The 65,152-nt window shown below is 40.5% G+C and overlaps 1 protein-coding gene across 1 annotated transcript; it reads right to left on the bottom strand.

The window, feature by feature from the left end:
* Positions 1–24,724: 24,724 nt before the first annotated feature.
* On the bottom strand, positions 24,725–62,650 carry LOC146626998 (heparan sulfate glucosamine 3-O-sulfotransferase 3A1-like). The gene is made up of 2 exons (XM_085360969.1): positions 62,082–62,650; positions 24,725–25,346 (listed from the first exon to the last, which is right to left on the bottom strand). Exons 1-2 carry the CDS (start codon positions 62,648–62,650, stop codon positions 24,725–24,727), a joined length of 1,191 nt encoding a protein of 396 aa, XP_085217095.1.
* Positions 62,651–65,152: the final 2,502 nt, after the last annotated feature.

Below are 65,152 nucleotides of genomic sequence, written 5' to 3'. Positions count from 1 at the left end.
GTGACAAATACTGAAGAGATTTCCAAAAAGAATTTCACATTTTGATTCATCACATGACAGGATCCTGCTTAGCTAGATGGTGACTTAAATAAGTTCTGCAACTGGAATTTGTTTATGATTTTTCTTTTGCATGACAGAATTTTATCTATATTTTTATGCACTGAACAGTGTTGACTGTGCCTCGAGCACACTGGAGAGTTTTGAGTTTTAACATGGTGTAGGCCTGCAATTTTTCTAGATTCTCTAAATGAGCTTTTTAGCAATTTTACCTAGAGCTGAAAGTCTCTTTTATTAAATACCCAGGTGTGTTACTAACCAAACATCGGGTGGTTTATTCGCTTCCATAACACAATTTTCCAGTCTTTTCTTGCCCCTATCCCAACATGATGCTGACATTAAAGTTAAAAGTATGTACAGCATTTTAACAGTTAATGTGTACCATGTGCTATCTTCTTTATATAGGCTTTTATTTTTTATTCAACAAAGTTAGCACTTCTTTGCACAGTTTTGCAACTTTTCGGAAGTTGTGCTTTGACCTCCTAACCCGTGATGCTGCTGTAGCATAATATTTATTTCAAGTGGGTTTCCTCCATGCAATATGCATCCTATCCATGAAATTATTATTCTGAAAAGCTTTGTAAGTCTGAGCCAATGTGGGGATTTCTTTGAAAGTCTGCAGTGTTTATTTCCTTCTCACCTTTATCCATCACAAACCGCCCACCTCCTGAAATACACAAACCATTCCCAATACATTTTCCTCTGAGCTCTGTTAAAACATTCCACCATGGCACATTATGAAACACTGCTTCTCAACAAGATGGAATAGCCCACTGTGATCAGACTAATGTGTTGTTGTCTGCTGCGCCCTCTCCCCTCTATTCTCCTCCCAAGTCTCTTCTCTTGTGTAAATAATGAATGCCTTGTCCCTGAGTGCACCTACTTTAACCAGAGTATGAGTATTTAACTGAACATTTAAAACATTAGCCAGACACTTGGAGCGTTATGCCTTCAGTGACAGAGGAGGATGTATTCAAGAAGGAAAACAGGAAAAAGGAGGCAGGGAGGAATGACAAAAAGAGGGATTAGATATGGGAAATACATTGCCGTCGCTCATAAAATGGTGAATCCAGGAAAGAAAACATGTTCCCTCTGACCGCACAACGCTTTGATAGGACTTGATGAACTTTGCTGTGTGGGCGTGGGACTGAAACAGAGACAGAGAGGCAGCGAGAAGTAGGCACCACAAGGACTTTGGCCAAATTCATCACCCACATGGTTTAATCTGATGTGTTGCTTGGCGGCAGTTTTCCTTCATCATTCAACTCTTAGCTGCGCTCACTACACACCCCATCAACAGCAGCCGACAACAGCGAAACAGTCTCTGCAATACTTGATTTAAAGTTTCTTTTTATTCATTCCAGATTCTGATTAGCGTTCATTCAGTTAGAGCAGTCTTATATTAACAGTCCTTTTCAACGGCTGCAAATAGCAGAAGTCAGGAAGAAATTGCAGCTGAGATGTCATTACTCTCTATAATGTGACATGTTTCCAGATAGATTAAGTTTGATCAAAAGTGGTCACAACTTCTAAGTAGGTTTATTTCAGTAGGTTCGAGCAGTGGGAATTCAACACATCAACACACCTGCATTGTTAGAACAGCTCGGCTAAAGTCACAGAAATGAGCAAACAAAGTATTACGATGCCAACACTTTGTCTCCCAGGAATTTCTTTTTAAATCCATCAGTAATTTAAAATTTCAGCAACAAAAATTGTTCCAACTTGCTTACATTCTGGCATACTTCCTCCCAAATTTAGTAGACAAACTGACAACTGAAGATCTGTAGCCGAGCACGGCTGCATTTAGTGGGACATTTGGTCCTTTAAGGCTCTTAGTCTTTTGAAGTTGGACATAGTGAATGATTTTTCAGTGGCAACATAAAATATGTCTTGTCCGTTAGACCATAAGCTTCTTTCCTCACTTAGTGCAAATTATTACACACAACCTGTCAACCTTTTTAACAGCTCCATAATTATTTTACCCAAAGCCATTTGCACTGACAGACATCCGTGCAAGTGTTGGTGCTAGACAATATTTAATATACTCTAACTACTCATCAGTGTAAATTTGGGTTTATTTTCCCCATCTATTTTCCTAACCACCTATCCTACTCCATGTTAAGTGTGTGTGTGTGTGTGTGTGTGTGTGTGTGTGTGTGTGTGTGTGTGTGTGTGTGTGTGTGTGTGTGTGTGTGTGAGTGAGTGAGTGAGAGAGAGAGAGAGAGAGAGAGAGAACATGCACGCTCTACATGGACGGGCCAACTGGTGGATTTTAATCCAGGATCACTACCCCACCATGCTGTACCATCTATTTCCCCCTGTTAGGTTTATTGCATTAGTGTTGTTCCGGCTCTGTGGTACAGGAATAAATCCTAATTCAGTCTCATTTGCACCAATCTCATATCCTGAGTGCCGGAGAAAGTAATTATCCTGAAACATATATAAATAATGACATGGACTCCAAGAAAAGCTCGGTTTATACTGTGGCATCACTTTTTCAAGTTTATTTTCTGTGAACATGTAAACTGAAAAACATAAAGACATTCATGTTTCTTTGTTTCAGTGCAGCAGTGAAATCACTAAAGTTAATTCCAAGCATGTGTAAAGTGTAGAAGTAAATTTAAATGTAATTTGATACACAAAGAGGTGTTTACAAGGGTTATAGAGCTAGTTATGTACCCATTTGGTGGTTATGTGTTTACACATGCATGTTGAAAGCAGTAATAAGTATGTGTTATATCTACCTAGTTGGTTTCCCTACATTGATCTGAGTACAAGATTCCCTGGCTTCTGAGAGGCCAGTGGATTATTCATGAGGGCAGTACAAGGAAGTGTTTGGTTGTTGTTGCTGTGTGCTGAGAGTACAGAGGCTGCTAAGAAAGCTATCCGTCTCAATCTTGCTGTTTCTAGTCCTTCAGAGAGATTCCAAGCTACCTTGAGAACCCTCACGTTACACATGTTATATTGGCAAAATAAGCATTGTTCTGTGACCCACCACACTGTCAGAAGTATGTTCCCATTTTCAGCTGCAGTGGCACAAAGACAAAATAACATAACGGCACTGAGGCTGAACAAGCCACTAAAATCCATCTATTCATCCATCCTAGGCAGGCTAACAGTCAGTGGCAAGGCTAACACATGGAAGCAAGCTCACACTCACACCTTTGGAATTATGACTCGAACTTACATACATGTGATTGGACTGTGGAAGAAAGCCTGAATGCCCAGACAACTCATAACAGCACAGGGAGAAAATGCAAATTCCACAGAGAAAGGCCCCAGCACATTTTTGCTGGGATACCAAGGAGCAGTATTATTTGGTTTGAGTCATATATTTCTAATAGACTCCAGTTTGTCTATATAAATGAGAGATCTTCCTCACACATTAATGGTTAATTTTGTTCCACAGGGTTTTGTGCCGAGACCAATTATATTTACATTAAACCTGATTCCCTTAGGAAGAATAATTAGAAGACACAGCATGCATTTTCATTGCGATGCAGATGATCCCCAGCTTTATCTACCTATAAGGTCAGATATCACTAATTAGTCAAACAGCAGGAATCTCTTATAAGAGTAAAGGAGAGGATGACCTCTAATTTCCTGCTTCTAAATTCACATAAAACTGAGGTTATTGTACCTGACATTAAAAATCATGAAACATTGTGTCTAACCATATACTTACCTTGGTTTACAGGAACACTGTGAGGAATCTTGGAGTAATATTTGATCAGGATATGCCCTTTTATGCCATATTAAACAAATATGTAGGACTGCTTTCTTGCTTTTGCACAAAATCTCTAAAACTAGAAACATCCTGTGACAGAGTGATGCTGAAAAAATTAGTTTATGAATTAATTACCTCCAGGCTGGATTAGTGTAATTCATTATTATCAGGTTGTTCTAAAAGCTCCCCGAAAGCCTTCAGTTGATCAAAAAATACTGCAGCAACACTACTGAAAGGTCCTGAAGACCTCACAGTATTATTAGTAGAAATATCAGTAGAAATATATAAGTTGTATTTCAGTAGAAGGCCACCCACAGAGACCTCATCCTCACCCCATTACAACCCATTCTCCTTTACGTTTAATGAGTTGTAAGTCCAGTGCTGTCTTTTAGCTTTGTTTTTTTTCCCCTTATACCTCAAAATTGCTTTTGATGTTCGCCACATGGTAACTAAATGTCTGCTGTTTCATAGTGGGCAGGGCAGGTTGTGTACAGTTTGTTCAGTCATGGATTTCCAGCTGAAAACATCTACCTGCAGCTGCTGCTTGATGAGAGCAGTGAGGGAGAACCAAAACAGTTACGTTCTGGGCCATGAAACCAAAACAAGAATTACTGTCTTATAACACACAATCAAATAAATCTTTGTTATTGTAGAAAAAAAAAGATAGTTTGTGCAGCTTTAACATAGATACAGTAAATTAAGGATGACAAAAAAAAGCCACTTCACTAACTTTAAACTGCTTAAACTTGCCTCGAGCATGACAGTTCCCTCACCTCTGCTCTGTACTGTAATTGGACACAAAACCGAGTTTATTTGAAGAGAGCTCTGCAAACAGGATGAACCATGAATCAGGAAATAAGATAACTTGTCACAGATGTGCTGGTGGGTAGGTTTGATGGTCAGTTAATTAGAGACTATAAAAAGCAAGTTCCTGAAGGCTTCAGAGAGGATGGGTCAGTGTTGTAATGAGATCAACCTCTCCACAGGGTTTGTTAAATTACTTAAATTTGGCTTGTAAATCTGATTTGGGTGTGTCTGACCTTAACATGAGTCTCCCAAACAACTGCTGCATGTATAACTAATATAAAGACCCTGCATAACTTTTTATTTTGTCTGAATGTCCAGTATCTACGGTAGGTATCCCATTATTCCCCCTTGACCTTTAAATTTGGGACTACTCCTCAAGTAAACACAATAATCAGGTTTCCTGGCCTTCAGCTGAGCCTAATTGAAGATACTCAACTGCGAACTCAATTGTCTAAGTGTGATTTAGTTAGTGCCTGGCCTAATTAAAGTCCTGGAAATGACCTCCAAAGTTCTGTGTGGCATTAATCAGCTAGGACACCTCATCAGCCACCAGAGGAAAGTCAGCAAGAGCCTGCACTCTCACAGCATTAAGTCAGTGTGCGTGTGTGTGTGTGCTTTCTGAGAGTGATTTCCTGGTCTTTAACCCCAGCCACAGCTCTGACAGGATCAGCCACACTGTGGTCTATTGACAGCCCTAATCCTACCTCCGTGTTCAAACCTCCATTGCCCGACACCATTCTGATACTGCACACGCTCCTCATTTCCCCCCTCGACATGTTAGACAGAGTTACACCCCTTCATCCACTAGTTTAAGAGGCTAAACTGGAATTTGCTCACCTCCTGCCCCTCTGCAAATGTTTGCTGAGATTCTGCGAGGTAATGTATGCGAGTTTTGATTAAAGCGCTCCCTTATGGTTTTTGGCTCAGAGCTGCTCAACCATTAAGGCCTGTGCCATGAACAAATGGATTGTGTGCTGGTGCCAGGGCCCTGCCTCTCAGCCTGCTCCGACTCTCCTCCTTCCCCGTACACATTCAAAACTGCACCTTTTAATGCCTATTAATGTTCATGCTTCCCCTTGACCTCTACATCCATATGTTCACTTTGACAACTTTTGAGCAGTTTAGCTGTTCTCTGGCCATTAGCTGATATGCAGGTAGTGTCCTGTTCTGTAACAAGTCCTTCCTTTAAAGTTCATGTTCAGCTTTAGTCAAATGCAGGCCTGACATGCAGCAATATACCAGTGAAAACCTGCTGAGTATTCTGCTAGTATAAACAGTAGCATCAGCTTTTTAAGCATTGCCCAAAATGACAGGCTGATAAGAGGCAATAAGGAGGCTGAGATGTAGGAAATTGTCAACAGAACACTGGATTTTTTCTCTCTCAAGTGACAAATACCTGCTTCTTCTTTTTCTTCTTCTTCTTTCAGCTGGTCCCTTTAGGGAGTTGCCACAGCAGATTATCTGACTAGCTTATCTCATCCAGTCCCTAACATTCTCCTCTGTCACACCAATCCTCTGCATGTTCTACTTCACTACATTCATGAATCTTCTCTTTGGTCTTCCTCTTTTTTCTCCTGCATAACAGCAGCAACATCCTTTGTCCAGTATATTTTGCTATCCCTTTTTTGCACATGTCCAAACCCTCTCAGCCTTGCCTCTCTAACCCTGCCTCTAAATCACTCAACCCAAGGTGTCCCTCTGATAAATTCATTTCTAATGATGTCAATTCTGGTCACACTCAATGAAAATTTTAACATCTTCAGCCCCACCATCACTACCATCTCCTAAACCTTTCCTTTCACTCTTGCTGCTATCGTTCTTCTCGCAGTTTTAGCTGTATGCCTGGGATGCACATAGCTCAGGTGGCATGATTTTGCAGTGGTTAACAGTGTCACCTCACATTAAGAACGTTTCCCCTTTCAAATTCCAGCAGTGGACTTTCTGTGTGAAGTTTGCACGTGCATTTTGGCTTTCACTCATATTTCATATACAGTGGCTTGCAAAAGTATTCTGCCCCCTTGAACTTTCCCACATTTTGTCACATTACAGCCACAAACATGAATCAATTTTATTGGAATTCCACGTGAAAGACCAACACAAAGTGGTGTACACGTGAGAAGTGGAATGAAAATCATGCATGATTCCAAACATTTTTTTACAAATAAATAACTGCAAAGTGGGGTGTGTGTAATTATTCAGCCCCCTGAGTGAAAAACCACCTTTTGCTGCAATTACAGCTGCCAGTCTTTTAGGGTATGTCTCTGCAGTGCAGTCAGTTGCCCATAGACATTGCCTGATGAGTGCTAATGACTAAATAGAGTGCACCTGTGTGTAATCTAATGTCAGTACAAATACAGCTGCTCTGCGATGACCTTAGATGTTGTCTAAGAGAATATTGGGAGCAACAACACCATGAAGTCCAAAGAACACACCAGACAGGTCAGGGATAAAGTTATTCAGAAATTTAAAGCAGGCTTAGGCTACAAAAAGATTCCCCAAGCCTTGAAATCCCACGGAGCACTGTTCAAGCGATCATTCAGAAATGGAAAGAGTATGGCACAACTGTAAACCTACCAAGACAAGGCCGTCCACCTAAACTCACAGGCCGAACAAGGAGAGCGCTGATCAGAAATGCAGCCAAGAGGCCCATGGTGACTCTGAGCGAGCTGCAGAGATCTACAGCTCAGGTGGGGGAATCTGTCCATAGGACAACTATTAGTCGTGCACTGCACAAAGTTGGCCTTTACGGAAGAGTGGCAAGAAGAAAGCCATTGTTAACAGAAAACCATAAGAAGTCCCGTTTGCAGTTTGCCACAAGCCATGTGGGGGCACAGCGCTATGTTTTTTTTCATTGGTTGTCTCCTTTATGGCAAGATCACAGAGCTAATGCAAAAAGTGAAGTGAAAATACTTTATTTAAAAAAAGCAATAACTTATTGTCTCAAATTAATAAAAAAAATTATGTTTGATTTGCAGTAAAGTGCAAAATCAAAGGCCAGACTTCCCTCAACGCCCAACAATTTTATACATCTCCAAAATTGTAGGGATTGGTTAAAGGACTCTGTTTTGTTAAACTTCTAAATTGCATCCTGCCCTCAGTATTTCTGTCCAGTTTATTTCCTGACATCACTCGCAAACAAAATCTGTCAGGACTCAAACACAGAGAGGTCTGTCTTTATACCTTCCAGAATCTCCTTTGTGCCCTGGTGCTTAGTGCAGTTGTTTTGTCTTATCACATTTTCACACAGTCCCCTCTGCAGCTTTGACAATTTTGAAATACTGCTTCTTTTTTTATTCTGTAGCGCTTAAAACAAGAGAATGAGTGGAACGAGTCCTCAGAGAGTCACTCTACCATCAGCGTTAATGCAGGCGGTCTCCATCTGTTGTTGAACACTGACACATGCCAAGGAGGCACTGGCACCGCACAACTAACCTTCTACACCACAAGTTGCATATATCTGAGTATGTGTGCATGTGTGTGTGTGTGCATACACCCATGTAGGTACATTTTATGCTTGATAAGAGCTAACACCACTGTGCTGCTTAGTGCAATCATGTCCAGCTCCAGGAACAACAGACTAAATCACAGGCTTCAGGTCATTAGCTTAGAGCAGCAGTAAGTGACGGCTGCAAAGCACCGTTTCCAACCAACCGGGGTGAGCTGCAGTGGACTTGAGACATTGCGCACCTTCCTGCATGTCCTGTTTTCAACATTTTACACTTGTCATTGAGCTTACTACCCATTAATGATGCCATTAGCCCCTGTGGTGTTTGAGATTAAGGAACGGTAAGAGCAGCTAGATTAATAGGTTTGTCATTTTATTGGCAATATTCTGTCAGCAAGGCAGCAGGGGGATGGAAGCTGAGGATGAAAACAGAAAGAGAAATTGTGCACGAGTGGCGAGGATGAACAAAGAAAAGGAACATTTATTACTCTGTTAATATACTATCAATTTTTCTTAGATTTAATTCTCTTGCATAACATAAATTCATAAAGAGGGTATCGGTGATATTTCAGGTCACAGTAGTGTTTCCACAGCTGGCCTCAAGCAAGCTGGTTTGTAGCTGCACCAGTAAGTCCAAGGTCCAGGGTGGCTGTAACTCCACATAGATTCGACTTCCTCCTAGATGCCATAAGCAGTTTTTATCTCTTGCACCCATTTCTGCTTCTATTTTCCACAAAGCTTCAAGTATCCCCCTGTTTTCCACATGTGTGATCTTACCAAATATTAAACAAAAGGCTTCACAAGATAAACAGCGTAATCAAAGCATTATTTAGCATTACTACTAATATACTTTAATCACCTCAACACTTTTGTAAGGCAGCACACAATTTGTAACTCTTATTATATTCAACAGTGATTTATGAAGTCTCTCTTACCCGGTTCACAGATCCCCGTTGTGCTTGTGCCAGGAATGGCATCCAGTGTAAAACTGCCAAATCAAACATGTGGCGCTAACGCTTTCTGCGACCCCTTGTGACAAGAGAGCAACTGAAAGTAGCTAACTTTGTTGGTGCATAAACTGAGGTATTTATTCATGAACAGTCTAATATTTTGTTGGACCACCTTAAGATCTCAAGCTTTCTGAACCACTTCTTCACAACTATAAGCTGATGAATTCTGGCATTACATTGGAATACGCCATTAGGAAAGGAAACATCGAATCCATCCATGGATAAACCTGGTTATTCAGAGTGTTAAGGTAGTCAGCTGACTTAATTCTTCTGGGCACATAATTTTTCTGAACCTATACCTGATCAACTGAAGACACCCCAGATTATAACATTGCCCTGCATAGGCGTGTGCGGTAGGCACAAGGTATGGTGGATGCATTCATCTGCCTCTCTTCTAACTGTAATACATCAATCTCTCTCGTAAATCTGGACTCATTAGACCACATGACCTTTTTCCATTGCCCTAGTGTCCGATCTTTATTACTATCACTAGCAAACCTAAGCTTTTTGTTGTTGTTATTTCAGTTAGCCTCAATAACTGAGTTTCTTAAGCCTGCACAACATGTAAAAATGCTCTTATTTTCCCTATTGAATTTATGATTTTTGATTTCACCAACTGGAGATTAAGCATCTGAATTTCAGGAGTGGGACCACGCCTCCAAACACGCTCCTTCCGGTTCTCATCTATATATGTTCCCCCAGTTCTACAAGTTGTTCGTTCTCATTTACGTGCCCCACCCTCTCTCCCCTTTTTAATCAGTTTCCTTAGATGTTTTCTTTACTTGATACAGGCCAACAAGTTCACCGTTCTGAGATGGAGTAATATTGTTTCAGATATGTTTTCTGGCATGGTTGTTTAAGAAATGAGCATCAGTTGGGGTTAAATAACATGCTGCCAGCTGAAGCACACTACTGATATCATCCAGTGGAAGGATTTTATCAATGTGGTTTGATTAAATCCAGACAGTTTTTTTTCTTTTCTTTTTTTTTAGCAATATCATTTGAAATATTGATTATTGATAATTTGAAGTTTGTGTTTTGCCCCGTTTAACATTTGGAGTCTCTTTGCGCTTCCTCCTCCTCCCAGCTGCTTATAACAGATATTTGCTCCTCCCTGATCTTGGTTTTGTTGACGTCTCTTCCTGTTAAAATAGAGTTCTTCCTTCTCACTGTTGCCCATCATTGGATTCATGGCCTTTTCTCTAGTCCTGTATAAAACATGTTGTTAACTGGTGGTGCATAAATAAAAATGAATTAATTATATCACTTACAAGTGATTCACAGAACAAATGCACCAAATTTGTGATATATTGTTAGAAATAAATAAAGGCACTGTAATTTTTTATGCTGTTTATAATGATAACTGATAAATACTTTGATGTAAACAAACCAACAGGCGGTGTTTTGCTGCAGTGTTTTAAAGTATCGCCACCTTGGGTATGACTTTTATACTACAGTACCTTAAAGCTAAATTCCTGCTGCCATGGAAACATTAAAATACAAATACAAAAGTAAAAGTATACAAATCAGTGCTTAAAGCTTTTTAAAACGAGTGTGTGCTGATGCAATGTGTACAAAAAAAGCAGGTATGTGCATAAAAAAGTGTCATGGTTTAGTGCTTTAGAGTCTTTTTCTCATTTAAGTAAAGTTCTCTTATTGATTGTGAGGAAAAACAATCTCTGTTGGCTGGAACAGGCAGGTCATAGTGTCTGGTTCAGACTTGGAAGGTCACTGTTGACAAATTAGTTTGTTGATGGGTCAGTGAGAGGGGTCATGAGCCCGCTGGAAGAGGTCAAAGTTCAAGTTTGTGCAAACACAAACTCACTCTGCTGCAACTACTGTCAAGAGCTTTGCAGACTTCAGTTCTTCGGTCAGCATAACTGAGAAGTATTAGCCTTGCATTTTAACAGTCTGCTAAGATTATATGGGACAAGAAGATGGATGGCTGGATTGTTGATGGATGGTTCACATAACATTTCATCTTTTATATGAACTTCAGTCAGTCCTACTGATTTTCTTGTTTTCTTTTTAATGAAACATAATCTGTCTCTGCTTTATTATTTGTGAATAAAATAATAAATTCAAGCTTTGTCTTATTTTGTCAAACTGGCCTACAGTGTGTCTATGGGATTGTGCAAAAGAGACTGCTCGTGCGAGGGCAGCCAGTGCACAGACGTTTTCTATCGCTCCATTAACTCCCAGCTGATTGAAAGGCTGGATCTGATGTGTTAATCTGTTCTCCCTGGTGAAAGATTCCTGTCTTTAGAGACACTAAACTCACACATACTCTCCATCTCTAGTGCTGACTGAAAAAAAAAAACCAACGTAATCAACTGAGATTTCTACAAGGTTCCTCATTCACCTCACAGTCTTCTGAAAACCTTTGATCAAGAAGTGCTTGGGTTTCACATAAACGGCTGGATACCTTTCAGAGACCACGCTAAGCACACAGCTACTTGGGGGATTTAGGCTACTTTAATGCCTGTTTTCAGAGCTTCGCTGCGGTATTTGAACCAACACGTTAGCTGAGGTGCACGGGGACTTAAGAACTGCCACACACGTAGATATCGCTGAGGACAACGAATGTGTGATTGTCATGAAATATTGGCTCTGCTTAAAGGCTCTTCTTTGTTGGCTGGCAACAAAAAAGCGTGCCTTCAAGTTTTGGGAGATGCCATACCTTCTTATGTCAGCTTTTTTTTTTTTTAAGTTCTTGGCTCTTGGTATTAAACAGAATTAATTCAGTTATAGCTAAGAATCGCAAATGGGATCAATAAATTCCATTTACCAAACAGCAAAATGTAATAGGAAGTCAAGTCCCTTGCATATATTCTGCAAACATAACAGCATCATCAGTTGTATTTATTCATAGATATGTAGTGCCCATATTAATTCCTTCATATCCTTTTTTAGCTTCTTCATCTGCCTTTATTTTCTTGTGCAGTTTACACTCTCAACCAAATCCTATGACAAATACACTTCATTTCCAATGACTGTGTCCCAATTTCCTGACTGACTGATGAGACATCTTTGTTTGGAAACAAACCTGCGCTCTCTCTCAAGTCCTGACTGAAATGAATCATTCAGGATTCTTATCAAATAAACATGTTTGTCAGGAGGCAGTTTTCTTCATATATCTGTGTGTGTCTCTCTCATTTTATTACAGCATTGCTCTTTAATGTTAGAATGTTAGTCTCTTTGTCTCCTCTTTGACTACATGCCAGCCATTGACTTGCAAGTTTCTCCAATGTAAAAACGTAGCTCTGTGATGACACTCCAAACTGAGACTATCAACCATATTTTGCAGCATGAGATCTGCTTCATTAAAGCCTTTTTTCCCTTTAAATAAGCTGAAAGCCGATCAGTGCTGTTCGTGTCTGTTTGTCAGCAGGATTAAGTGGGCCTTCCTGATTCCCTTCTCCTTCTTTTCTCTGGACACCGGGAATCCCTCGACTCATAGACAAGACAGAGTCAGACTTACTTTGTGGCCAAAAACCACTGGCTCCACATTTTCCAGTGGCCAGTGCACTACTGACAAAAACACTCACAGAGAGCACCACCGCCCCCATGAATCAAAGCGCAGAGCAGCGAAAGGTTAAAAGCTCCTGGGGCCTGCACACACATTTTTCAGGGGGGCGGGTAATAGGATCAGGGCCTCCATAACTCCCCAGAACAGCCAATCCTCCCTCGTTTCTGCCCGTTTAGCCTTCAAAGAGAAAGTTTGTGTGTCTGTGACGGTTGGTCAGGGGGTTAAGAGGAAAGTGCATTTTTTCGGTCACAAACTCAATTTCCTTGGTGAGCTGAAGAGGCCATGCTTTAAAACCCAGAGTATAAAGCCTGTTTAATTTGTCCCACATACAGCATCCTCCTGAACCTCTCCCTTTGGTATGGATAGACCTGACTGCATGAGCTGAGGAACTCGTGGCAGCCAGCTCTTTTTAAAGCTTTGACTTATGTCATTATTATAATAACACACTCTGCATTCTTCCATGCTTCTGTGTCATCCTGTCTTTATGTTGTTATCTTAATGTGGACAAATTGTCAGCAAAGGAAATGAGGCCGAACAAATTAACCCTGTTTCACATTAAGAACTCCAGTATGCTCCCTACACATATCCCCCCTTTTTAGGGTACATGCCCTAGTCTACGAGGTTGAAGAAGTTAGTTAGATGATCCAAAAATGATCAAAGACACAAAGGATTTGCCAGAAATGGATAAAGCCCCACTGACACCCAGATATATCTGTATTCATTTGCAATATTCCCACTGTATGAGGCTTTGACAGCGTGGTAATCAGGGCTAAAAGTAACACTAAGGACCTGCATGGCCTTTGTATTGCGTACACAGTTCTACAACGTGATCAGTTATCACCATGCCTCTGAAGCTACATGCCTGAACTGCTCGTCTCATGACTGGGCCGTACATTTTAGCTGTCATCACTTGAGCGAGGGCACTGTCCGTGATAATTAAAGGAGCTCTATTGTCGTGCAGGAAAGCTGCTGTTCCCATGCATGCAGAAATGAGATCAGATGACTATGACAGGGTGAATGTGGAGAGGGAGTAGGTGACGAGGGGGCAGGGTCCCCGAGGGTGACCTCAGCCAGGCTTCGCTCACCAGCTGCTGCCTGAAACAGGACACCCGAGCCCCTCTGCTGCCATCCACCTGGATAACTTACCTGACGCACACAAACACTCAGTCAGTGTTGCACACGTGTGTAGATACAGATGCAAATGCCAACAGTATCCTATTCGGACTCATACTACAGTCTACTCATGCACACAGGGCTCTCTGTCGGAGACCATACATTGCTGTAGAAACTGAATGCAGTCTCAGTTGTGTGGCAGCGCTATGGGGCTTTAGATTAGGCTGTGTTCAAGGTGGTTTTAGGGTTGAACTGTCTTTGTGTGCGAGTTCTCTCAGTGTGATCTGGCCAGTTTTCTATTCACCGCAACCTGTTTCATTCTGCTGCTGGCCTAGGGGTGGTTGCCTGGGCCATTTTCTAGCTGCATATGGTATTGGCAGGTGTTTCTTTTCACCTGCCAGTGCTCAGTTTCACCAAAAGTTATAAGGCAATAGAGGTCCATGTTACCCACCTGCTTGGCAATGTTTGCATTTTAAATGGGCAGCAGCAGAGTGCAAGTATTGTGCTGCAAGTAGCTGGTGCCTTGAACCATACATTATATTAATTTGCTATGTACCTTTTGTAATCTCATTATGTAGCTGCATAAAACAGGCTGTATCTTGCAATAAATGAACTGGACAAACATACAATTACAGCATCTTGACGTTGGTTTTGAAGGTAATGTTGCTTCACCAGGGTTTATCTTCAATTGTCTGTTTCTTCTCTGTTTCCAAAGAGGTGTGTAGCTCATGACAGTAAATGTATTTTATACCTTTAGCTCTCTTTAATGTGGTTTCATTGGTAAAATTGAACTGGTGGTCACTTTACTAATAGACAATTTTATGAGGTTTCTCTTGTAAATGAGACATTGAGTTTCAGTGGTACTTCCTGTATACATAAAGGTTGAATGAAAAATAAAAATAAACCTCTCTTATTTTGAAAGATCAGGCCTAGTCCTTACCTTCTGGCTTGCTAGCTTGCTACAACTGTCTGCAACTCACCCAGTTCCTTCTTTGGGGTTCTGTTCCACAGTTGCATGGATACTAACTCCACCATCTTGGACCATACCAGTGCACATTAGTGTCTTTTTTTTCTCTCTAGACCTTCTGCAAACTGGAGGTGTTTCTACACTTGTGTGCTTCTGCACTGAATTGACTGAAGCTGCGGAGCAGTCCGAAAAAGTGGAGAAAGAGCCTTTTCAGAGAATTAGAGATTCATTGGAGAAGCAGCTGACAGTATAGCGCCATCATTTGTCATAATGTATTTGGCAACTAAGATTTTTTATCAGGCTGAAATTACAAACATTTATAAACCAGCAGCTGCCTATAGATTGCAGTGACTTGGCATCTGATTGCCACCCCATTATTCAAATGAAGGGCGGGAAATAAAGCTATAGAGACAAAAACCGCTTCATAGCACGCAGTGCGCATATTTATTTCAGCTGTAAAGTTATGCACTTTCTCATGGGAGCCTTTGAGGATTGATTTTAAAGTGGCCATTAGAGAAACTTCTGTCTTTGGCACTGTTGTGCTCTCTTCACTTTTAGCTTCTTCTTTTTTTTTTTTTTGCAGAAGGTAATACCACTATTAGGTTTGAACCCCATGACTTTGAAATGTGGACACAAGTTGGTTTAACTTCTGAAATTTTATAAGATGCTAATTCTTCTTTGGCCGGTACTTGCAAAATACCTTCACTCTGTGACCAGGAGAGTCTTTAAATAATATTATTTATCATCTCATTGAGGTTTCCCCAAGTTAAATAAAGGTTACACACCATGTATCAGCGTGACCACAAAGCGTGCTAAGAAAAAAAAGCACCATGTGAAGGAATGTCAACACGGTTTATGACTGTTTTTTAAGGGCCAGGCGGCATTATGTGTAGCAATACATCACACTTAAATGCACCTTAAAACGGTCAGTGTTTGGGGAAATATTTGACAGCATGTGTAAATGATCCTCTATGCAACCTCGCTGATTACTATGGCATCCCCAGAAACAGATCCATCACCTGTGCACACCTAAACCTCAATGGCAACACAGTTCTTTAGAAAAGGGTAACAAACTGCCATACCTGTCATATTTGTGAGTCCAAGGGCCTCTGCTCGTAGCAGAGCTGGTGCGTACTTCATGCACTGACCCCTTTGGCACTCCCATTTGTCAGAACAAAACAGACCTTAAAATAAAAGGTTGAATAAACGGGTGGAGAAATCAGTGGGTTCAGTGACAGAACAGGGAGTGGTCCGGCAAAAACACACAAAGTTTTATATGCCGCAGATTGCATGCTATCACTAATCTAACACAAAAAAAAGTCAATGGGCTAAACTTAATTTAGTTGTTCATGGAGACAAATGAGCCTCTTTCATGGCGGTGGAGGACCAACTGTTCAAATTTCCCATTGCTTGTTCTTTATCTTGACATCAACCCTAAGTATGACCTTCTCCACCAAAATATACAGTCTGAAAGGTAATATTGAATCTGTCTGTAACACCTCATAAGGGTCTCCTGTAGGATAGTTCATCATGTTGGCACTCTCCAGTAACACTTTGTCTCCACAGCTATAGCCTTGGGTGATAAATAATTACTTAGTGGAACCTTGACTTTTCTTCTGTGGTGTTTGCATGCTGTCCCTTCACTCAGCACTGTGGCACTCTGACAACTTCAATTATTAACAAGCTCCTTTTGCTTTGGTGTGTACTCTCGGTGTGTTTCGATTTTTTTCTGTGTTGAAAAAAAAAAGGCAGAAAAGACGAACTTTAGACTGCAAGGGTAAGCACTGGCTGACTGATTGTTAGTTTGTTGTGTGTATGAAGTAGACAAGGGGACAATTTTGGGAGCTTTCTTTTTTTTGAACGAGAACAATAAGGAGCTCAAAGAGCCTCAGAGGACGTGTTTTTCGGCAATAATACAGCCCGTATGTGTGTTTGTGTAAGGGCCTCCAAGTGTGATGGGCCAGTGTCTGTAATGAGTGGGAGGTAAACAGGACCGAGTTCTTATTTATTCATAAGGCAAACAGAGGATGTGCACTGAATGGGAATAAGTGTGTGATGATTTATTTAGAGCTATTTGTTTCAGGCCACACAGGCTAATTTCCTTCTAAAACAACTAGTGGTCTTTATCCAACTCTGCCCCCACTGTCTCTGGGTATGTACCTCCTTTTTACTATCTCAAAAGAACAAACAGAACAATTTGTACTTTTGTGCAATTGCTTTTACAGTTTAACACAAGCATAAACAGGAATAACTTGTGCAAAAAGGGTCAAGAAGTCACGAAAGAGGTCCAAAAAGAAAATATAAATGAAGAGGAAAAGTGTCTGTTGAGAACAACATAAGTTGTATAAAAGATGGACATAGCCACTGTTATACTCGCTTTATCATAGCAAGTGAGCTTCAAGGAGCAGATTATAGGAGCATTTTTAAACTTTGCATAGACCCAACTTCCAGTATTTATAATAAGAAGAAAGCAGTGTGTCCCAGCTTCCAAGAACCAACCCAGTTAAGCTATAAAATGCATAAAAATCACGAACCCCTCAAGTTCTCAGAGCTTTTACTAAAGCGTGTGTGTGCATGAAAAAGAGAATGAGACGTTGATAAAAGCTTACACAGGCCTAAATTGAGTTCATGTGGGTGTGAGAGTGGGGAAATCCTAAACCTTGGAATCACTGACTATCATCTGATGACAAGCTTTTTTGTTTCTTCCACACATATGCAATATTTACCACCTGCAACATGAAGGTATCTGTTGGCTACATCACAAGTCCCAAAAAATAACCCCAGAGGTTTTCAGATGCTGCCCCCTTTGTTCCCTGATTAACCCACCGAGTCTATTTGGCTTTTAGAAACTGCTTCCACATTTACATTTGCAAAACACTCAAAAGGATTATCCCAAAACTACAGAACTCTGACCTTAATGTAGCATTCATGCAAATGCACTTCATGCTTCTATAAGAAAAAGGTTCCAGTGCGGTGGCACGGCTCACAGAACAACATTTTGGCTTTACCCCTAAGACAATCTGGTCATCTTGTTTAGAGTTCTGTCACCCTGCTTTTCTTTCAAAGGAAGGAAAATTTGAGCTTAACATGAGCACATCTTTAACCACATGTCAAGATCAATTATCACCCTTTGAAAAGCAGCAACCCTTTTGAAGGAGGTTCTCTTAAGGAGGGATGCGTGAAAACTTCGAAGTCAAAACACACATGTCTGGAAAGAGTCCTGCTCCCAGACAATCTTAATTGCTAATTTTGTGAGTTGTCTGCTGTACTGTGGGCACAGAAGTGACAGTTCAAAGAGCAGTGCCTTGCTTTATTACTAGCATGCAAACCATTGGTAAAAATGCCTTTTCATCACGAACAAACAATTGGTCATTTTCATGAGAATGTCTTTAAACATAAAGCCAGCAATTTTGCTGCAGCATAGCTAAACATTTCTTTCTGTATGTCTTTTGCAGGCCACAGTCTCTCTGTTCTGTCACAATGAAAAACTTCAGTGAGGGTCAAAATAAAATAAAGTAATGACAGCTTGGAGGATATGAAAAAGAAAGTCGTGAAGCACTTTCATCTCCAGAGAAAATATTGATGGTTATTATCCGTCATAACTATAAATCACATGATCACCTGCACTCCTGGGAAGTTAGTATAAAACACAGGTATATTCGTTCAATCTGAGAGTAATAGACCACGTGAGAAAGTCCTTTTTTGAAATTTGGATATCCTTTTCAGTCTATGATAGATAAAGCAAACTTGAAACTGAAAAGACAACTCTATTGCCCCCCGGCTGTTTTGATTAAGACTGTGTGTGGAGCGTGCCTGGTGGATATATTTGCCCAGACTAGGCCAGGGATTAAGGGCTTCTCTTCTGGGAACCAAAGAAAACAGATCTGATCCCCTCCATGTCTCACCGCAGGGCAGAAGTGGGTGGTGACTGTGCTCAAGTGTGGAAATCAATAGGTCAGTGTGTATGTATGCGTGAGTGATTTCATACGTTTACGGCACAGAGTGAAGCCACATCTGCATATATGTGCATGTGATTGACGGGAAGTTGTAGAAACGATCCTGGGTGTGTGCAAATTCTCCCACTGCTGCCTTCCTCTTCAAAGTAATCTCTCTGATCCCTTTACTTCAACATTTTACATGGCCTATATGATGCTTAGGGCACTTAACATGCAAGCACACAAGCACACTCAGTCCAGCCATCTTTAGCTGTGCTTCGGTACCGTCTGTTGTGTGCAAAAACAGGCTCAGATTTGCGTGTGTGGACAGAGGGATCTGGATGAAAGAAGGTTTAGGTGGCTTACTTTAAGTCGAGTGGGCTGCGAGCTAATTGTGCGCAGGTGACTCCACGCAGGTGCTCCTGCGTGTGTTTGTGAGGCACGTAATGCTATTATGATGGAATGAGGATAATAACCATAAAGGATGAAATATAAGAAGAAAGAAAAAGACGATCAAAGAGATTTGCAACGCTACCAGAAATGCCTGTCTTTCTGCAGCAGCCTGCCGCACCCTCAAAAAAACAAAAAAAATCTCACCGCATGCGGTCAGCTGTTTTTCAAAAGACAGACTTAAAGTTCCCTCCAGAATCGTGCCATTGATATCGAGCTGAACACACTCTGGCAAGGGTGGTCTGTATGTTGTCCCACAGCAGATGTCGGCGTCTTTCATACTAAGCTTTGGAGAATTGAGCTGATGGATGAAAACTGTCTCTGTTTATTACTGTGAGGAACCGTCACTAAGGAGGACCTGCTGACCCACTCAGGAAGGAATAACAAGCAAATTGAACGAGTCAACAAATGGACATCAGCCTCCGCTTCCCCCTTGCTCCCGTGACACTGCGCAGGTCGTCGAAGTCACAACATCATTTTCAGCACACTGACAATCTCCTTCAGAGATTTTCACAGACTTTCAACAGGTTTCCTCCTCTCATCACGGTTCATAAATGCTTGAGAGTGCAATTTCTCCAAATCAATCAGCAGACTGTGGGAGGAAAAGGCCAAGAGCAAAGAAAAACATGCAGGTGCAGTAGAAGAGGAAAGAAAAGACAGAGGTGTGGAAGAAAAAGGGAGACTGTCCCTTCAGGCACGGGCTCTGACTGATACACTGTTTATACATTCAGTCTACTGTTACTCTGTAGCTAGACAGAAGCATGTTGGCCATTTCAAGCCTTCAGTTTTACCTTAAAACCATCACAAAGAACAGCAGAAACCAGTCCCTATTGCTGTCAGAGGCCAAAAGGGGTTATTTGTCAGGCTGAAAATAGGCTTGACATGTGTTTCCCAAAAGTTAGCACTACAGTGAATTCAATTCTTTATTCTTTAGAAGCTTTTCAGTCACCTCTGTCTTTTTTCAAAAAGAGGTGTTAGCCATGTGACAGATAGGTGCACCCTGCCTCTCTGACTGGATAAATGGATGCTTTATGGATGTTTGTTATGGCTTTTATTAAAGCCGTGCAGTCAATGTACAGATAGAACACTTTTTTGGGGTTCATTTGCACAAAATAATCACACTCCATAACGTGATGGACATGTATCTGGAACAGATGAAGCACATTTTTATTGGATGGTCCACTTTGAAATATGACATTGTTTCAGTAGAAACAGCAGTGATTTTTTGTTTCTCTTTTCTTTACAGAAATGGGTAAAAACTGAAGAAAACCTCAAGTCTAAGAAAAGGAATAAAAAATGGCTAAACATGAAACATATACTATGAAAGTCTAACTTTAAAATGAAAAACTAAAATTAAAGATGACAACGAAGAAAACAACTCCGCAGTGGGCTGCAGTACAGATGCTGATTCCTCTTCTCCACTTTCACAATATGAAAGAATAATTACTTACACAGTTAAGTTATAATGTTGCTTAAACTGTCACTCATTAGATACATTTTAACAAGTCAACTCTGGAAAAGCATTAATTAAAACATTAAACATGACGCTCAGAATCAGCATATTCTCCAACATATACCACACATCTCTTTCTGCCTTACCACACTTGGCACTTTCCCCGAGTTAAAAGCAGTCCAAATGGTTGGGTACTGGCTTGGAAGTTCTTGGGTTTAAACCAGGGGAAGGCTTGTTACAGAAGCTTTTTAAAACTCAGCATTCTGTTTATTGTCACTCTGTTATTTGTGCATTGGTGCCACAGTCATGAGATCTTAGAGAAAGTCTGACATCCTTTAATCTGTACTAGCTGTCAAACAATGCATGCCAGCAAAATGCAAAAGAACAAGAGTCGACAAGCACTGTGTGCTCCTGTAATTTAGAGGTTATAAGGGTACTGTACTTGTTTCAGACTCCTATAAGATGAAAGCTCACCTGTTTTGCAGAACATCGAAACAAGGGTTAAAGCAATGTTTCGCACAGCAGGCTTCTTTGAAACAGTAGGCACAGTAGATCGAAGAACCTTTGCTTTTATTTGTTGGGTGTGTCACAAGTTTAACCGGCCATCAGTGATGTGTGTATTAACCCAGATGCCTAAAAAGTTGGCATGCACAATGGATAAGCTTCGGGAGGTGCAAGCTTAGGTTACAATAGCGTGTTAAATGCATTTATCAGATTTTGAACATGGTTCACAATCTCCACATTCAGCATTTTCTTCTTCATGTATCCTGGTGAAAGCAGACTTGATCCAAGTAATGATGTCTTTCTCTTTTCTGGCCAACTTTAGTGTTTCTGTGCAAGCACCAGAGCCGAGAACCTTACCTGCGATATTTCTGACATGCAGAACGGACGAACAAAGTTTGTTGTGGATTAACAAAATTGCAACACATTTAGCCTTATTCATCAAATGCAAGCAAATGCAGTTTCCAACCCAAAGAGCCCCCCAAAATTACTTCAACTTCCTGGACTTTATTCTACAATAAGCCTTTTCTTGAGTCTTCAAGATGCTGCCAACACACTAGAATATAAAAGAGGAAGAACTCACCAAGGAGCTGCTCAAAATGCATACTTACTGTTCGTGTACTTCTCGAATAAATACATGTGAAAAATATCTTTTTATATTACTTTTGCTAGAAAAATGCAAAAAAAAAAAGTAAAGCAGTTATGTTTAATACATGGCATTAGCGTTTTTTCAAAACCCCCTGGACACTATGTGATTTCACCAAACCACTTTAAGAAGCATAGCACACAATATTTGTTTTACAGTTATGGATGTGCAAACTAAAAGAAAAAATAAGTGTCCAGGTAGTGCAGGTGTTTATTTGCTCTGTTTTTCATATGCAAACTAAATGCATTTTCCAACCCAAGGACCCCACAGGTACTACTTCAACTTCCTGGGCTTTATTCCAAAAAAAAAGCTTGTACCTAAGTTTTCAAAATGCTCCCCACACCAAAAAGGATGTCAGACTTTAACCATCTTGTAAAATCCCCAATAATTCCTTTTGACACTCTTCCATGGAGGCTGGGCAGAGATAAGCTGAGACAATATGGGAAGGTGTAACAGAGGAGATGGGAAAGCAGGAACCAATGGGTGTTATCAATCCGTAGAAGGCTGAGCTTTAGTGGCTCATCCTTATGAGTGTGGATATACACCTTATGCCTGGATTTTTGCAATGAAGTTACAGCCATGACACCCCCCCCCCCAAAAAGGTTCAGATACACAAAATATTTACATATAACATCTTTTATTCAACGGGTGCGAAAAAAAACCTCAACACTTTAAGAAAGAAACAGTCGCAACAATAAAGTTAGATTTGTTACATAATCTCCCCAAAGTCTATATAAGGTTCTTCTCTGAAGCTCTCTTGCACAACCACGCACAAACACACACACACACAGAAAATAACATTGTTAACATTGTTGATTGCGTTATCTTTTGAGGCACATCTGCTTTCAGAAAGTAGCTCACAATACAAGTGGACAAAGAAGGAACACAACTCAGTCATTGTTCTCATGCTCCCTGGGTTTAGCACAGTGTCCACACACACACACACACACACACACACACACACACACACACACACACACACACTGCCTCAAGGCAAGGAAGGCCAGTGACATTAAGTGTATTCAATACACAAGGAGGCATGTTGAGGAAATCTGAGTCACAGTTTGGGAAGGCCCTTTTCCTCCATCGGAGTCTATGTCTCTTGAATAACAGTGAGTGCTATCTTTGCTTGCAGCTTCATTAACTGAAGGTGGGTAAACGACCCTTGAAATAACAAACTCACAACTCTGGAACTGAAAGTGTTCCAACACCACATTCATCCATGTATAGTAAATACATAATGAAATGAACGACCTGAAATTAAAACGAGGATAACAATTTTTTAGCGCACACAGTATAAAACAAACAAAACTCTAAAAGCATGGAAAACATAATAATAAATGAGGACACACTCACCGAGGAGTTGCTCAAAATGCATACTTGCTTCTCGTGTACCTCTCGAATAAATACATTTCAAAAAATAACTATGTTTTATCTTTTCATATTACTTTTGCTAGAAAAAATGTGAACATTTTAAAGCAGTCATGTTTAATATATGGCATTAGTTTTTATCAGAAGCTCCTGGACACTATGGGATTTTACCCATCCTCTTGCGGAAGCACAGCACACAATAATTTCCATTTCACAGCCGAGGACTTGCAACGTGAAAGAAAAAAAAGTTTCCCCAGATAATGCAGGCAGATATGATGCAAATCCTCCAACAACTCACTCTTTTTTTTTTTCTTTTTTTTTTGAAGAAAACATCTCCATGAGCGTGGATCACAAGAGTTCTGAGGATGGAAAATGTAGCAGAGAAATATTGCATATCAAAACTGCCACTGAGGTGAGATAGGGCATCTTGATCTTTTTTAACAGCCCTGTATTGCTGCTAGTGTATTAATGCTGAGGATGGAGTGGTGGAAACACTGTTTGGAAAAAAAAAAATACAAGACTTTGAGAACAGATTTGGGAATCTAAGAGAACGGTAAGCAAACGAGTGAATAAAAGTACTGGTTCTTTGAAAAAGTGTAAATATTCTTCAAACCTATTAGGAAAAAATGTCATATCTCGGCAAAAAAACAAAATTAGGCATTAAAAGTGGCAATACTAATATTGATAATATAATAATAATTATTATTATAATTTTACGTATATAGTTTTTTAAATTTTGAATATTAATTTGCACTAATTTGAGAAAAATACAAAATTAGCATAAAGCTATGCCATTTATAAGGGGTTAAAAACCACTAGGGAAATAATATTTAGAGAAAGTGTAAGGAATCTCCATGGTTTTTGAACAAAAGTAGCAGAAAAAAAGTTTGTTTTTTTTCTTATACCATTTTGTATCACCCTCAGTAAGGTACTCGTAAAAAACAAATACCAGATGATGCATATGCAAGTTAACTAATAAAAGCTATCACTTCTTTTAAATCAGTATATTGTTTCCTTCTAACCAGGCTCAGTTCACAGCCATGTGTTGCAACTGCTTAGGTCGCTAGCGAGTGGCAGCCATCTCATGCAGTTTGTAATGAAGATGCTTTGAAGCAGAATGTTTTCTTCTCAGTAAATGTTTGGTGAGTGTTTAGAGATAAGCTGGGGTCTTCCACAGGCAACGCTGCAATCTGTTAGCCTCTGAAACAATCAAGAAGGTTTTTGGTACACCCTCACATCTGTGGCCAGATTTTACTTGGTAACATCCAGCAACCTCCGGCAACCACTCACCAACCGGTTGCAGAACACACATTTTTCCCTAGTGACCTGTTTTTGGCAGGGGGTTGACTACTATAAATAAAAGTACTATCAATCAAATATATCTCAAATAATTAAGTATTATTAAAAATTAATTAATCGTTTTTATGTCATAAAATATTTTTTAAAATATAAATATTTCTATATAATTTTTTTAATAAACTAAATTTAATATGATAATTATATATGTTTGGAATTATCCATGACTTTTTTTCTTTTTTTTTTTGCCAAAGTAGCCTTTTTTCCCCAATAACTATGTTATTGTAATTAAAACTTTATTCTCATAACAACAAAACTTTATTCTCAGAATCTTATATTGATTTTCTGTCAGTTGTGATCCTTTGCAGTCTGATAGTTCTCAACTTCACGAGAAAAAACCAAAACTAAACTAAACATTCAGTCATCCCAACCAAAAAATCTTCCTGTCATCTGGTAGAACTTCATGTTGAAGGGCCTGTAGAAGTCTCGTAGTCTCTGCACCACCTCAGGGTCAATGTTTGGATGGGTTCGCCCTTTGGTTTTTCCAAGGCAGTGGGGCTTGCTGCTGCCTTCTGCTTTCTTCAGACACGGGAATCCCTTGGTCTGGTTGAAATAAAAATGTTTGTCTGTGATGATCCTCTTGAGCCCGAGAAAGTCTTGCACACGGCCCAGCTCTCCAGCTGGGTCGCTGATCAAACGCTCGCCGCTCACAAACAGGATCTGCTCCATGGGGAAGTACTGCAGCCAGTTGTCCAGGTGCTTGGCGTAGATGCCAATCTGGATGGCGCTCCATGATGTGTCAATGAGCCCTGTAGTCCTGTTTTTAAAGGTGAGGCTCTCAAACGAGGGAATGTCAGGCTTCTTAGACAGTGTCTGTGTGTAGTCGGAGATAGCTCTAGTGACAGGATCCCTCACTACGACGATCAGCTTGGTGTTCCGGGACATGGCGGAGATTCGGGCAGGAGCTTCCCTGGTCACAAAGTAGCTAGGAGTTTTCTCCATTGTGATTTGACCCTCCAGGGTCTTGGGCATCAGCTCTCTGAGAAGAGAAAATAGTGAGAGAGAAAAAAGGAAGTGAAATATTTATTTGACCTGCACTCTTCACCGAAACCTACTAAGCAACTGTCGCAGTTACACAACCGCTCTTACAACAATAAACATTAAAACTGGACGAACTCCAGCTAAGTCATCAAAAACATTGAATCCAATCAATCAAGAATAACACTAGTAACAGTTTGGTTGCAGAAGTTTATTTATTGGATTTCTCTCATGCGTGACCAAATGTTGATTGGCAGGTTTGCCGCAGCTCCGCTTTCAGGAACGCCTCTGGATGTAAAGAGATGTGGTGTGGTTATAAAAGAGGGGGCTCTCCCTTGGGTGCATTTGAAAGGGGGTATTCCTCACTCTTGTCCAGAGCAAAAAAGAGAGAATGTCAATCTCTATACCTCTACTATGGTAATGCCAGTTATAAAATATTAATACTCAATGCCCTCGCAGTATGATCACCTTCTTGCCATTCTTTTTCAACAAATGGAAAAAAAAAGTATCCAAAAAATCCATTCAAGTGGATAGGGAGACTTTTTTTCCTCCTCACAAGGTTCACATATGGTTCAACATTATGTTTATTTCAAGCATAATTTGGAAAATTTCTCATATAAATGGTTCCACTTGAGCAATCTGAACACAATGCATAGCCACATACTGATCCTAAATGAAATGAAATCCTGGTGATAAAGTTCAGCTAGAGCAATCCCTGAAATTATAATATTTGGTCGTAGTTATAAATGGCATCTTTTCACCATTTTCTTTCACATCTCTCTACCTCCACTCTCCTTCTGTCCAGCCGCCTTCAGGACAGCGACCTTAAGCAAAAGTGGGTAAAAGCAGCCCATGAATGATTAACGCACCCTCCCTCTACCATTTAGAGTCTCTGCAGAATACAGCTTTAAAATTCACCAAAGTACAGAATGCAAGTGTCAATTATTCATCTGCTTGGCTGCTGCGTAAAGCAAGGACTGGCACCGACTAAGTGGCCCGGCCTGTTCCCAAGGTAGATGAAGTTTCCCACCTGTGACAGAAGACCATCAAAGAGGGTGGTCCTCATAAATTTCTGGAGAGTGCTCGACAACTGAATCTGTTGCGTGTAATACCATGTAGTAAAATACATAGTAACATATACAATCACAGTGCAGCTTCTGCCTGACAGTAGGCACGTTTTAATTTCTGATGTGACAGGCACCGTTTTTCATCCTTGCTAAGACACTGGTATACAATCATGCTCCGTTTAGCATGCACAGTATGAAATAAGACAGAGGGCATGTTTGCCGAGACGGAGCGCTAAACAAACAGAGTGCATTTCTAAAAGACACTAGCCGAGATGAACGTGATGGCTGTTTTTGCTCGGGGCTGTTTGCAATTACTCTTTATAATGACAAATACAAGCTCTTTCTGATCAAATGCTCTAACTGGTGGGTTGACAACGAACAGATAACAGGTGCAGACATTAAAGATCTGTCGGATCTGTCGCTGTTACGGCCTGAAGATTCAGATTTAGATTAATCTGCCATCTGCACAGGTACAGGAAAGTGCATGGAAATTGGAATAAATGTGTGCACGCTCAAACTTTTCGAATAGATTTTTTTATAATATGCAGCAATAGTTGTAAAAGAAAACATACTATAAGCATAATGAAAACAGTAAACTAGGTAAAGCTGCTGAATGTACTGTTTTTGTGAGTAAAGCTGCTGCAGGTTGGATCACCGAAATGACAGAACAAGAATGGCATTGTCAGTTTTCTTTATGGTTGTCTCAGGTTTTAAAACAGCTGCTGGCTGATCTCAGTGTGTGAGGTGAAATGGATCTAAGAGCTACAAGTCAATACCTTCAGGCCAATGTCAAAACACATCCAGTATCCTGAGTGAATCCCCTCTTTGAGGGACGATTCACGAGGTCAGCACAGTGGGGACAAGCAGGATGTGGTCGATAAGAGCAACAGCGTCAACACAGGTGCACCGATGTCTCGACATCTTCCTGCAACACTGACCGTCAGCTGACCTCCGGAGTCCTCTCAGTAACTGCGACCTCTCCTACAGCTGTGTAAAGAGGATCCCGGACAAGGCTCCTTTCCTCTCGCATTAGCTCTGCCCCATCGCACCGAGAGTCCAGAGCGAGGCAGTATAATAGTACTTTGAAACAAAATCAATGCCATCAGGGATTACAAAGGCTGCAGAGCTGACAAGTCACTGATGGAGAACATTGAGACTATTTATTGATAAAAGAGGACTTCCAGACGCTGGCATGCAGGCAGACACTCAGAATGTCTTCCTGCCTACATCGGGAACATGCTGATTTGGGAACCACCAACCTTCCAAAGCAGTCCTCACAGGTTTCCGACGCAAAAGAGAACATTACTGCGTTATGAAAAAGAAATGAGTCTGTACTAAAGGAAGCATCCATATTTCATGGTGTGCGTTGAGCTGGTCCTGTGGTCGATGCGCTAACAGCAGTGGTGTGGTGCTGCGAGGCCACTCGAAACAGTGGGGGGAATTTTCGGAGACAGGGAGGGATGTGGCATGGTGTAATGTAGATTACATGAAGACAGCCATGTTTGGAAGTTAAAATAGAGACGTCATAAAGTAGTAGTCAGAGTGATATAAATTTTATAGTCACCTGAAAAATGCAATACTGATTAAACAGCATATTTGTTTCTGTTTGAAAAATGAAATTTGAACACTTATTCCAGGTTTTCCCAAATTTAGCTTTGGCTAACTTACACAGCTACACCATTTACTCTAAGCAAAGGATTTTACTTATCATGGGTTCTTGTTTATGTGCCTCTCAGAGCTCTGAGTACCGACCAACTGAATGCAACTGTGGTTACAAGTGGCTAAAATTAATTACTTTTAAAGAGTCAAGTAAAGGTAACAAGTCTAAATATGCAGAGGCAGTTTGAAACCAAGCCATCGCTTGTTACCTTTTTGCAACTTCTCCTGGGAGTCTAGAGGGCACAATTAGTAGGTCAGACGCCCAGGCTAAACCCAGAACTCAGTTAAATGTTTATCCATCTCATGGCTTTGTGGGCATTACTGAGGAGAAGGACTGTTGCCACTGTGACCCAACTCTGGATAAGCAGTAGGCTGCAGCCAGATTTGCATCTATATGAAATGATGCAGCAGAGCCAGTTTCTGTTACTTTAATTCCAACCAATTCTCTTTTTGTCTATATTACCCACAATGCAACTCGAGTAGATCAGGCATGTTTTTGTGCTTGCAGAGATCATTAAGAAAATCCATGCTCATCTGGTGTATCTTGGAGTGGTGTCACAGATTTTGTACTTGTGATGACCTCCAAAACAAATCCTCAAAGCTGTCAAAGGTCTAACCAATAATGTGACTAATACACAGTAAAGTTATATAAAGAGAAGAACTTTAATTCTCAACATTAAAGTTTTACTTGGGGAAATAATTTTTTTTTACAGTAGGGGAACTGTAGTAGGACATTTCTTTCCATTCTAGAGAAGAAGCATGCAGCGCTTTCTAATGAAACTTTACTGGCAGTGGTAGGTGATGTAACAGATGACAAACCGTCCAAGTGCTTGAGATTTACTGCAGTTCCAGATTCTGCTTTGATGTCTTCATCACACTGCTAAAAAACGACTCCCTAAGCATACTGACGCATGAAACGCAGGCAGTGGGATCGACTTGTGAAACAAGATGCAGACCCAAAATGAAATACGAAACGGAGCACGCAAACCCAGGCTTCCCTTTAAATCAAATTCAATGCTTTGGCATACGTTTGAGTACAGAAGACAAAACAAGAAAAAATACAAAGGCTGACTACAATGTTTAGAAGATGACAAACAAACAGTTTGTAGACATGACAGAACATCATACAAGTTGTAAATGTACGTCATTCCTCTCATATGGAACTAACTAGCTGGAAAGAGAGGCCAGGATTCTTTCAGGAAACTCTATTCCCTATTAAAAAACCAAATCCAATGTACACAGTAACAGGCAGTAGATCACTAAATGTGCCCTTTGTAAGCTTGTCTATAAAGCAACCACTTTGGAATAAAGGGCCTGATGCATCAATGCTTTCCCTTCCCTGCTGAACAAATTACACTTGCAAACCGACTCAGCTCTGCCCTCATATCCAGGCTGTGACTCATGTCTCTTAAATAAATGGTGAAAAAAAGTCTGAATGTGTCATAGGTCATATTTACTGTAAATCAGGTGCACACACAATATGACAGCACGGCATATGAATTAGCCAGGTGAAAATACTAACAAACTATCAGCTCCAAAAGGGCCATTTCCTGGTGTTATCTTTGACCTTTTAGAAAGGGGCTTGGATGGGAGCCAAAGTCTGTTAATAAACGGGAGTTGTAAAGAAATAAAGGCAAGTGGGAATGAGTACTGTCCACTTCTCTCCCAAAAGCCTCTGATTCATTTTTCCTCTTTCAGCAGGGAGCACTGGCAGGCATAAATACACTCCCACTGTGTTCCCCTGCCACTACCACCAGATAATAATCTTGTAATTGGCTCAATATTTCTTCTGTTTGCAGGCGACGCTAGGGCCAGTGCCGCTCTTGGTGGCTTGGACTCACCAGATATTTTCCAGGTCAGTGAATTCTAACGGAGGTCAGGGATAAAGAAGGAGGAGGAGGAAAAAGGGGGGTGATTTAGAGTAATGGCTGCTGTGCGGTGAGGGGAAGGCCCATTCCTTTGAGCCCAGAGCTTTTCTTCTCTGTCAACCTTCTGCAACAACACAGCCCTTTACCTGCCCTGCGGGCTGTAATCGCTGGCAAGGCTGACAACATAAAGGCATCCGAGAGGAAACTCGTGAGGCGGGATGTTGTTGTGCAAATTTCTCTAAGATCCCATAGGAAAAACAATGAATGGCAAAATAATGTTTTCTTTAAACTCCGGATCACCTCCCTTAGTATTAATGAAATGTTTAATGGTAGTAGTGTGAAGTAAAATGTTTCAGACTTTACTAAGTGGAGGCTAATCAAGAACTGTATATAAAGGATGGGAGTACCCACATGATATCATATCTTAAATTAATTTATTTTATTCATATAGCACCAGTTCTGTACAGAGTTAAAGAACAAGTGTTTTACGGAGCCATAAGCAAACACTTTTGTTCAAGAGGATGAAGTTTAAGTCAAGTTTAGCTAGCTTTAATTTGATATTAACTAGCTCAGTTGATACCTGCTAGCATACACATGAAACAATATTAGAATGTCATTCACTTAAAAAAGGTGCAGACTTGTTCATGCCAAGGCATTAATATGTTTACTACTATTCTAAATTTGAGAATTTTAAACTGAAGCTCTATCATAACTGGTAGTAAACCTGGTTCTGAAGCCAGTCTCTAGTGGCTGTTTGAGGAAATACAGTTTTAGAATTTCTGCATTTGCCCTAATTTTTCAGCTCCAGAAGGTTTGGTGTAAGAAATACAACTACTTATCATGGAGAGATTACAGGTGTTATCCTCCCAGCAAGTCCCAGTCAGAATTATTGTCCTTTTAAATCCCAGGTCCTGAAGGATCTACCTGATCCTTTTTCCCCCCTCTATTGGATTTAGAATAATCCCATATAATGTCACTTTTGCCTGGCTCCCTGCACTTACAGTTTTAAGACCTCACTTTGTTTCACCATGGCAACAGAGGGCGAGTGTGAGTAGGGGGTCAGGTGTTAACTTTTGTGTATGTGTGTATTTCTGGTTTTGTGTTTCTCATAGACCAGGAGTGTCCAACTCCAGGCCTCAAGGGCCGGTGTCCTGCAGGTTTTAGATGTGACCTTGATCCAACACAGCTGATTTAAATGGCTAAATTGCCTCCTCAACATGTCTTGAAGTTCTCCAGAGGCCTGGTAATGAACTAATCATTTGATTCAGGTGTGTTGACCCAGGGTGATGTCTAAAAGCTGCAGCACACCACTCATGAGGCCTGGAGTTACCCACCCCTGTCATAGACAGGGGATTCATGCTATAGTGTGCATCCCCTCAACATAAAGACAGTTTCCTAATTTAAATAAAAAGTTATTTTTCATCATTTCTAACCTTCTTTTGTGTTTTTTTTTCTTTACTGCAGTCACAAATATCCTTGAGTAAATCTCTTGACCAAAATACGTTCATATAATGAAGCTGGTTACACTGATTTCAACTAAAAAAAAAGAGGGAAAAAACACAATTGGGATTATGATTTGTAAAAGCACAGACTACATCAAAATTATCCACCTGTCTAATAAATAAAGAGCTACACCAAAGTGATCCATGGGAACCGTAAGACGCAGGAAGTAATTCTGAGAGACATACAATTTCCAGATAACAGCATAGTCTATTCTTGGAAAAACAAATGGGAGGACATAGTCAACTATTCTCTGCTGGGAAATGACAAGGTTTTGATAAAGAGTAAGTCGGAAAGGAAAGAAACTCTGCAGGACACTGGGGACGCACAAGATAACAGCGTCATGGTGGAAAGAAGAAAAATTTAAATGAATTAAGTAAAATGGCAACTTTTAAAAAATAGGAAATGTACTGTCTGCTTGAAAATTAGTAGATGAAAGGGATATGAACAGTCATGTAGTGGCTCTGTTGGGGAGAAGAAAGCAGGAAATTAGGTTGAAATATTAAAATATAAAAATATTGGTTAATATCAAAGAGGTCTATAAAAATATTTGTTGTTAATAACTTCTCACTGAAAAAACTGAAGAATAAAACTTTCAGCCGCTCCTTAACGGAGATGGTGAGTGAAACAATAAAGCAAAAAAACTTAAGATCCAGTCACGCTGGCTATAAATAGACTGGTTAAAGCACTTGAACACGTTTTTTTTCTACTCTCATACATAAAATCTGAAAAAATATATGCTGGCCTATTTCCATTGCAATTCATATAATGTCAGGCTGAACTTGGAAAATGTTATACACATTTAAATATTAGAGACCTCATAAATAATGCCTGTAAAGAAAAAAAATCAGACCACTGCAAGTTGTTACTGAGTGAACCTGATTATAAATAGACTACAAGAATAATATTGTATCATGCACTGTAGTAAAAACTTTTCTTTTTTCATATAATCTTGTGTAAATAAATCTCTCTGCTGGACACTCGCCCTACTACTGAGCCGTGAGGTTTTCCTCCTTTTTTTTTTCTTTCCATACAACAACCACCATACGATTTAGTAAAAAATTTATAGGCTCAGCTTTGCAATATGTTCTTATAAATTTGTCAGCAGTATTTTTAACAGAATCCTTCTCTCTTTTTTTCGCTGGTGCTGAGTGTCCTCCAGTTTATTGCATATGGGGGGAAAAAATAAGCTTTATCCTTATGGCAACTAGCTTGTGAATTATTGAACCTTTCATCCAGATTGCACATGAGCAGAGAGGAGGTGAGGTAAGGAAATGAATGAGCGTCAGGGTGATGAAGGACAGAAGATCACTCACTTTTGCTTTATTGCCATATAAACTCATTTAGGTAGGATGGCTTATCCACATGCTGACTTATAATCTGTCTGCTAGTGTTTTATTCTTCTATACAGTAAGGTGAAAAACAAAGGTTTGACAGGACTATGTGCAGACCTCTAAAAAAAACTACATAAACTGTTGCAGCGTCTATAGAGATTAAGAGAATAAATTGCAGCCAGGTGCTCGTAATCAAATGCACTTGATTAACTGATCCTCAGCATGTGTGAGCACCTATAAAAGCAGAGGTTTGGGCAGTTTACTTATTCAGAGAACTCAGGTGTGTATGTTAAAACAATGCCAAAATCTTAACAGGGCTGAACACCCTAGCAAAGTCAACTCAAGCAATGCTTAGAAAAATCGCAATAAGACCAAGAGCTACATCTCAGACTCCACAGGCCGCAGTTAGCATGACAATGTAATTAGAGAAAGAGTTAACAGGTACGGCTTTTTTTAGAACTGCTGACAGGAGAAAAGCCTCTTGAGCAAGGAGCAAAAGAGCAAGGTAGCACAGCTTTGGTTTGCATCTGACCAAACCAGAAGACTTTTGTCTGTCTTTTGGACAGATGAGACCAATGTAGCGATATCTAAACATAATGCACAGCACTATGTTTTGCAAAAACCAAACACAGCATATCAAAACACACTTCACAAATATAATACCAAATGTCAATCACAGTGGTCGAGGAATGATTATTTGTTCTTGTTTTGCAGTCACACTCACACGCCTACATGAACTCCTGTATACCAAAGTACTTTAGAGTTAAACGTGAGGCAATCTAAGAGGCCGCTAAAGCTGGGCTGAAACAGGGTAAAAGGCAGGACAATGATCTCAAGTACACTGATAACTCTACAACAGAATGGCTAAAAAAAGAGAAGAATCAACGTGTGGAAATGGCCCAGACCTCAAACCTGCTGCGGCCGGACCTTAAAAGAGATCTGCATAAAAATTCCTGGAAACTCGAAACATAAATGATTTCTTCAAGTTATTGTTGCCAATGTTTTCTTTAAGCTTTTGAATCATGAGATATACTTGATTTTCCTTTTTCAAATGCTTGTATATCTTTATATGCATATTCTAATTGTTGAGCTATTACAATCTGAATCAAAGACAAGGTTGAATTAACTTGTCAAAAAATTTATTTCTGTTGTGCTGCTAGTCCAGGTTAAGCAAAAAGGTTGAACATTGTGATGAAATGAAAATAAAATAAAAACAAAGGTTAATGCACGTAAAGATTTCTCACTCTTTAATTAGTTTACACTTTATATACAAATAGTGTAATTTCTCTTTATAATTTTATAACATTAAGACAAAACTTTACATGTCTCCTCATGGTTCTAGCCAGTCATTCTACTTCTCCTGGCAGATGCGCATGTGCCCTGTGGTGATGTCATGTACTGGATAAAGGCCATTCTGAAATGGGTCTCATTTCCAATCATCACATAGAAGTTTATAAAAAGACCCCCCAATGTCACAATTAAACACACCGGGTAAGTTAATGATCAATGCTATGAAGGGGTATATTTTAATCCAAACCACAACCTTTTTCCTATAACAAGAAATTTTTGGTTTGTAAAATTAAAGTTTGCGTCCGAAGCAGCTGGGTGATGTGGAACCAATTCTGATTATTGCTTTGAGAGCCTGAAAAACCAACACAAACTGAGAGCAGCCAACAGACATGGGGCTTAATTTTGCATTTAGTGATTCATGTTCAATTAAACCAAATTGCTGGAGAACCTAACCATTAAATATAACCTAAGATGTATCTCTATATTGTACATAATGTCATCACATTGTATGTAGCTCTGAGTCGATTCCCCCACAGCACTTTTTTTCATATTTCTCTGACCTACTTATTTGAAGTTACATGGAGTTTAAAACAGAGCGTGTGGAAATGACACTTCAGTGGGATCGGCTTTGGCAAAAGCTCGCAGTTATTCTTCATTCTGCTAAGTCAGCTTTTAGAGACTCAGCAGCTAGTGGGAGATAAGACACCTAAACTTGGGTTTAATACCAAAGCTCATTTTCAAGGTATTGTGTTTTCGAATGTTCACTTATATGGGGAAGGTGGCTTCGTTAGGAAATTTCAAGTGGCCTTTCTATAGCCCTTCTTATCCCTTCTCCATGGTTCCAAATATCGAAATAATCTGGAGAAAGAAAAAGCAGAAAGAACTACTTGCGTCAAACAGAACTCATTTCAGTCAATATTTAAATTCTACATCTAAGCCTGATTTGAATACAAAAAAGCCCTGTGTCAAATGCATGAGAGCAAAATTAAATGTGAATTTGTTCAGAGCCAAATGGAAGGCTTTAAGGGGCCTACTCTGTGATAATTACCCATGACAAAAGGCTAGGGCTTTTGTCTTTGGAACCATTGCCATGGTGATTTTCAAGCTTCTGAAACATTCAATATAAACATTTGAGGATGCTGAATATGCCATAGACTGTCACTAAAAAGAGAGCTGTTACAAGCCACATCTTTGCTGGCAGAGATCCCGCCTGCATGCCTCCATGCTGCTCTTGCAGAAAAAATTAGTTCAGATATTACGACACAGAAAACAGACAAAGGCTTGTGATTTGAACATATAAAGGCTAAACTCTGATAACTACAGACCCTTCTATGAACACAACGACAAATACATTGGATTGGCAAAAAGACAATCCTTTCTGTTTGCGAAGGCATAGATACAACAATGCTAAATTTCCTGAGCATTTCTGGAGCTCACTCAAAAATTTACATTTGTAAAAGGTTTTTAATTTGCGGCCTACAATCGAGAAACGGCTCTATAAATTCATTTTCTCTTCTCTATATACCTTACTCCTTTTGGGCATGGCCCTTTCTTTATCATCAAAAAACAGCCTTGTAACGAGAGATGACAGTTTCATTATAGTTACCATTGTAAGGAAACGTGACATTAAGATGTTTCGCGTACAGGAACACCACTTGGTCATCAAACTCTGATCATTGTGTAGTGTTTCCCAAAGAACTAGATTCAAGTTGTGGCAGATGTAAAGGTGTGTTCATGCGTCTGAGAAGACACACTGATGCTTTCTTAGATGAATTATTAATGAATACTATATAAGGAAGTTTCGTGCCAACATTTCAATGCTGAGCATTTTGTGACAAATTAAAAAATCTGAGTAAAATATTCAGGCGCTTCCCCAGTGAGTCCTACAGACAGACCCCACCGCCATCCTTCTGGACTGCAGCTGGCAACAGTCATCCTTGTTCTGCTCTGCAGTCTTGGTGAGCTTGCATATAAATTTGCTGCAAGCACTAGTTGGACTGAGACTCCAGATTACAGTGAACAAACTGCATCCCAAAACAGACAGCAGGGCTTGAGACTGTCTTAAAATCTGAATTGATGCTGTAACTGGTCAGCCTTCTGGGAGGACCCCCATGCTAGATAAAGATAAGCAGAACATCAATGACACAGTTGGGATTTAGCGATTGTTGACCACAATTTGGGTATAGACCCATTAGGTGATCCCTGCAAGTTTCACCAATACTCTTCCAATACTCTGAGCAGTATTACTTCTCGATCGACAGACCGACTTTTTACGATGGCATGAGGTCACTGGCCCTTTAGCTAGATGTGCTTAAAAAAAATACAATTAAAATAAAAAAAATTCTAAAATCAGTCACCAAATATGTTTTGGCAGCTGTTTATAGACCTGTGTAGTAGAGCCGAAATGGGATAAGACTAATATAGATACTGATATTTCTAAAATAAAAGGGGGAAAAAATAGGCTGACCAAGTTCTGAGTCTTAACAGAGATATGACAATCTTGTGTTATGCCTTCTCGTTGGCAGGAGGGGGTAACACAACAACTTCAATAGGTCAGTACAACTGTTGTAGCAAAAGAGTTTTAATGGTTAATTTCTCAACAAAAAAAAGTCTCAAAGCCATACAACAATGTGGGGGAGAAAGTGAGCGTTTGGTTGTGCCGAAGAAAAACACCAAAAAGACAAACCCAGAAAGCTGAGCTTTACTTTAAGAGAGAAACAAAAGAAACAAAGCCCTAATCCTCAACTCACAAAATAAGCTCAAACACAGGGACGTGCAGAGGGGGGGGGCTAGAGGGGCTTGAGCACCCGCCCCTTTCCTGATGAGTGCCCAAAGTGCCCTTTTGTTGAGGCAACTTTTAAAAATTTTTTATTTATTTTTTTATGTGTGTGTGCGTGCGGAGTCCTGTCTGTGCCCCTCAACAATAATATTTAACTATTAATCACAGTTTTGCTAAATAAAAGGATCTGGCTTGCATCAGTCACATGATCACTATTAACCAATGATCGCCCTCGACGGCAGAACGCGCTGGTTACGAGCCGGGAATGAGCTCACAAAGAGCACGCGCATTTTTTGCGGTCCGGAGCTGTAGGAGAAACACAAGTTAACTCAGAGACACAGACTGATGCGACACAACCAGTAAGTAGGTGTACAGCGTACACTGTAGTGTGTAGCACACAGGAGTATTAGCTTATTACGTACACGTTGGTAAGTTGTCTTGTTGCAACTGACGAACTGAAACAAACGAGCGTGCTGTGTGTGCAACAGCGCGACAAACATTACCTGTCCTTTTATTAACTGCACAAGTAGTGCTGGTCATAGCTGCTGGCTACCTGTGTAAGGCTGTCATGGGTCTGTAGCTCTGTCACCGTTTTAGGGAACATATTTAGTTTTAAAGTAAGTTTCTGGGCTTTTCCTGCCTTTCTGGAGGGATTATATTTCACTAAAAAACGATCTAATATGCATGTCCACATAATAATTATTATAATTATAATATATTAAAAAACACAAGCTGTATTTTAAAAAACATACATTAAGAAGCAGATTATATTAGATTTATATTTTAAATAAGACAAAAGTTGGATTTTACAGCAGTAAAATGATTGTATCTCTACAGTTTAAACATGTAATAAGCTTTGCCCTGCACAGAGTGGATAGTGAAACAAATGGAATCATCATAAATACATTATTTCATATTTATTACTTCCCCCTCCTCATTGCTTTATTATTGTAGCTCTAGTAATGAATAATAATGTAAGGATTCTGGATCAGCACCATGATGCCCATAGTATATACAGTATTCTGAAGAAGGTCTAAAATGTCACTGTGTGTGCATGTGTGTGTTTTATTTAGCTGGATTTAAAAAAATATTACTCATGATATAACATTGTGCAGACATGGCTGGTAAGGACATGAGGAGGAAACAGTAGGCGCTGTATGAGGCTACTAAAGGCAGTGCTATAACATTTTTCTGTCATTTTATTATAGATTAAGTGCAAGAGTTGTTAGGTGTGGATAATTAGATTATAGTTTATTGCAATAGCAAGTTGTGCCTTGTTCTCAGATGGACAGCAAGTGGAGAGTGATATATGAAATGATGGGAAGGAAGGAAGAAGAGAAGCAAAGAGTGATTCACAGGCAGAGCCGAGTTTATGTCACAGTTTTTTGTTGCCTTATGGTTCCAAGCGCTGTCACCAATCTTTGCATTTTGTTATTATCTCATGACACTTGTTTAATCAGCTACCATCTCTCCTGTGGACTTTTTAATGTCTACAGTCTCAGATCAACACAGCCCCGCCCTTCCCATATTAGATTCTTGATGAATGTGTGTTGTTGTTATTCAGCCTGGTTCAATGTGCCCCTTTTTAACTTTGAGCACCCGCCCCTTTAAACCTCTCTGCACGTCCCTGCTCAAACATTACATGGGTGGCACCAACCTACTTACCTAGTGTGTTTAACAGAAAACATCCTACGTGAGGAAATGTACAGGGTCCCCCAGACTTACCTAGTCCTCTAACCCCCACCACAAACTTTACACAAACAAATGAAATGCTCCGGGGCAGCTCAACGCATGTGGCAAATGATCTTTAGCAAGGAGGAGGAGGAGAGAACTGCCTCTAGCCACAGGTGAATTCCCTTTTATAAGGGTGTCCTCAATTTCAGCTTGATGGCCTTGTTATTTCATTTTGTCTTCTCAGACTGCTGACTGGTAACCAAACTTTCGAAATCTTTGATTGTGATGTGAAGCTGCTTGACTTCCTTCTCCAGCTTCTATCTCCAACTGGCAAATCTGGAGTTTGAGATCAAACTCTGCTTTACGCACTGGCTGCCCTTCCCGTGCTTCCAGCCGGAGGCGAGCTAGATGAACCTTAAGTCTGGCATTACCACTAGATTCACTGAAGTCTCGCGACACGGGTTAAAAACAAGCTAAAGTAGGAGGCTCCTGAGGTTCCACCAAGACTTTTGGGGGAGTTGCCATAACAGCAACCCTTTCCTTTCTCAAATGTGAGTACCGAATGGCAGTCAGGCTACCGCAGGCGAGCACATGGAGGGCTGTGCAGCCCCTCCGAAGAAATGCCACCCCACACCATTACTGACTCACTGCCAAACAGGTCATGCTGGAGGACGTTGCAGGCAGCAGAACGTTCTCCACGGCGTCTCCAGACTGTCACGTCTGTCATATGTGCTCAGTGTGAACCTGCTTTCATCTGTGAAGAGCAGAGGGTGCCAGTGGCAAAGTTGCCAGTCTTGGTGTTCTCTGGCAAATGCCAAACGTCCTGCACGGTGTTGGGCCGTAAGCACAACTCCCACCTGTGGACCTCGGGCCCTCATGCCACCCCTCTGGCAGTGCTCCTCCGGTTCCTCCTTGCACAAAGGCGGAGGTAGCGGTCATGCTAGGGGGTTGTTGCCCTCCTACGGCCTCCTCCACATCTCCTGATGTACTGGCCTGTCTTCTGGTAGTGCCTCCATCCTCTGGACACAACGTTGAGAGACACAGCAAACCTTCTTGCCACAGTTTGCATTGATGTGCCATCCTGGATGAGCTGCACTACCTGAGCCACTTGTGTGGGTTGTAGACTCCATCTCATACTAGAGTGAAATCGCCACCAGCACTCAAAAGTGACCAAAACATCAGTCAGAAAGCATAGGTCCTGTGGTCACCACCTGCAGAAACACTCCTTTATTGGGGATGTCTTGCATGCCTGTTGTCTATTCCATTTGCACAACAGCATGTGAAATTGATTGTCAATCAGTGTTGCTTCTTAGGTGGACAGTTTGATTTCACAAAAGTTTGACTTGAAGTTACATTGTGTTGTTTAAGTGTTCCCTTTATTTTTATGAGCAGTGTATATCAGTCCACCTACCGGGTAGTCCCCCTAAACACTGAGGAACTTAAAAGCTTATTTGGCCTACACTAGAAAATGCTTCTTCTGCACTGATACTGTCTTTTCATTGCTAATACTATTTTTTTGTATGTGTACTGTATGTCTATTCTCATATTAATTATCATAACTTTTGTCAGTGTGTATTGTAACCCTTACCTAACACTTTTTCTAGCATAAATGTCTAGGGACAGTTGGGGCTTGATAAACTGGAGCTTATTTCAAACTCTGGCAGTTGAACAATTAAAACTTCTGAGCTACTTTTAATCCTTTTAAGTTTTGCCCCACATCTGTTTCCCATTATACTGTAATACACATGGTAGTATGTCTTGATTTGGCTTATGTTTCACCAGAACAGTCCACTAACACCCAGCGGGGATCTTGCATATGAATGATTAGTGTCATGGTTGCCTATAGAGCATTTAAGAAGGCTGTGTGGCTGTTTATCATTCAAATTTGAGGATACATCTGCCAATGTAACAATGCTTTTATCTCTCATCAGTTACCAGCTTTCCGACTCTGTGGCTCTCAGTCCAAAGTCCTTTAATATCTAAGTAAAGTAGCTCTGCACTCTTTTTTTTTTTCCTTGCAAAATGCATTAGTTAGGCACTACCTTCAGCCACAGATGAATACACAATTAGTATATGAGGGTTTGATTTTTAAAAAAAAAGGCATGTACCTCATCATGGAAGAATATGTGAGTTAGTGCTGATCAGTTCTTTTGATCAGTTTTTAGAAAACTATAGAGGGATAAAATTAGGTTTTAGTTGTACAGACAAGACTTGAACTTTAGGGGAAAAAGAGATTTAATCAAGGGGCAAGAGAAAGGGAAGAAATGAGGAAGAGCTGGGTGTGGCCAGGACTGTGGTTAAGTGTGCATGTGTGTTGTTGGTTCTGCATTAGACAGTTTGCTCACTTTAACCACTCAAGATGAAAAGCTTGTGAAGATGTCTCATGCATCCTGAAAACTCTTAAGCGAGTCTGCTTTAATCTTTAACAGCATTTTCATCTCATGCCCACTGCACAGGTAAGCACATCGATGCACAGACGATAATACAGTGGGATAACTGAACTCAACATCATACTGTACCACATCCACAATTAAAGTAAGAACTTGACAGGTTGAAAACCCAAGTCTGAGTCTTGTTGGCATACTTCTGAGAACTCTGACTGTAAACCGCCTGGGATTTTCTAAAATAGAACAACTTCTGAAAAGGAGTCATTGTTCTGTTCAAATGCAAGCATATAGAGAAGCCAAAATTAGTCAGGTAGAATCTCAGCCAACAGAGCTGGAGTAGACAGGCTAGCAGATTGTTTCGCTGTGAACTCAGAACATCATTGTATTTTTCTCTCAGACATTTAGGACTACCTCACAGCAGAGAGCCGGTGTTGGTTTCAGATGCCATCGTACAGAACCGCATTCATTTTCTTACACTGCTTTGTCTCAGGACCTATACGCAGGAGGGGGCAAAAGGCAGTAAAACATAATTTCCATATGAAATTTGATAGTTTGAACATAATGAAACCCAAATATTTGAGTTCACTTTAAAAAGCTCTGGAAGCACATGGAAACTAAGCTTACCTAAATTAACAAAAAAAGTTACAAGATAGCAAAACAGACCTGGACAAAAGCAATACTTCCAAAACGTGTGAGCTCAAGTTTCTGTTTAGACTGAGTAAAAAGGGAAAGGCACACAGACAGTGTGAGATATTGTAGAGGGGAGTGCAGAAAAGGCTTGGGGTAAGAGTCAAGTGTCAGGCGGACAGCAGTATCGGGGGGTGTAAAAGTGATTACACTGTCTCTGTGCTCTCTTCCTCCCTGTCTCCTCTTCCTATTTCATTTTCTCCCTCCTCCCCCCCTTCTTCCTGCCTCCATCCCTCTACTCCCAGGCTTAGAATACAAAGCGCCTGGCACATCACATTGCTCTCCTCATCGCTGTGCCAAACCACAAGGAGAGCACACCAGCACAGCTTGCACCCTCTGCGTTGCACTGCCACCACAGAAGAAGCAGAGAGGGGCAGGGATTAGCATATATGAATGCTCTCCCTTATCACTTCTTTTGACATGTACATGCTCACACAATCTTTTCGTTTTTTTCCTCTTAATTTTAGTGCCAGACCGACACAGACAGCAGCAGATGAAGGTTATGTTCCCTTCCTCACATCTAGGAGCTTTAAATATTTTATATATTTTTTTATTCTTCCCCTTAAACATCCAGGAGAATAAATAATGAGCTTGGTAATAGCAAGTTACCAAAATGATTTATGTTCATCTGGTGTGAGAATGAATGCAGTTCAGGAAGGCAGGCAGGGAGGAGCCAGTGTTAAAGCCATGGTCGAATGCGTGATTTCCATTTTACGTCCCTTGCATTATCCATTAAATAAATAGCCTGGAGAAAATGGAACTTTGCACCACTCCTTTCTGTTGAGGCAGCAGTGCCGTGCATAACGAATAGGTGATGCTGAGATGTGCGAGGCTGGTATGCTATCAGCAACAGTTGCACACGCTGATGGTGATTGTAAGCGGTGCTAGTGAGGTGGGGCGGGATGGAGAACAGGTTGTCGCTGAAAGAAAAGGTGAAAAATGACCCATTGTGGAATGTCACAGGAGCTAAAACGACACAGAATGGCTAAAGTGGAGCCAGTGGTTGCCTGAGGTTGGGCTGTGACCCAGAATTCCACAGACCCCCAGTGAGAAAACGGGAGGCTCCATTGTGGCTAAGTTAAACTGACTGTAACATGAAAACACCTCCTTTTTTCCCCCCCAGACTGCCGAGAGGTAACTCCATCTGGGAAGCTGAGTTGAGGGTACAAGATAATATGAAGTGTAACAGAGAACTGAGGAGACGCCGACAACGTGCTAATGTTTTAGCCTGTCAGCTCTCTGTGAGCAAAGACGGATGGTTTTAGAAATAGAATGTAATTACAGGGCAGAACCTCGTTGTCGGGGTTAGAACAATGCCTATGCTGTAGTGGAGGTTTATTTTTTCTCACTGCTAACAAGGCCAATCGGTTGAAAGTGATTTTGAGTAAAGAGACAAAAGTGACACAAAGCAACCTGAATGATGTACCTTTTTTAAAATTAAGTAAGAGGTCTATATTTAATTTTTTCCCTGTTTTATTTCCCTATTTCCAAAAAAGTCTTTTACTTATGCATTTTTCATACCAGAAAGTAAAAGGTGAATATTTTATTGCCAAGAGGCCTAATGAGAGAGTTTGTTTTGATCCCCTCCATATTTAATATAGGTGTGCAGACGAACCAATGAACTGCTGGTGCAGGATAATGTGATCTCTCAGTGAAGCAAATTGTTTTCCCAGAGCAGTTACAAACAAAGTTTATGCAACAATGCGAAGGAATACAAATGCAAAACAGTTACTTTTGCTAGACACTGTGTCGTGAAACTTTGAACTCTCCTGACACCACTGACGATCAGAAATGGGGAGTTGGGGGGGCATAATTCAAATTTGCATAGATAGATAGATAGATAGATAGATAGATAGATAGATAGATAGATAGAGGGAAAATTTGGAGAAAAGTAAGCAAATTTTTAGGGCTTTGAAAATTTCTGAACACATATTTCTGTCCCAGCTACTGGTTACTCTTGGAATGGTATAACGGTAAATGTACAGATTCTTATATAGTGCTTTTCTACACTCCTGGAATATTCAAAGCGCTCTATACAACACTCCGCATTCAGCCATACACATCCATTCACACAAGCACTGTTATCTATGCTTTCAGTGCTTCCTGAAAGCATAGATAACAGTCGGGGTTAGTATCTTGCCTAAGGATGTTTGACATGCAAACTGGGGGAGCCAGGGATCAAACCGCCAACCTTCCAATAAGCAGCTGACCTGCTCTACCTCCTAAGCTACAGCCACTCCAAGAAGAAGGTATTTCATTGACGAATATTTAGGGTTGGCACACTTCAGTGACTGCATTTGCACAAGGTTACACTCCGCATTGCGTTTTGTCTAGACATATTTTTTGAAATTCATGACAACAAGATACCAAAGGTACTTGTTACGTTCCCCTGGGGGGTCTAGGCGGGGAGGGGGAAGTAACAAAAGTGACCGGGTCAGAAAAAGGAGTCAAGAGGCGAAACAGTTAAATAAAACTGTTTTATTGAAGTAATTAAACTAAAAGAGACGGACAAGCCGCTATCACCATAAAAGTAACACAAACAAAACTCAGGCGTTGGTCAATAAAGCATAAAGTCAAAAGGAAAACGCCGCTCACTAGCTGAAAACCACAAAACACAGCTCACCAGCTAGAAACACCACAAAAACACTCAGCTCACTAGCTGTAAACCACACAAATGGCACTCTGGCCCAGAGCTCACCCTGCTCTGGGCTTAAATACCCTTAATTGCTGATGGGAGTCAGCTGTACAGGAGGGAAAGGTGGCACCTCAGGCAGGAGGTAGTGGGACACGCCCACACAGGCACCCTCAGGAGAGAGAGAGGCCCTGCTAGGGCCGTAACACCCCCTCCCATAAATGCAAACCCATGGTTTGTCAAATTACCATAACCAAAAATGAGTCCATAACCGTTTCATGACGAATTTTGCAGGCTTTCCACCTACCAAACCCCATAGCACCGGTTAGGCATTGCCTGCGGAAACTGCCAATCCCATCTCAGTGGGTTCACAACATTCCCAGAGAGTGGCCCCAAACCCTCGAAACAGTGTCCCATGGGATAGCCAGGGCTTCGAACTATCACGTGTGGAGAACCCAGCAGGCAGCTAGCGGGCTTCGCTGAAACACAGACATACTTGTTAGCAAGGGGTGCAGATCTGAAGGGTGGTTTTGAACATGAACCGGAGAAAGGATCAACCAGCGGCAGCTCAGGGTTAGTTGGCCTCGTACACTGATTACGGGGTGCTACCGAGCAATTGTGCTCCAGGTTTAGCCTTTCCGTAGGCCTGGCAAGCTTGTCAGTTTGAGAGCCACGACTGACTTTTCTCAAAACAGGCCCCTTTTGTGTTGAGTGGGCTTTCTGTTTGAGTGCCAGTTTGACACAATTGGCAACCACATGGCCAGGCTTGTGACAGAAAAAACACAGTTTGGGCCTAGGTCTTAACACCATAACTGCGTTTTCCTTCTTAGCTGGCCCACTCTCACCTGTCCAGGATGCGCTATAGTGCAGAGGGATATCCTGTCCTACAGCACTTGCTTTGTGAGTCAGCCTAAACTCATCTGCCAGGGTGGCAGCTTGCTGTAGACCCTTACTTTTCCTACCCTAGTCTTCAGTGGTGTACCAGGCTCGAGGCAACTTTAAACGCGAACTCGAGAGCAGGCAGCAGACCAGATATAGTCTCCTACCAAACTCTGAAGCGTACCCCCACCCAGGATAGCCACCAAACACAATAAACTAAAACAATAAAGCAAAACAACAAACAAGTGCTTCGATGGAAGGGCAGCACAGCCACCCAGCTGAAACACACTTACTAAAGGGAGTTTGCTCAATTACAGTGAACACCATCACTCACCCACTTAAAAGCAAAACAAAAGACTGATATTCAGTCTCCACTAAAATGTCCAAAGATCCCAGACGTGCCACCACTTATGTTACGACCCGGCTCAAAAGCCACAACATAAAAAAAAAAGGAGACGAACAACAGAGTGTGGGTGAGAAGAGGTTTCATCCTAAAATGGAAAACCAGGTTGGCTAAAATGGCTGGTGCCACCAAGGCAAAGACTAGTGCACTGCCGGAAAGCTTGCTTCAGGTATGCTTATTTCCACACCTGACTAGGTGTGGCCAATTAGCACCAGCTGAAAACACTGAGACGATTAGAAGCTGCAGAGGGACGTAATAGTACTTTACAAAGCAATGCCACACTTGGTATTTCTTTCTGAGAATGATCCTGCTAATGTGGCGAATTGGTCTGTGAACTAGTTCATTAAAATGACCTATTACTTTAGTAGTCACTTGAATATTAGGTTAACTGAATTAATAATGATGATGACGATGATTTATTATTATTATTAGTATTATTATTATTATTAAATAATAATAAAAATGTTTGAAGTCTAGATTATATTATCTAGCATCAGGGATATTGCACTGCTAAGAGACTCCCCATACAGTTTAATGGTTTGGTCAAATCTTTAAGTAAATAAGTGCAATTATAGTGGCAGGGATGAAGAGTGAACCCAGAATATAGTGCTTGACAAATTTATTAGATTAGACCACCTGTCATAAAAACACAAATATTTTATAAAACATTTAAAACTTGTTAAAGACTAAAAGCAATGTTGGCAAAAAATTAATTCATGTTTTTATAGCTACGTCTGAATTAAATTCAAAATCCTGCTCTTCACATACAAGGTCTTGAATAATCAGGCCCCAATTTATCTTAATGACCTTATGGTACCATATCACTTCATTAGAGCACTTCACTCTCACACAGAAAGCTTACTTGTTATTCCTAGAGTTTTTAAAAGTAGACTGGGAGGGAGAGCCTTCAGTTTTCAGGCCCTTTTCTATGGAACCAGCTTCCAGTTTGGATTCGGGAAATGGACACGCTACTTTTAAGATTAGGCTTAAAACTTTCCTTTTCGATAAAGCATATAGTTAGGGCTGGATCAGGTGACCCTGAATCCTCCCTTAGTTATGCTGTAATAGGCATAGGCTGCTGGGAGATTCCCATGATGCATTGAGTATTTCTTCTTCAGTCACCTTTCTCACTCACTATGTCTTAATGGACCTCTCTGCATTTAATCACTACTTGTTGTTAATCTCTGGTTCTCTTCCACAGCATTTCATTTGCCCTGTCTTCCTTCTCTCACCCCAACCAGTTGCGGAAGATGGCCGCCCCTCCGTGAGCAGAGTTCTCCTTAAAGTTTCTGCCTATTAAAAGGGAGTTTTTCCTTCCCACTGTCACCAAACTTGCTCCTAGGGGGTCATATGATTGTTGGGTTTTTTTTCTCTGTATGCATTATTGCAGGGATAGCTCAATAGGTAGAGTGGTGGCCCCATGATTGGAAGGTCGGGGGTTCGATTCCCCTGAACAGCTATCCTGAGGTACCCCTGAGCAAGGTACCGTCCTTACACACTGCTCCCCGGGCGCCTAATGACTGCTTCACTGAGTGAATGGGTTAAATGCAGAGAGGAATTTCCCCACAGGGATCAATAAAGTACACTTTCTTTAATATAATATAAAGCGCCTTCAGATGATTGTTGTGATTTGGTGCTGTATAAATAAAATTGAACTGACCTTGAAGTGACACACTGTACTTCTCTGAGAAGTCAGAAATGAATCAATCATAACAACTGAATTCTTTTAATACACATCTGTAAGTAACTGTAATTTGGCATCGTCATTTAAAAAATAATAATGTGCTTTACTGTTGTTTTTTTCTGTTTTTAATTCTGTTTTAGCATTAAAAATAAAATGATTTGCCAATTATCAATACTTTTAAATTAGGGCAGTTGTGACATAAACCTTGCATTGGGTAGTGGTCTAATACATTTGTTAAGCACTGCATATCTCCTGTTTAAATACATGAGTCTTGAAGCTGACCTGGAAGCCTGAGGCTCATACACTTGAGCAGCTATAGATTAACAGTTAACTCCATGAGGGATGTTGCAATGCCCATGTAGGCAATTACCGGCATGTTGCCATGGAGATGCTAAATGAGGTGTTTAAGGGGGCGGAGACACAGGCTTGATGATTCATGTTATCAATCTGGTTATTTTTCAAGATTTCACATTGATGTAATCGTCCTAAAAACACATTAACATTGAGGGAGTACTCCGCAGAGAGATAATGGCTGGATATTTGCACTGTTATTGAGTCAAACTCTTCCAGCCTTGAATGACTGATGCGCCTCACATGCAGATAGAGGCTGCGCCACGAATAAATATAGCCTGTCCGCAGCGCAATAAGAAAATAAATAAATTGGGTGTAAGACAATAACGAGGAGGGGCTGGGCGTGTACGATCGTTCAAGAGTCCACATTCACATACAAAAAGAAGCAAACCAAAACTAAATGCACATTAATGCAATTCATATTCATGACAGTTGAAATGGGAGTTATTATGAACCCCTTTCAATCACATTTGCATTTACATTACAGGCCTGTAGTTCAGTTGTATACCCATAGAATAAATTGTGGCATAAATAAAATGTGGTGCAAACAACAGGACTTCAATAAAAGACTTAATGACAGTGAATGCTTCCTTTAAAAAAACCTGTGTAACTGTATCTAAACACTGCATCAAATCCACTATAAGATTATTGACAGCTAGCATTAAACTGCTATTTTACAGTGGACCTGCTATAAATTACAACAGGAGTTCTTTGCAATAAAAAAAATGTTACATTAGGGTGATGTAAGGAATACAAGCTTTAATACTGTTAGTTGTTTAGTTGCAATTATGCTGTTATTTTAGTGTTCTTACTATAATCACCACAAACACATTTGGCTATATTTCTTGCCACGTACCACAAAATCATTTTCTTGTCTTTCTTAAACTAAACTTTTAAATCAGCTTAGTAGCAATTCCATTATTCTCTGCATTGTTCCGAGGCAGGAATGCTGCTATTGTTGTAGTTTAACAACTGAATAACACTGGCAGATGAGATTAATTGTTATAAAAGTCACAGACATGGAGGCACAATCCTTGCTAAACATAAATTCAAGTTTTCAGGAACACAAAGGCTTAAACCACATCACACATTCAAACAACTTAACCATCACAGCATCTTTAAAGTAACGATTTAAAACAAAAAAGAAATTAGCATTTCCGTGAGACTTCATGCTCTGCAGAAATATAAGTTTTAGATTGTAGCTCGCAGTATTTAACCATATTTGTTAAAGTGTAAATTTTAAGTTTATCTGCTCATGTGTGTCTTGAATGCGAACCTATTACATTTAAAGCAACCGTCTGCAAGTGCATGTTTTACACATTCACCTAGAGACTCAAAAAATCTCTTCCAAAAACCCACTTTTGCTACAATGTGCATTCAGGAGTTCATTGGGGAGAGCTAGAATCACTCGACTGCCTGAAGTAAAAGCTTTATGGGCGAGGGGGAAAACCCTTTAGCTGGATTTACGCCTTGCCAGAGCCGACCCTGTTTTAAAGCTAGTTGGATACAAGAAAGAGGAGGGGGGAAAAAAAACCCATACGAGCAAAAACAGGGTGGTGAAAAAGAATATCCACTGCTGCTGGGCTGAGTGGAAAATAATATGATGTAATAAATGGGATGTCAGAAACAGACCTGCCCACGACAGCCGCGGAGTCTGTGCATATATATGCGCAGTGTACGTGTGTTTAGGTCTCTCCATTAGTGCTTGTGTAACACTTGGTGGGGCTAAAAAAAAAAAAAAGCACAGGCCTATCAATGAGGCAATAGTGGGGCGAACCCTTCACAATATAGGCCTAATCACGCTGTTGTCTCAGAAGAGCCCTAAATCAATAGCTGTGGTGAATCCCGAACAAGAAAATCAATGCAGTTGTGTCTCAATGAGAAGCTTGTTGAAGATTTTGAAGCAGCCACATATGGGCTCCTTTGAGTGAACTAAATCTCAGCTGGGTGCGAAACATATGTAAAATTACAGCATGGCGACACACATTCTCACCATATAAACGTGTGGCTCCAGCAAGAGGATTTAAAGTGGCACAGCGACATTTCATCGTGAGTGCAGATTTATTTTGTTCCTCCTGTTTATTGTGATAAGGAGTTGTTATTTATAACTCAAGTATGCGGGCCGAGCCAGACGGAGTCAGTGTGAAGAAAAGCATGTGTAGGGTAACATGGAAACCGGCAGTGCCCCTGAACTCTCATTTGTGTTAATCAAACTTCTCTAAATTGTTTGTATAATGAAATTATGACTGTCAGGGAGGCCTGGGGGACATCATTTAAGCAGATAAGCAAAATGAAAATAAATCACTTTTTTATCAAATGTGCAGCCGCCTGCTTGTGTGTCCGGTAAACACAGGAAAAACGGGAAGTGATTTTGTTCTGCGATTTGAGGGTCCATAAATCCCAGTGACAAGCAGTGTTGCCTCTTTGTTTATAGAGCTCAGGGAAATAGCGGACGGACATGAAAATGCATGACTTCCTTTTCAGAAGAAAATACAAATGGAGTTGGATAGGAGTTATGTGTTTTTGTTTTCTTTTTGTGACAGCGGGTATTAATTTTTGCCCCTGATTTACTTTATTCGTCTTGTTTTAATCAGCAAAAATTAATTGGTGAGCTTTGCATACTTTTGCTTTATTCTCATTAAAGGTCCATGCATTATGGGAAATCTATGGTAGAATTCCATAACAGCAAAGATAGTGATTGTCACACTACTAGCTCTTAGAAGTCTTATTATTATTATTATTATCATTATTATCATCATTAATGAATAATCTATAAACTCAAGATTATATTATCTATCTATAAGAATAAAAGAGACCTACATTTTTTTAAAGGTTTTACTTATACATAATAAAGTAAGGCTCACTTACTTACTTGATGCACTACTATATACTATACTATACTTTACCACACAGTAGAACTGTTTTCACTTGCAGTCAGTATGGGACATTGGTAAAACGTCCATGTAATGTTGGACTGTGCTGATGTGAGAGTAGCGCAGGCATTTGCTACTAGTGTGTGTGCATCGTGCATGCTACATTCATGCACATTCTACCCAGGCAGCTCCCTTGCCTAAATACCCAGAGTATTTCCTGTAGTGCGAATGCCTCTGAAGTGAACCCCTGCTGCATGCTACATGTGAGAAAGCAAAGATATTCTGAACTGATCCTCTTGTGTGAACAGTTGAAAGTCTGTGCAAAAAAAACATCATGTTAACTTTACATTCTGTGCTAATGATGCACACAGTTTAGTCAGACGTATCGATTGTCTATAAATTTTTATCAGTTACGTGTATATTGTAATAACACTTTAATGAATTGTAATATGTTTATTCATCCTACATTTCCAATATCTTTCCTTTTTTATTTGTGAATTTAGCACAGTAATACCACTACAAATAAGTCTTTACCAAGGCTTAGAACGCCTTAAAAGGAAGCATTAAAAGGGTGTTTCTTTATTTGATTGGCCCAACAAAACAAAAGTTACACTACTTTGGGATTACTGAGTATGTGCAGAGTGTGACGTGTAATAAGAAGAGGTGAAGAAAGTAATACAGCATAAATACAAATACACTACAGTACGTCAGCTGGGTAGGAGGAACTGTGGAATGTGTGACTGCCATTTGGGAGAGCCACAATAGGGGAGACAGTGAAGTTAATGGATGTGATCACAGGTTCCTGGTGAATAATGCAGACTTGCTAATTGGCTGGATTAATAATTGATGGTAGCCTGTTTGAGGAGCAGCAGTACGAACTGCAGTGGATATAGAACAGCTACCATCTTATTAGAGAAGACACTGCATGGTATATCTTGTACATCTGTCTATGTTGGTGGCTTGCTCCGCCTATTGATGATACGACTGTATGGTAGGATGTGTCTATGTGAGACGAAGATGTCAGGATAAACAATCACCCTGACAACATAATGATATAATGAGCCCCAGCCCAACCACATGTTTGACGGTTAAAATGACTTGGGCTCATGACAAGTCCCACAGGCTCTACAATGTTGTTACACCCTTAGTCCAAACTGACCGTGGTTGACCCAGCTCTAGCCAGCTGCGTAAATAAAAATGACTGCAATAACGCAGAAATGAAACATAAGCTATTGATTTAACACGGTCAGTTTTTACAAATGCTTAGCATTGTATCTGGAGCTCGGTGACCCCCTCGCTTCGAATTAAGTGACGAGGACTAATGCTCTTCAGAGGCGTACTGAACAAAAGAAATAGGTCTGGCAAAGGAATGGGACATAGGAGGGTAAGAAAAATAGATTTTACTGTTAACTTGATTTATCTTGCTGTTCGCGAGCTATCCAGTTTCCAGAGAATGCATAAAACCAGCCCATAAAGAAGTCTTGTCTTTCTGTCTTTATGGATCAACACCTTCAAAGTACTGCTCTGCTCCTACAGGAAATAATAGGGTCAATATCTCAGGGTGCATCTCAAAAGATTTCTGACAATCCAAAAACCTTTGGTGTAGAGCTCAATAGGGGGTAGTCACAAGAGAAAAGAAAAACAATACACTGATTTGATCACAAAAGAATATAAAACACTACACTTTTTGTTTATCTGATGACGAGCAGAAAGGCACAACATGAAGCCGAGGATTTGAAAATGGGGCCTTCTGCTGTGGTTTGTCGGTGTTTCAGCAGAGAAAATCAATACGGCTGTCACGCTCGTCTGTTAAGTTGTGTGTTAGCCAAAACAGGAAGACGCAGGTAACCTGGCTCTGTGGAAAAGTCACTTCATTAAATCTCAATACATGTATTTAATGGATATAAGACATTAGGAGAAAAAAAATGCTTTTAATTGAAATAGCCAGAACTTAAAACACTGATGTCCTCAAGGAACTTCACAATATTACAGAAGCACCTCAACTGCCTAATTTCGATGTGGAGCAGAAGTTTAAATGTGTGATGATTAATCTCTGGATGTCTTTTACAGTGTCTTTTGCCCTGTCTTCCTCCCATCAGTCCCAACAGGGCGGCAGATGGCTGCCCCTCCCTGAGCCTGGTTCTGCCAGAGGTTTCTTCCTGTTGAAAGGGAGTTGTTCTTTCCCACTGTCGCCAAGTGCTTGCTTGCTCATAGGGGGTCATTTAATTGTTGGGGTTTATTATTATAGGTTACTTACCTTACAATATAAAGCAGCTTGAGGTGACAAATGCTGTACTTTATCTCACAACAGCAGAAATACAACAGTGATTTGCATTTCCGTATAAATAAAACTGAGTTGAATTGAAACTGAATTGACAGCTTCTCAAAAGGACATTTTCTTTATAGGTAACTGATGTAATGTAAAGCTTCTACTAAAATTTGAATCCTCATTTTCCCTGCCACGTTTCATCTCTTACTTATTGTCCACAACTAGGGCTGCCACGATTAGTCGACTAGTCACGATTACGTCGACTATTCGTCGACGACTAATTTAATAGTCGACGCGTCATTTGAAGCTTTGTTAGATCCCAAAAGACGCAGGAATAAGTAGTAGGATTTAAGAGTGTAATAATGGACTGAAGCAGGAGATGGCAGCACTGCATGTACAAGGATGCCAGCTGCCGTTAAACCCCGAAGAAGAAGAAGCTTTGTCCCAGAATTCATAGCGCGGCCCAGCTCAGTTTCCAACAATGGCGGCAGCTAGTTAGTGTTAATATTACTCTTATCATTCTTTCTGGGTCACAAAATAAATGTTTAACATATTTTCAGGCGAGAATGTAGCTGTGTAAACCTCAAATATCTGCTCAGTTTATCAAGACACCACATATTTTCAAAAGCGCTCCGACGTTTTCAGAGACGTCTATTACCCACTAGCTCAATAGTTAGCCGGGGAAAAGGCTCACTAGAGCCGGTGAGAACACCGGACTCCCGGCAAATCGTTTTCAAACCCACTGCAGTCTTTCGCTACTCAGGTTAAACATATATAAGTCACTTAGATAACTTCAAAATGTTATTATTTGGCTTTTTTTTTAGTATTTTATTTGTTCCTGAGTGAATCGGTTTGGCTGAGATTAAAGTTATAGTTTTTACACAGCTGAATAAACGTCAAGCAGACAACTTATTATCAGAAGTGTGAGATGCTCGAGAATATACTCCGGTGTCCTGTTATATTTAAGATAGCAAGGAGCAGACAGCTGAGTTTATTAAACTCCACTCCATTTTTTTTTAAAAAGCTCTTTTTTAAAGCAATGGGAGCAATGGGAATGTTCCTTCCTACTTCTATTAGCTAAACATGTTTCTTTGACAGCAATCTTCCTCCTGTCTAATGTACAGTCAGACCTAGTTACAGTAGCAATTACTAGTGTTCAGGTTAAGATTAATTGAATTACTGTGTGGCTTCTCTGCACTCCCCTGTGGGCACATCAATCACGGGCTCTGCGCTACACAGACCCTTTATCACCCTCTTCCATCTTTATGTAAAAAGACGCAGGTTGTGCTGTTGCACTCCATCTATCAATAAACGGGTCTTGGCTGGCAAACTCATTTTCTAACACATTCCTCTCCTTAATCAAGCTGCCAGACATCGGGCCGATAGTTAGCAAAAGCCTGTGTGCCATCTTTTCTCTAAATGAGCAAATTTAAAAACGGTATACCTGTGATTATAATGACTCTTGTTTGACTTGAGAGTTGAAGCCTAGGCTCTGTATGAGGTCATAGAACATTTGTGATACATTTTATTCGATGATTTGTAAAGACAAATCCCGCTGCATTATATAATGAATGGCTCTTTTGTGACATGCAACCTTTTAAAATTGAAATACAAAAGACTTCACGTAAAGCGTTTGTTTGAACAGCTGGATTCCTCCTTGAGAAACCAGGTAGATTTCTCAAAACCGCACATGCAATGGATCTGGGGTGCTTCTGTCTGAATAAAGTAGCTCTCAAGTCAGATTATATGCCAGGCTGCCATTCTCTCTCCATTCAGCACCTCCATTATTAGCTATTTTAAAAATTGTGCAGGATTTCTGGTCCTGGTCTATAGTACTGCCAAACCCTAATCTTCTGCATGTTTTATTTCACTCATCACTACCATACACTTCTTTGTTCAATATCTAGCAGGAATATACCAAATACACTGGATACAGAAGTGCTGAAAGCCTGAAAATAACATCTGAAGTAAATGATGTGTTGGCCTCTTAACTGGCTATGCCAAAAAAATGCCAATCCCTCATTTTAGACGGCTCAAACACCCAGACAAGCACACATGTGCGCATTAAGTATACTGACAGTGTAATTCAATGTTCTGCATGGAGGCAGAGGTTGGGCAGTCAAACTAAAGTTGTGCCGGAGGTGCCGTCTGGCATTGCCCCTGCATGTCTGCAAGGCAAACTCTGCCAAAGCGAGTGGCACTGGCCAAGCCCCCGATGGAGAGGGGGAAAAGGTTGTTTGGTGCCATCCTATCACCACACAAGCAGCTGCAGATAGCACACATGGCAAGTGTGACAAAGTCAATGCCTTTAAGCACAGAGGCAGAAAGGGAAACGATTCCAAGTGAGCCAGCAAGCTTAAAATAAGACACTTGAAAATACAAAAAGGCTTTCCTGCTAAGCAAACACAAGCAAAAGGGTGGAAAGATGAACATCCAACGTCCTTGAATGCAAGCACTATAAACACTTAGAATTTGTAGGGATTTCTTTTAATTTACATGGACTTCAAATACCAGTCTGAGATTTTTGCCAGAAAATGGCAGAAAAAACGCTACAGTTGGAACGTAAAATGGAGGACCCAGGAGGAGAGGGCTTCCTTCTTTTTATTGGTTCCCAGGCTTTCCATAGCGGTGGTTCCCCCTCTCTTTCTGTCTGTCTGTCTTGTTCTCTCTAGCGGACAATATAGAAGGCTCCCTGTCCTGTGATAAATCTGTAGCCTGCGAGATGGGAAAGAGAGATCCATCACAGAGGCGTTGGTTTACCCTGCCAATCCGCACTACTGAGGGCTGTAACACGTACATGCTCAATCCATGCATCATTTCCCAAGCCCTTCTGTGCCCAAATAACACGGTTTTGGCTGCACGTTTCTAAAATCCTAAAGCACTCTGGCAAATCCTCTAAAAATCTTAATATGCATGAATTCTGGAGGTTGTTTTGTGGTTTGTTTACCTCGTTTCTATGAAGAGAGCTGACGGTCTAGTCTAAAACCCCTTGACTCTTCAGCGCCAAATGATAGGGTTACAGTCTTTCTTTGTTCAAGGAAGGATAACTCTTAACTTCCATCAACCTTGAAGTGCCATGAAGAAGGAAAAAGAAAAAAACACAAATGTAGTACAGAAAGAAAATTGCAAACATGACTTTTTCCCCCATCCTTTCAGTCATACTGCTCAGCAGAGTGCCTGGAGGCAAAACTGCTGCGATGTTAGAAAACATTACCTGGCAGGTTTCCATGGAGTTGAAGGAAAATAAACATCACTGACATTCATGGGCATTGCTGTTAAAGCATTAAACCGGCAAAGGGCTTCAGGTATATTAGCTGAAAATAGAACAGCGGCCTTCAGAGTTAAAACAAAATGCTTTGAAAAGGTCAACCATCTCAACTGTACAATACAGCGATAGAAGTGATTACAGAGCTTCACAGGTTTACAGTGCAACGTATATTAGTACAGTCAAGCACGATAAAAAAAAAAACGACACAAGTATTCCTTTTGAAATCTGAATCCCAGAATAATTGTCTAATGTACGGTTGAATACCTCGTAAAAAGGCCAACAGCTGCTAAGCTGAACAGGCCTGAGATACAACAGGGTCAAACAGGTTGCTGACTTGTGTACACATAAACCCAAATGTGAATAAACAACAGAATCCTAGAAACAATGTAATCTGACTCCAGTGTTACATTACCATCTGTTGGCTTTATGAACTCTGAGGGTGGCACATTCTGAGGCTGACCTTCCTGACTGCGATCAATCACCCTCCCTTTCCGCACATGCTCATTAAAGCTCTAAGAGGTCTGTGACACCTGAAATATTTAAAACAAAGAAACTTCCAAGCTTCCTTCATCTTTGCTAGCTTTCAAGAAGACGGCAAACGCAACTTATTTTAGGTGCGTCAGGTGAATACATCAGGTGCGAGTGCCTAGTGGAGCTCCAGGTGGTGTCTGCTGAGCACCCTGCACCTGCTGCCTGTCCTCACCCACCCATTGGAGGGCAGATTCCCAGGATGCCACAGGGCAGCTGCTGACAGGCACTACTTTGGATATTTCCCTTGCTTCTATCTACCTCCCCTTCACGGGGCCCCATAGGGTCAGCTGCTAAGGCCAAGTAAAGATGTTAGAGGGGGTGGCGGAGGTCAAGAAGTTGGCGAGAGGGGGATGAGGGGGGGACTGTCAATGTGCGCTGCATGCCTTCGGGAGGAGGTGACCGTCCCAGTTTTACAATTATACCACACGATAATCACTTTCACAATCCAAAGGCAGCTCAGAGCTCATACTCAGGTCTCTGGTGATCATGTTACGTCCACTATGTGGGAGTGTGTGCCCTCTACAACCTCAGCCATGACCCCTCCACCTCTGTGCGTCCCCTCCACTCCACCTGCCTCTGGCAAACCTGCCTTTATGTTGCAAATGTACTTCTGCTCTAGGAAAAACAAACCCTTAAAACACGCTTTTGTGAAGATTTATGCTGAAATTACAATCATTCAGTCCTTAAAATATAATATAAAATAATAAAAATAATATAAAATAAAATATTTAAATTTAAACTCACAAGCTAAACCAACTGTAAAGCAGTTTTATGTATAATTTTTCTATGTTGGGCAGGAAAAAAACGTTCCCTACCAAACTAAGTTCCACTCTTACGTCTAATTATGTCTAATTATGACGAAAAATGTCTAACCACATCAGAAAATCAGTAATTTCCACAGCCCTTTAACAAGGTAACTTATAACTGCTTAGTATTTTCCAATGTGGCGTCAAAACAAGATAAATCAAACAGGAATTCCATTTGAGGAAATGGTTGAAATCTGTTTTTAAAATCTTCACAGTGCCTTGGAGAATAGATACAACAAATTGCTCCTTTCAAAGCATCTATAAAGAGACCATATTGATATATTTTTAAATGTCACACACAGAGACTAATAAGGCCAGACAAACGGTCTAGGACATTTCAAATCCGATCATATTGCAAAATTCCAGATAGGCAAGTGAAGTAGAATCGGTATACACAGAGGTGCAAAGCTAGTGGGTGGCATGAACCGAATTATTTTCAAGTGAGCAGATTTATTTACGACTTGGACGAACATGTCATTCCTGACCGGGATACACTTAAAAGTATTTAAAGTTGCACATAAATATAAATGTATACACGCTCTCACACATGTTTTTCCTCATCTTCCAGCTGATCCAGGCACAAAACAAAATGTTTGCAAGTTTTATGTTTTTGTTTTTTTTTTATCCAATTTCCATTTTTTATACTTGCTAAATTGTATGAATTTGTGACAGGCTAAAGATGCTGACAGACAGTTTTTTTTTTTATTATTAACAGCTAACCTCTCCCTTTTTGAGCCGTGTCATTCTTTCCACTAGTTCCCCCAAGCTGCTTCACTCTCAGAGGGAAAGAGGGAATATCAGGCAGCAGCAAACAGGACTGTAGTTTAAACTCTGCCACACAACTCACTGAAACCCATTGTAAACACACTGGAAAGAACAAAGTTGGAAGTTGGCCTCATTTCAATTCCTGGGAATTTACTAGCTTTTCACCATCAGACTTCACTTTTTAAATTTTATTTTAACAAATGGAGTTTCAAGATGAGTAACCTAATACAGAAAATTGTAATCAATTTTAAAAACTAATAAAGTCCATTGCATTCAGGGGATTAAAATGTAGAAAGGACGCATGTTATCACGACACACATTTACATCTGGACCTTTAAGTGTATTCAAAACAGAACGAGAATATTTTACTTGTTCCATGTTCATTCCCGTCTCTACTGTGACCGCCGTATGGCAAAGAAACACATATCAGGCTACAAAACACGGCTCGTTTCTAACAGAAGTCCCCGCTGGGTCACTGCTTTTATGATTAAAACCTGTTTTATAGCCATTACAGAACTTCCTTTCAAATATGGCCAGTTTTATGAACGGGGAAACCCCCTAATTTAATGTGTTTCTTTTTAGCTTTGCTTTTTTTTTTAAATCCGAGCATAATGTTTTCATTTGCTTTCTCGTGGCTTTAAGTATTACACGTATGAGAAAAATCATAGACGGAGACTTCAAAAATTTGCTGATACATAAGCTGCCAGTTTTTGGCCCTGTGTGTCCGTGTTAGTGCTTTAAAGACGAAATCCTGCATTTCTCCACTGAATACCTTTGTAATATGAATATATGTGCAGCAGAGCTGGCGGCACATTGCCCTTGTGTTTACCCATGCCCTTGTGGTCACACATGTTTGTAGGAAGGGTAATTAACCCATTAAGGGATCAGGTGAAGCCTAATCCAACCGGTCTGTGGACATCAAACAAAAAACTGCAATGGCAGGGTCTAGACAGGTGAAAGCTTGGGTGTTCAGTAACCTAAGTAGGGCAAAAACATAATAGTGACTACTCTGTAGCGCGGACCTCTGCTTTACTTCAGAGTACTTGTGCTTGATCTCCTTGTTCACTCTGAGTGTCCATTTCCACAACAAAAGCCTAATAGGTTGTGTGTGGTTATTCAGAGTAATGTGTAGTGAAATGTAACACTGACTGGCTGTGCAATTGGGCTGGGTGTTAGTTTCTTGTACAACAAAAGACCCAAATCTACCACGAGGACACAGCTGAGACATCTGAAATGCTCCTGTGGACGAGCGGTGCATGAAAAACCAGATATTTTATTTATTAAAAAAGCTAAAGAAAATATGTTTTTGCTTTAAATCTATTATTAAAATCTATTCCATTTCATTTTAACTGAGGTAAGGTCAACAAGTTGGATATGCTAGCTGGGAACACCCAAAAACACCCAACCAGAATCTAAACAAGTGGAGATGGTGAGTCATAATTTTGCAAAAATACTCAGTTTTTTGGAAATGCGGTGAAGTTACAAGTTTAACCCCCCCCCCCCCCCCCCATGTTTCATGCTCGTACAGCTGTGGTGTCAATACTAAAACTTTTATCTTTCCTGGTAGACAGATTTTTGCATCATATCTTTTGGTGCGGAACCAACTTTTTAGGGCAGTAGAAGGAAATTCCAAGAACAAGCCAGACAAGTATAATTCTGGGAAAGCTGGAAAAGGATGCCAGAGATGTTGCCATGTCACATTAAGAGCTTAGAGGTGTTAAAATACGTTCCACGCATTCCCTTAGGAGACAGAGACGAGGGATTCACACTGAAGACACATGGCGTCCTTGACAATAAACAAAGTCTTCTAAAATGGAAGCCCCAGTGTTTTAAGTATTCACTGTTGCTAATGAAAAGAATCACATAATTCAAGAAATTGGACACAGTGATTAGTCACACAAATCAAGTCCTGTTTTCTACAAACACCAACAGTTTTTGGGGTGTGTGTGTGTGTGGGGGGGGGGGTTGTCCACCAAGCAGTGTAGTCCTGGCACAAAGATTTCAGCCTATCGCATGTCAGACATGTTTTAAACATTCCCACAGCGTTGAAATCTTATAACCATTAGTAAAATGACAGTAGCTCCGAGGCACAGAGGCTGCACCGATTTTCAAGAGGGGATGGCAGACTTTAGCAATCAAATCGATTCCCCTGTTTCAACAAGTGCTTCCGAAGTGCACAAAAACACCTTCAGATGACCTCGGGCCAGCAACTTCAAATGGATTCAGCTCAATCAAACGCTTCCAAAAACCCACAAAACAGGAAGATTCTCAGACTGTAGAGGAGAGCTGACAAGATGAACTCCCGTAAAGTGGGCCATGCTGTTGTAACAGTTATTTATGCCTCTTTCATTTCAAGGGTCTTTCTGTTTTAAATGGGCAGCATTAAGGCGAACCGGCACTAAGGTCTGTCCTTGGAGGCACGGTCCAAATTCCAGAGAATCTTGGCAACTCCTCGGGATAGATGGGACCCTTATGGATATAAAACCTCACAATGGATGAATAGGTAAACAGAAGGGTGTGAAAGAGTGATGGCAAAAAGAGAATGTTCACTCTCAGAGAGGCACAAAGAGGGAGGTGTGTGAGTGGGAGATGGGAGAAAGCCAGAGTGTTTGGGGGAGGAAGGGTGGGAGGGTGAAAAGGAGAAGGGTCTGGAGGGAGTTGTTGGTGAGAGTTAAAGTTTTGTCTCCAGGCTTTTAGAGGGTGCTGCGTGTAGTGCTAACTCAATCAAAAGGTGAATTATACCTCCTGAGACACTCAGGTAACCTTTCATTATGGCCCTAATCCTTCTTAATAACAGAGCCGCAATGTCGGCAATGCCCCATTACACAGAGAACCACTGAGAGGAAGAGCCATTATTCCCCACAGGCCTGTGGAAATGTGAACACAAAACACTCACTCACACACACTCGCACTGACAGATGAAATCAATCACAAATTTGACTTGAGTGAGAAAAACGCATCGCACTCCGTCACTGGGAAATTGAGACATTGAAGGAGGGTAGTGTGTTTATGCGGGATCGGTGTTTAGACTTCCACTTTTGCCAGACAAGATTTAAAGTGATCAGAATTAACACTCAAGTAATGCTGCGTGTTGAGAAAAAGAAAGAAAACGTCGGCAAGGCAAGGAAGTTGTGGGTTTTTATTTGTTTATTTTTTGTCTTTGTTTTTTTTTAACATTCAAAGTTATTTATTTTTTATTACACACACGGACAAACTTTGTCCTGATGCCACAAAAACACAGTCAAAAACCTTCACTGCTGTAATTTTTCTTCAGTAAATTGTTTTTGTTTCAGCTTTTGTTGATGAAGAGTTTTTCACTTTCTCTGGGTTTTTATAAAAGCACATGAGACTGACAATCTTGGATAAAGCCTCATGTCTGAGTTTTTTGTTTTTTAAATCCCCTTGATAAATAATTAACTTTAAGGTCTTCGCTGAACTTACCACATACATTAAAGTATTCACTACTAAATTATTAAAGGTGAAAGAAATTGATTTTAAGCGCTAAGAGAAAATTACTCCTCAACACTCTGATTTTTTTTAAATACTTTGATTTACCCTTGTCTTATTTCCCAGCCTAATGAAGCCTTAAACTCTGACTCCACTATGGCTCGAACCAAAGCAACTTAAAAGGCAGTCAACCCCAAAATGTGAAACAAAATGAGCAGCCCGATAACATCTAATGAAAACAGGCCTAATGTAGCTTTCATAAATCAACAGACTGTCCTCAGTGCTTATTCCAGCTGCAATTAGGCTACCTCTATAAAAGCTGAGATGTTAAATAAAGATTTCTGGGTTATGAGGAACAGCCTTTATCAGTGATGTGGTTGTGGGGGGAAATAAAATGCTGGAAAAACACAATCTATCATCGTGGCAATTTAATGACCGAAAACATTGCACAGATTTCAATGAGACTGATAATAAAGTTGGGTAATGTTCAGGCGTAATATTAACTGAAGTGTTTAAATTGTGTGTGTGAGTGTGTGTTTTCTCTCTCTCTTTATAAAAAATTTTTACTTTATTAAATATTCACCTGTACCACTCCAGCCCGTTGTGGTAGTTTCGGTCGAAGAAGTGCGGCTCGGCTCCCACGGCTCTGATGTCAGGATGAACCCGAAGAAACTCAAGCAGAGCCCGGGTCCCTCCTTTCTTTACCCCGATGATGAGAGCCTGAGGTAGCTTCTTGCTCCCCTCCCCGAGCGGACTGACTTTACCTGCGAACCTGGGCGACACTCTCCTGGAAACTACTAAATCCGGAGGTGGCAGCACGAGAGCCTCTTCGGGCAGCTCCGAATCCTGCGTCGCGCGCTCATCCGCGAGGACCTGTGAGGTGCGCGCGGCGGTCCCGTAGCGGTTCAACTCCGATCCGCCAGTCCATTCATATACCAGTCTCTTGGTCCTCAGCGAACTCAGGTCCTCGAAAAGACCAGCAGTCCGACTAGAGGAGCCTCTGGGCGGTGAGTTGCCGGTGGTGGTGGTGCAGCTTTCGGTGAGGAGGTGCAGGAGGAAAAAAGAGGCGAGGAGGGAGCACAGCATGACCACCGCTTTCCTGAAGATGCCTCGGGACGGGGGGTCCAGTTTAGTGATGCGGCTAAAAGCCATACCGGTCCCTTGGTGGTCGGTGCAGGAGCCACAGCCATGCTAGGCGCACATCACTGAGTCTTCTTGCCATGAAGGAACTAAAGTGTCTACATCCACAGTAAGCTGTGGATAACACCTCAATCTCCTCCAAAAGTGCCAAATGATGGATGCCTGCTGTGAACAGGTGTTAAGAACTTGCCCCAATAACTGTTCCACAGTATCCCCTGAAAGGTGAGAGTACAGCGAATCATACACACAGGTAATAAAGTCTGTGCTATCCTTGCTCTGTAAAGGATGCTACCACATCTCTCCCTGACATACCAGCAGCACGTGTATAGAGTTGTAAACTTGTCTCGCACGTCAAGTTTCTTGAGAGGCACCTCTCTGGCCAATAATATCAAGAGAGAAGCAGATAGGAGCCAATGATATTCCAGGTGGGGGCGGGGACACTGTTGCGCAGCCACTCTGCGAAATTAGATGGCATCTGCATGTGCAAATTAAAGTTAAAATTATCCGACAGGGGGAATGCTACACACTAAAATACACGGTAGAAAAAAGTACAAAGAGATTCGCGAAAGGACCTTAAGGAGGTTAGGCTTAAATAAGCCTAACCTCCTTAAGGTCATTTTCTGAGTTTTAAAAGAATGATCATATACACTATAACTAGTAAAATACAGTCAAATTCTCAAAACATTATAATGCATAATAATAAACTCTTGAAGGTTTGAAACACACATTAAGCTAAACACACACTACTTCGTCTGTCATGCTTGCAGGAGCAATTTTGCAAATGGTAAGTGCACCATTCCCTCTAAAATTACTGTGGCAGCATCTACCCAGATGACAAAATCACTCCTCAAATCCCCAAGACACTCACTTTTTTCTGCCAGTGAGAGGGAGACATGCAACCTAAGTGGGGCCACCAAAGAAGATGGCCTCCGCCATGAACTCCTTTTTATAACACATAGAAGAACAAAAAAAGTGAAATAATGATAACGGGACACATTATTTCTTTACAAGTGAACAAGAACAGAACCAAATGTTTCACATCTGCTCCTGCCTTTTGGGTATTAGCATGAGAATGTGCAGGCAGTGCTTCAATGCTGCACAGCTCACTGCTTGAGAAAGCCGATGGAGACCTCAACACTGGGCAGTATTGCCAGTGCCAGATGTCCCCCCATGTTGTTGAAACAGTACAAAGGGGGTGTCTCGCATTTAACCAACCACACCCCGTGTCTTTTCTCTGTCTCTCTGACATTGGAGGGATGTCCAACCCCTTCAAACCAACCATTATGACTCCCAGCATTCCCTAGCAGGGGTCAAATGGCTTCACATTTCTGTTTATCATAGACGGACACTGTTAAAATAATGATGCTCAAATAGAGAATGGTCTCAGGACAATCAAAATGCTCAAAGTTTTTAGATTTATTTATTTACACACCTCCCCAAAATTGCTCCAAGACCAGAGGTCACAAGATAAATCCGAGGGGTCACACATGATTAATGGGAAAATAGATAATCCAAAATACATGTCCACACAAAGCAGTGCTTATAAAATCTGTAGTCTCACACTTTTAGTCCAGCAGTTTTATGCAGCAGTTAGACGATCCATAATCGTAGTAAAAAAATAATCATATGTTAGAAAACATTGTTATAACTAAAATCTTACATTCAAAACATTACTTAGTGTTTGAGTGAAACACAAAGTGTAAAAGTACTACTAGCAAAGTAATAATTTGCTTTCTCAAAATACAGCAGAATGTCCCCTTGGAATAATTTTATATATATATATATATATATATATATATATATATATATATATATATATATATATATATATATATATATATATATATATATATATATATATATATATATATATATATATATATATATATATATATATATATATATAATAGCAGCTTCGCACTGATTCATTAATGTGTAAAAAAAATATATTTTAGTGTTATTTTTTAAAAAATATTTTCATCTAATATTGGGCAGTTAATCCTTAAACAATCAAATGGTTTAATATTTGTATTTTTTTTATTTTCTTTTTTTTTTTTTTGGATCATTGTGAAATCAATAGAGTAAAGTCTATACTTCCTGCTGAAATGTGGCAAAAATAATGGCATAAAACAGAAAAACTCATGTAACTAATGTATGTGAATGTGTCCCTTAAAGGTACCATAGATACAATTTGAACACATTTACTTAAGTAATAATTAACTATTTTTTGGAATAATAATTTATTTATGGAATACGATAGAATTGAATTGACACGATAATTTTGATTATTTGGTTTTAATGGGTTCTTAAAAGATGACTATTTGATGTTCTCTTATATCAGCTTTAATGGAGGTAGACAAGGGAGAAGAATAAAAGGAACAAAAACAGTCAAGGCAGTTCTTAAAAATGTCTTTTTCCAAGGTTTTATGTGTTTTAAGTTACTACACAGTTTGAGGAAGGGAGCTCATATTAGCTCAATACATCACACATATTAAACTTGTGACAAGGGGAAAT

The sequence above is a fragment of the Diplotaxodon limnothrissa genome, linkage group LG8, assembly GCF_057381915.1.
Source record: "Diplotaxodon limnothrissa isolate DT_005_m linkage group LG8, D_limnothrissa_male_GT1.1, whole genome shotgun sequence".
NCBI lineage: Eukaryota > Metazoa > Chordata > Actinopteri > Cichliformes > Cichlidae > Diplotaxodon > Diplotaxodon limnothrissa.
The sequence above is the reverse complement of the archived record's forward strand: the minus strand, read 5'-3'. Positions and strand labels throughout refer to the sequence as shown.

What these genes read in the sequence shown, in the direction of transcription:
- LOC146626998 (XM_085360969.1), bottom strand. Translation starts at nt 62,650, where the DNA reads ATGGCTTTTAGCCGCATCACTAAACTGGACCCCCCGTCCCGAGGCATC. An exon ending in AACGGGCTGGAGTGGTACAG is followed by an intron (nt 25,347 to 62,081) that starts GTGAATATTTAA and finishes TTCTCTTCTCAG; the next exon opens with AGAGCTGATGCCCAAGACCC.